This window comes from Amblyomma mixtum, chromosome 5, assembly GCF_055824585.1.
Source record: "Amblyomma mixtum isolate Tamu chromosome 5, ASM5582458v1, whole genome shotgun sequence".
In the NCBI taxonomy this organism is placed as follows: Eukaryota; Metazoa; Arthropoda; class Arachnida; order Ixodida; family Ixodidae; genus Amblyomma; species Amblyomma mixtum.
In genome coordinates, this window is record NC_143016.1 from 190,521,309 (window position 1) to 190,593,043 (window position 71,735).

The 71,735-nt window shown below is 48.5% G+C and overlaps 1 protein-coding gene across 1 annotated transcript; it reads left to right on the top strand.

Annotated features, from left to right (window-relative positions):
- The first annotated feature begins 2,583 nt into the window (after positions 1-2,583).
- Positions 2,584-58,117, top strand: LOC149345251 (putative defense protein Hdd11-like). The gene is made up of 4 exons (XM_089547397.1): positions 2,584-2,733; positions 26,415-26,600; positions 38,453-38,550; positions 57,979-58,117. Exons 1-4 carry the CDS (start codon positions 2,584-2,586, stop codon positions 58,115-58,117), a joined length of 573 nt encoding a protein of 190 aa, XP_089403523.1.
- The last annotated feature ends 13,618 nt before the right edge of the window (positions 58,118-71,735 follow it).

The following is a 71,735-nucleotide window of genomic DNA, read 5'->3' on the forward strand; positions in this document are numbered from 1 at the left end:
ACTATATACTATACTATATACTATACTATATACTATACTATATACTATACTATATACTATACTATATACTATACTATACTATACTATACTATACTATACTGTAGCGTACTTGCTGACGAAGGGGGCTTTATTAGCAGGCACGAAAGGGAAGGCCAGGCAAGCTGGGGCAACAAAAGCGACAGACTCCACACGGCGCGAGCCCTACTTCGTCGTCGTCGCCCTACTTCGTATGCGCCACCTGGCATACGTCGTCCAAGTAAACAAGACAGCTTTGCCACTTGAGGCCTGTGAGGACGGTGTCCATCATCCGTTGGAACGTAGCCGGGGCGGAGCACAAACCGAAAGGAAGCACTTTAAATTCATAGAGGCCATCTGGAGTCACAAAGGCGGTTTTTTCGCGGTCTCGTTCGTCTACTTCAATTTGCCAATAGCCGCTCTTTAAGTCAGCCCAAGTCAGTACTTAGCGCGCCGTAATCTATCCAGCGAGTCGTCAATGCGCGGCAATGGGTAGACGTCCTTTTTGGTCACACTGTTCAGTTTGCGATAGTCGACAAAAAACCGGAGAGTGCCGTCCTTCTTCTTAACAAGGACTACAGGTAAAGACCACGGGCTTTGGGAAGGTTGAACAACGCCATCGTCAAGCATTTCCTGAACCTGAGTTTGGATAACCGCCCGTTCTTGAGCAGAAACACGATAAGGCTGCGGTCGTATAGGGCGAGCGTCGTCATAAGTGATGATGCGGTGCTGCGTGATGGGTGTTTGACGAACCTTCGAGGAGGAAGCGAAGCACGACTTGTATTCCTTCAGCAGCTGTTCCAAAGCCAGTCGTTGCTCCCGAGACAGGTGGCAGTTTATGTCGACGTTTTCAAGGGAAGGTTCGTCAGTGCCGGCTGCCGCGGACGCAAAACAAACGGGAATATCGGTAACAGGTTCGGCAGAAGCGATAGCAGTTCCTGCAAAAAGGTGCCGGTACTCATTAGAAAAATTAGTGACCAGGACCGCAGACCGGCCTCCACGAAGCGTCAGTAGACTGCGAGCGGCGCAGATGCCTTGAGTAAGCAGGAGTGAACGGTTAGCCTCGGCGACTGCTTCTGCGTCATGCAAGTCGTTGCAGGTGACTTCAACCAAAACACTGCTCCGTGGCGGCAACGTGACACTGTCTGCAGAAACACGAAGGGCGGCACTGCGGTGGCAAAATTCGGCGAGGTGGGTCGCTTTACTGGTCGAAAAGGTGATGATTCGTTGGCGGAGGTCGATGACAGCACCATACTCCCGCAGAAAGTCAATGCCGATAATGAGATCGCGGGAGCAATTGCACAGAACTACACAACTGACGACGAACGTAAATCCCCGAATCTGAACGCGAGCCGTGCAAATACCCTTTGGAGTAACGAGATGACCACCGGCAGTACGGAGATGCACTACAGAACAAGGCGTAAGCACTTTTTTTAGAAGAGTCGCCAATTTATCGCTCATAATTGAATAGTCGGCCCCGGTGTCCACTAATGCACTGACTCTGTGACCGTCGAGAAGAGCAGGTATGTCCAAGGAAACGCAGCTGTCTTGGTCAGATGACGGTGCTATCTGTTCACGGTCGGCGCGTAGCTGCGGCGCCGGGAGGTCTTCAGCGCAGTGACTCCCAGCGACCTCGCCTCCGAAGGTCGCTGGTCTCAGTTTTCCCGGCGAGGGCTGGGCGAGCGACCCTGTGCTGCTCGCGAGGAGCTGTGGGGGTTCGGGGAAGAGCGCCTCGGAGACGATGAGCGCGGCTGATGCGGCGCGCGGGCTGAAGTAAACGTTCCGGAATTTGGCTGCGTCGTCCCATTGGTTAAACGCAGCTACGCGTTCAAAGTGAAGGAGCCAGTCCTCCACATACTCAAAAAGTTCCCCACGGAACGTCTTGGGAATCCGCGGAGTCTGCAAGGTGCAGTGGGATGGCGCGGCAGCAGCGATTTGCAGAGGAGAAGGAGCGGCTGTCGCCATGGCGATGCTCTCTAATGGTCCAACCTCCGATGGCAGTCCCTGGGTCCTCCGGCTGAAGCGATGTACCGGGGTGTCAAGCGGTACAGGGCTGGCTCGACGGCTGCCTGGAGGGGTCTCTTGCATGGGCTCACGGGTACCCCGCACCTCCACCAGACTGTAGCGTACTTGCTGACGAAGTGGGCTTTATTAGCAGGCACGAAAGGGAAGGCCAGGCAAGCTGGGGCAACAAAAGCGACAGACTCCACACGGCGCGAGCCCTACTTCGTTGTCGACGCCCTACTTCGTATGCGCCACCTGGCAATACTAGGTGGCAATACTATACTATATTATTATCGGAAAGAAAGCAGCATCCAGCCGCTATTCAGTCCTCCAAAGTGATATTTCGCAACAAATTCAAATATGGCCGCAACACCGCCGTCTTCGAAAGGGTTGTTACAATTCCTTCGCAACTCACTGCTGCCTGTCTATGTGATTATAATCCGCGACTTCCTAACGATGAGTAAAAAGGCAACAGCGATGACCTGGCTTCGCCGGTCTATGTTCCTCCACCGATCGCATTCTCTTCGCAGCGGAGCTGATCGAAGCTGCACAGAGAAGGTGACCATGCGAGGAGACGTGCGGTTGGCGTTCGTCGCGTGGCTGTCCCTGACCGGCCAGGTGCCAGCGTATCGTAGCGGCGCACCTGCCGGCGCCTGCAAGGAGATGGAGCCGCGCCACAACTTCATGCCGCAGAGACTACACCACAGCTACCAGGTGCAGTGCCCACAAAGAGGCTGTGCAGCAGAGAATTGATTGGAGTTCTCGAAGAGGGTTCTACCATCGCGTTTCATAAATTTTATACCGGAAAGCAACATGGATAAGATGTAAAGAAAAAAAAACTAGCTGTATTTGCAACTGCAAAATTAGGAGTTTCTTTGTGTTTGTAGTTTTATTTTCGCAAGCGATTCCTAGCAATATTCAGCAACATCGTTTTCTTCTGAAGCCGTGAAACTCGTCGGTTAAACTTGTCGTCAGCGTGGGACGGCTGGTGTACAGGCCTGCTGGGAATCAAGGCAACTGTTGCCTGCAGACGGTCTATGGGGGCGAAAAACGTGGCATGGCATCTTCAAGGTCTTAAAATAGATCAAATCATGGTATCCCAGAGTAATCTGCGCATTACTTAGAAGTCTACTGGCCGAAAAATACTAGCTGTTTGCCCTTCCACAGCCGCCCTGACTTTGTCAGGGTGCTGCACGGGAAGGACCTATTGCGGTTGCCCGCAGTTCGCCATCATGTAGCACGCGTCTTTCATGCACATACTGCATGTTTCGCCACTGCGCAACCCACGCTTAGCTCTTTTAGTCCGATGTGCACGATACAGGCGGGGAAGATGAGGGAATGGCAAATGTGCCCGTGCCCAGCCCATATATTTTCTGTGCAGGACCCACGTAGGCTACAGGCGGGAATGCTGGTGCTAGCCTGCACACAGCTCCGTCAGGGTGATGCACGGGCAGCCTCTATTGAGGGGGCCCGCACTTCACCATCGTGTAGCTCACCTCTTACGCACACGAACTGCATGCTGCCCATGCTTATCTCCTTCATATCTGATTTAGCATACAGGCGGAGAAGACGTGGAAATGGCACTGACAGTAAAACATTTCATTCGTGAGAGTACATTGCGCTCGACGACTTTGTCGGCCCACTCCGCCACAAGAACTTGCGTTCTGGGGTGAGAGCTAGTCAGCACGGTCTCCCACCGCTCGAGAGAAGAAGCGGCAACTAAATCAATCGTAGGTGGCTCCATTTTGCAATCCGATCGGATATGATCATAGTTGGCACGTTGCACGCAGTGTTTACAGTTCGGGTCGTATAGATCACGATAAATGTGCGCGAGAAGTAATGGGGTGCGTATCGGTCTCGTCTGTAGACGGCGCCACGTAATCTATCGTTCTTTAGTCAGGCTTTTGTCCTCTATAGTTTAAAATGATTGGTGCGATCATGATATGTGATTATGTAGTTCGTGAAATTCAGGGAGCCAGACTCATCGACTACCCGTTTGCCGAAACCTCGGGCTTTTATTGTGGGCTGACTCGTTGCCCGGATTCCCCGAATGGGCTGGGACCCATATCACTTCGGAATAATTTGGTGAGAATTTGGTGGTGTTAATTATTTTAAGATGCTTGTTTGTAATTGGCCCTTTGCGAAATTATTGATAGCCATATTGGAGTCGCTGAGAATGATGCTCTTTTGGGTAAGCGCTTGGTCGAGGGTTATAGCTGCCTCTTCTGCCGTTTCAGAGGATTTTGTTTTCATTGTTGCCGAGACGATGTAACCACCATTCTCGTTCACAGCCACAATTGCAAAGGCATTCGTATGTTTGTATTCTGCCGCATCTACATAAATTGTTCCAGCGCACTGTCCATATTCGTTATGTAAGGCTTTGGCTCGTGCTTGTCTTCTGCCCTCATGGTGTATGGGGTGCATGTTTTTGGGAAGTGGTTTCACTAGTAGGGCCGCCCTAGGGTCGGGGGGCAAGTTTGCTTTAGCGTCTTTATTCGTAGGTTGAAAGTTAATTCCCAGCCTGGTAAGAATACTCCTGCCAGTTCTGGAATTGGTTAATCTCGCCGTTTGAGCCATTAAATAGGCTTCCTTCAGTTCATTTTAGGTGTTGTGTATTCCTAACCTCATAATCCTTTCGGTTCAGGCATTTAGTGAAATTCCTAAGGCGGCTTTTTAGACCTGCCGTATCATGCTATCCAGTCTGTACTTTTCTGTTTTGTCGTCCCTCATAGCCTAAGTCGCTTTGGGACGTTAAACCTCAATAAACCAAACCTTTTCTGCTTTCGCAGATTTGAGATAAGGGGTGGCATAGAGTATCCTGCTTAGCGCAAAGGCCTGCATTACTCGGCACAAATCTCTTTCCCTCACCCCTTGCCTTCGATTAGCTATGCGGCGGATTAATCGCACCGTCACCTGTAGCGTGTATTTTAGGTTCGTGAGTGTGTTGTTATCATTTCCATTTGTTTGTGAATGCGACCCCAGTATTCTCATGGTTTGTACCTATTTGACGTGTCGTTCATTGTCATAGACGTTTTTCACAGAGTAGAAGTCGTAGTTCTCCTACCTCTTTGTTTATGCCGTATCACGAAGAGTTCAGATTTTTGCTCTGAATAAGTGAGGCCGGATTCCCATGCCCATGCTTCTATGATGTCCACTTTTTCTTGGAGTATGTCTTCTATATAGCCTTCATATCCTTTGGTTACCCAAAGCGTGATGTCATCTGCATAGAGCGTGTGATGTAGGTGCGATATTTGTGCCAATTTGCAAGGACTATGGATGAGGGAGAGGTTAAGCCCTGTGGTGTTCCTTTCGTTCCTAGTGCGACTGGGGGCAGACTCTATTGTACCGGCCGTTATTACTGCTGTTCTGTTTGTGAGGAAGGATCGGATTTAGTTGCACTTCCTCTTTCCGGGGTTGATTACTGACAAGTTTGTAAAAATGGCTTTGTGGGTGACGATGTCGAAAGCTTTAATAAGGTCTAAACCAAATATTGCTTTCGTTCCTGCTCCCTCTTCAGCTTCGATTATGTCGTTCTTAAGCTGCAAGACTATGTCCTGGGTACATAGTTGGGCCCTGAATCCTAACATTGTTTCAGGTAGAAGGTTCATGTCCTCCGCACAGTTTTGGAGCCTGTTTAGGAGCCTGTTTAGGAGCCTGTTTAGGCAAACTAATGGCATGCTCCATTAGTTTGCCTAGTAGTGATGTTAATGAAACTGTTGCTAGATTCCCAGTGCCCAGTTCCTTAGCCGCTTTAGGAATAAAAGTGATTTTCGCGTGTTTCCATTCTTATGGTATATTGCCTGCATTCCAGTATTCGTTCATAAGGTCTGCAATCGGCGCGATCGACGTTTTGCCTAAGTTTCTGACAGTCTTATTTCTTAGTTTGTCTGGTCCTGCCGCAGATATCCGCAGTTTTTCAATTTCGTACCAGACCTCTGCGTCTGTCATGTCTACGTCTAACTTTGTTTAGGAGTCGCCCGGTAGTATGGTTGCCTGGTTCCCTCATCCGTGTTTAGAGAGCGTTCTGTTAGCTCTTTGATTAGGTCTTCAGTTGTACCCTCATATTTATGTATCAGTCTGTACAGCTGACTTGGTTGCACGGGACGTGTTTGTTCTGGGTCAAGGAGGTGTCTTATAAGATGCCATGTCATCTTATTTCCGAGATGAGCGTTGATGCTTTCACATATGTGGTTGCATTGTTTTGTTTGGAGTGTAAGCGTATGTTCCTCGATTCGCCTCTCGATTTCAGCTATCGCTTTGCAGGGTCGCTTGTTGTATTTTTGCTTCTTGCAGCATTTTTGGGGGCCGTTTTGTGCCTGCCAATGGTGTAAGATCTTGGAGTCTGCAATCTTCTCCGCTTTCTCAACTAGCACCACAGCGCCAGTGAGCTGACTTCCTCATTCAGGGAGCTAACCAAGTCGCTAAGGTTAGTGTCATTTGGAGCTGTTTTGTTGCGAATTTCCCTGAACGTGTCCGAATCCGTGGTTCGTATTTCTTTAGCTTTGTTTTTGAGTTTTGTCAAGGGGAAGGTGATGCTAACGATGAAGTGATCACTACCAAGAATTTGCCCGGTGTTGACCCACATTGCGTCCCTGACGTTTTTAGAGAGGGTTAAGTCTGGATATGTGTGTACATGTGCACTGTCACCCATGCGTCCTGGGTCAGTCGGGATGTTTAGCGTTGTGAGCCTATAGTGATTGTATGGTTTGCCAGAGAAGGTTTCCTTTCAAAGTTGCTTTAGTATATCCCCACGCTCAGTGTTAAGAGTTGAAGTCTCCAACAATTAATAATTTAGCTCTAGCATCGAGTTTTATTGTGTTGATCAATTAGTGAGGGAGTCCGTTGCCTTTCTTTCTAAAGGGTTGAAAATTGGGTGAGTTGGTACGAATTCATACTGGTGTGGCACCACAGGGACAGGGACAGAGACAGAGTGACAACAACACAAGTGCTGGGCGGGTTGTATACATTAAGGATGAAGAGATTCGTGTCTCCTTTTGGCCTTGGTAATATCTGAAGTGGGGTGTAATCTTCTTCCGATTCGTTTATAAAATGTTGGATCGCGGTGATGTTTCTATGCACGAGCATGGCTGTGAAGGAGGCGGCAACGTTACGAGGGTCAAATTGTGTAGGAAGATATGCTTTAGCCTGGCGGTGTATACCTGGCGATAGCTTCTTGCAATGCAATCATCTCTGGGGCTGTAACAGATGGTGTTTGTTGGATAACAAGCTGCAAGTTGGTTCACTTACGGTGGAAGCCTCTGCAGTTCCATTGTTCAATTTCATATTTTTGACGTGGAGTCATGTTGAGTTATAGATGGTTGTGGCGTCGTGGACAGATCCAAGATGGGGGTAGGCGGGTCTCGATGGTTGTAAGTCTATCCATTATTAGTGGCTCTTTGGTGGCAAGTGGTTATTTTGGATACTTGTCCCTCTAGTGTATAAAATCGAATATCTATCACCGGAAATTTGGTGGTAACGAGGCCCTGGAAGGTTGCTTTTTCCGTTGATATAGCGCTAGTTCTCTCTGACGGACTATTGATGTATGCCCTGAGTTTGGTAGGCGCTTTCGACGGCTCCGGGGTGTAGGCTTCCTGCGCCTCGGCCTTTCTTTTGGGTTCTTCGCCTTCCTTTGTAGGAAGCGTTCTTTTAGTTGCTATTCTGGTGTATTTTTCCGTCGCGCTATGGGCTGAAGACTGGGACGCGGGGGTGGGTGGGGGGAGTTAAGAGAGTGGCGTCTGTTTCCATTGCGTTATTGGTCGAAGTCTGGGATGCAGTAGTGGGTGGCGTTCTAGCTGCTATTATGATACATTCCAGCGGCTAAAAAGACACGGACGAAGGTAGACGAGACAGGACGAACGCTGGACTTCAACTGAGGTTTATTTCACAAACAGCGATAATATACAAAAGGGGGCGCAAGGAAAAGTAATCCGTGACAAGATTAACCCATAATCAAAAAAGTGCAGAAGGCTCCTTTGCCATGCCACTCATGTTTTCCACATCGGCGCACCTACTATCTATCGCCTACCTGGCTGAATCCACCCGTTTGCCTTCAGGTAATCTATTTCTTTTTTGTTTAGCGCCACAGAAGGGCTGCTGACGCAGTTTTCTTTGTCATTGAAAATACTGAACGCTTCAAAAATTTCTCGGCTCTTTTGAGTCTTAAATCTGCGCATCACACTTGTCCTTTCTAAAAACGCCTTACATGCTGGCTTGTGTGAGCAACGGCGAATGTGGTCGGCTAGGTGACCTCCGCCAGATAACGAATGGGCTGTCCGGCGATGCTCTAGCAAGCGTTCGTTGAGGCAGCGTCCCGTCTGTCCGATATACCGTCTGCCACAGGCGAGGGGGATGCTGTATACAACACCAACTTCACATTGAACAAGAGGTTTGATGTGCTTAATTTTGCACATAGGCCTCTTTTTGGCGTCATTCACCAGGCGGCACATGCGTCCCAGCTTTTCCGGGGCCGAAAATACTACACGCACGCCACACTTGTCGCCGACCTTCTTGAGGCGGTGTGAGACCTGATGCCAGTAGGGCACAACGACAGGTCGCTGTTTGGTACGTGCATTTTCCCTTGGCTTGCACCGCCCACCAGATTTTACCTCGCGAATCTGGGTTTCCACCACAGATGCCAGAATTTCTCCTGGATACCCAGCCTTATCCAATCGCCTTAGTTGGGCATGGACGCTGTCACGCACTTGATGTTCGCACGACTTGGCAAGAGCAGACCGGACGCAATTTTTTGCTATAGCTCTTTTCACGAGCTTGGAATGGGCCGAATCATAGTTCAGAATTTGTTTCTTCGACCGTGGCTTATACTGCCAGCACACACGCGTTTCTTCAAAAATAAGGCACACATCAAGGAACTGGATGCGACCTTCCTGCGGTAATTCGTGAGTGAACTTCATTCCGAATGCATTATCAGCAAATATTTCCAGAATGTTGTTCACATCGATACCTCTATCCTGAGCAGCAATCACATTTACTACCACCAGGTAGTCGTCAACATACCTAAACACTTTCTGCACGTTGGCGTTGTAAAGGGACGCCTGAATACGCTTGTCAATACTAGATAAAAATATATCACTTAAAAGTGGTGCTAGGCAGGAGCCTATGCACACTCCTTCTTTTTGGATGAAATGGCGCTCATTAAAGGTGACAAAGGTAGATGACAAGTAAAACTTTAAAAGCTCTAAAAAGTTGTCGGTGGATAACCCTGTCCTGTTCTGAAAGGCCACCGGCCCAGTGTCTTCAATAAAATTCCTTACAGCGCGGAAAAGTTCAGGATGAGGTATAGAATAGAACAATTCTTCAACGTCAATAGAAAACGCGAACATTTCTTTGCCTGAAGCATCAGATCGAGAGAAATAATCAATAACATCGTTAGAATTCTTAACCAGAAACGGATCTTCTAGCGGAATATCTCTAAGGTGCTTCTGCAGGAACCTGGACAGGTTGCCCTGCCAAGACCCTTTTTCTGTCACAATAGCCCTAAACGGTACACATTCTTTATGTGTTTTTGCCGAAAAGAAAACACTCAGTGATTTTTCATCTGCAGCGTTGATGCTCTTTCTTAGTGAATCCAGGTTGAGTTCTTCACATAAAGCAATAGCCATATTCTTCGCTTTAGCTAGCGACACTGTTCTGGGAACGGGCTGGGTTTAGGGCTATTGTGACAGAAAAAGGGTCTTGGCAGGGCAACCTGTCCAGGTTCCTGCAGAAGCACCTTAGAGATATTCCGCTAGAAGATCCGTTTCTGGTTAAGAATTCTAACGATGTTATTGATTATTTCTCTCGATCTGATGCTTCAGGCAAAGAAATGTTCGCGTTTTCTATTGACGTTGAAGAATTGTTCTATTCTATACCTCATCCTGAACTTTTCCGCGCTGTAAGGAATTTTATTGAAGACACTGGGCCGGTGGCCTTTCAGAACAGGACAGGGTTATCCACCGACAACTTTTTAGAGCTTTTAAAGTTTTACTTGTCATCTACCTTTGTCACCTTTAATGAGCGCCATTTCATCCAAAAAGAAGGAGTGTGCATAGGCTCCTGCCTAGCACCACTTTTAAGTGATATATTTTTATCTAGTATTGACAAGCGTATTCAGGCGTCCCTTTACAACGCCAACGTGCAGAAAGTGTTTAGGTATGTTGACGACTACCTGGTGGTAGTAAATGTGATTGCTGCTCAGGATAGAGGTATCGATGTGAACAACATTCTGGAAATATTTGCTGATAATGCATTCGGAATGAAGTTCACTCACGAATTACCGCAGGAAGGTCGCATCCAGTTCCTTGATGTGTGCCTTATTTTTGAAGAAACGCGTGTGTGCTGGCAGTATAAGCCACGGTCGAAGAAACAAATTCTGAACTATGATTCGGCCCATTCCAAGCTCGTGAAAAGAGCTATAGCAAAAAATTGCGTCCGGTCTGCTCTTGCCAAGTCGTGCGAACATCAAGTGCGTGACAGCGTCCATGCCCAACTAAGGCGATTGGATAAGGCTGGGTATCCAGGAGAAATTCTGGCATCTGTGGTGGAAACCCAGATTCGCGAGGTGAAATCTGGTGGGCGGTGCAAGCCAAGGGAAAATGCACGTACCAAACAGCGACCTGTCGTTGTGCCCTACTGGCATCAGGTCTCACACCGCCTCAAGAAGGTCGGCGACAAGTGTGGCGTGCGTGTAGTATTTTCGGCCCCGGAAAAGCTGGGACGCATGTGCCGCCTGGTGAATGACGCCAAAAAGAGGCCTATGTGCAAAATTAAGCACATCAAACCTCTTGTTCAATGTGAAGTTGGTGTTGTATACAGCATCCCCCTCGCCTGTGGCAGACGGTATATCGGACAGACGGGACGCTGCCTCAACGAACGCTTGCTAGAGCATCGCCGGACAGCCCATTCGTTATCTGGCGGAGGTCACCTAGCCGACCACATTCGCCGTTGCTCACACAAGCCAGCATGTAAGGCGTTTTTAGAAAGGACAAGTGTGATGCGCAGATTTAAGACTCAAAAGAGCCGAGAAATTTTTGAAGCGTTCAGTATTTTCAATGACAAAGAAAACTGCGTCAGCAGCCCTTCTGTGGCGCTAAACAAAAAAGAAATAGATTACCTGAAGGCAAACGGGTGGATTCAGCCAGGTAGGCGATAGATAGTAGGTGCGCCGATGTGGAAAACATGAGTGGCATGGCAAAGGAGCCTTCTGCACTTTTTTGATTATGGGTTAATCTTGTCACGGATTACTTTTCCTTGCGCCCCCTTTTGTATATTATCGCTGTTTGTGAAATAAACCTCAGTTGAAGTCCAGCGTTCGTCCTGTCTCGTCTACCTTCGTCCGTGTCTTTTTAGCCGCTGGAATGTATCATAATAGTACTACCAACCAACTAGCCCAACTTTCTACGCTTAATGACATACGTTCTAGCTGCAGTGGCTGTCTTTGCCTCAGTAGCTTTCAGCCAACTCTTTCATAAGGCTGGCAATTTCTCGGTCTCGGCATTGTATATGGATTTTGAATTCCTTCTCTGGAGCATCAATAGATCGGGAGACCTCTGCCGGCCAGCACACCTTTGCGTTGTACCGTCTGTCGCTGCGCGCGCGGCTCGAGCTTCTCTTCGCCTTCCCAGCAGGGCTCCCCAGGGGCGGGAAGGAGCTGTAGTTGATCCGGCTCTGGCTGCCTCCCTTTCAGGCAGCACCCTGTTCCCTCTTCATGGGCCTTGGTTGGTATTTGTCTAGTCGTAGGTGGTTGTCCCCTTGCTTTGGTGTCTGGTAGCCATGGGGCCTTCCTTGTGTGTTCTCGTTGATCAGCCGGAATTTGCACTTCCGGCTTACTATTTCCTGGCCCCCGTTGCAGATGATGCGATCGGTTTGGCAGGTTGGCTGTTCTCCCTCAGGTGGGGGTGAGTGATTTTCTCCGCAGCGGCGGCAGAGGGGCGTTGTAGGTTTGTAGCAGACATGGGTCATGTGTCCTCCTCTCCTGCAGCTGAAGCAAACTTCATGTTGCTCCCTGAAGGGGTGGACCCGAAAGACTCCGCACTGATAGACAATGCAAAAGAGCCAATGTTCCAATGCTCAGTTCATGCGGGTCCATCGCAGATGTTTCTGAAACAGCCTAAAATGCATGCCTATAAAGCACTGTGAAGCCCAAATTTTAACCACTGTTTTTTCTACTTGGGACCCATGTAGACTAAAGGCGGGAATACTAGCTATTTGCCCACACAGAACCACTGCGGCTCCCTCACGGTGATGTATGGGCAGTCCCTTTTGGGGTTCGCTCACTTCACCATAATAGAGCCCGCATCTTTGTCCGCATGTATCTACGGTGCGGTAGAAGAATAAGAATGGGGTCGAGCGCATTTGTCAGGTTCTCTCAAATCATGAGTGGCAGTTTACCAATATCCCTCAAGAGAAAAGTATACAGCAGCTGTATCTTACCGGTACTCGCCTATGGAGCAGAAACGTGGAGGCTAACAAAGAGGGTTAAGTTTAAGTTAACTATAGCGCAGCGAGCTTTGGAAAAAAAAGATAGGTGTAACGTTAAGAGATCGTAAGCGGGCGGAGGGGGTAGGAAACGAAAAAGGGTTAATGACATCCTAGTCCAAATGAAGAGCTAGAAATGGGCTTGGGTAGGGCATGTAATGCGGAGGCAAGATATCCGCTGGCCCTTAAGTAACGGAGTGGGTTCCAAGAGAAGGCAAGGGTATTGTAGCATGGGGGCGGATGAGATTAAGTAGTCTGCGTAGATACGGTGGCCGCAACTCGCAAAGGACAGTGTTAATTGGAGAGACATAGGAGAAGCCTTTGTCCTGCAGTGGGCGCAGTTAGGCTCATGATGATGATTATCTGCCGTTGTACATAGGTGGGCTGTCAAGCCTACTTAATCCCAAGCATAGCCAACGAGGGTCCCACTCAGGCAAGAAGTGGGCAGCCCAAGCGTTTTGTGCCAGCACTGCACCCACAAGTGACCCATGTAGGTTTACTGCAGGCAGCCACCAGCCCTCATTGCCCATTTCGGACCCGCATGAGCCCGCCGCCATGTGCTACTAGGGAAATGTTGCTACGGAACTGAACACGGAAGTGCATCCGCCTTGTATTCGGTTTATTGAAGTCTAAGGTCGCCCTGATTTTATCAGCGGTTACCTTATTAGAGACTTTTAGCAGAGCGGGCCAGCGGACGAAAGGGGGACCGCTGCGCATGCGCAGAACGCTCAGGCGGCCAGTCGGTTTACAGCGCTCGCCCGCTCGTCTGGTCACCCCAGATGAGAACGTCCAGCGGTTGAGCGAGCGGGGCTTCAGTTTGGCTTGACCATCACCGTGTCAAATGTTTTTGTTTTTTTTTTCTAGCAAGCCATACTTACTTTTAGGCTATAGGGACGTCTAATCTTAAAAAACATACTAGAAACACAAATACTGCTTTTATTTAGCAATTTTAGTTTAATAAAAGCAAGCGTGTTTCATATTCGTTTCTGCGTAGCTCCGCTTTTCACCAATACGTGGGGAAGCACAGCGCTCCGTTCTACTACGCTCATTCCGCCGTTTTAGACGCTGCGCTGAAACTATTTACTGGCGCTTCTTTGCCTGGCGCTCCGCTGGGGAGCTCCCTGCGGAGCCGAACGTAAATCCCCTAAGCTAAAGGTCTCTATTCAATGCCTTGTATGCAGTGCACAGTGGCTCGTTTTTCTCGCGCAATCTCCCCTCCGTCCTTCAAAGGATCTGCTGTTAAGCGATCCTCACCAGCTGTTTTACCGTTCTGCATTGCTTTTTCGTTACTGGCGGTATGTCCAACTGCGCTGCACTACTGCATCTCTCATTATCGTCCTCATTGCTTTCGCTGTTGCAGAAATTTGTGTAGAATTCCTCGGAAACCTTAAATATCTTTTGCGTACCAGCAATTTCTTTCACCTCCTTGTCTCATATTGCATACATTAGATTTTTGCCTAGACTTAGTTTCCTCTTGACCCCCTTTAAGGCCGCTGTACGATTGTTTTTGAGCCGTATGGGAACGCGTCCTTGCGACCGTGCGCACGGTTGGTCAACCAAGTCGGTCAACTTCAAATCTCAGGCGCACGACCAGATCAGGTAGCATCGCAGCTATTGGCTGCTGTCCTGTGACGTTCCAGGCCCCGCCTGCTCAATTTTTCCTGGGATAGATGGCTACCCACGAAGTGAAGTGAGAAACCAGGCCCAGTAGTGGTACCTATGCCCAGAAACGTATAACATTGGCCGCATGTAACTATTAGTGGTGACTTGCTGGGTTGGATGATTGGGTTACAGGTGCGGTATTTGGCTGCCCTCTAGGGGAGCGCTGCACAGCAACCGGGGTAAGGGATTAGGAGGAGGGGTAGGGAGGAAGGATGGGAAATGGTGGCTATCGCTCTGGGGCATCAGTGAAGGCTGTATACCGCCTAGAGCACTCTCGCTGCTTGTTTGGCTGTAGTACTTCAGTTTCTGCTGTGTCAGTAGGGAGACCTAATTTGTGATATGTGTGCAGGAGAGCAGATCTCTCTGTGGCATAGGCAGGACAGGCCATAAGGAGGTGTCCAATGGTTTCTATGTCACCACAGGATGAGCAGTTAGGGGAGAGGCGTAGGCCTCGGCAGTATCTTCTGGATGCCGTCTAGGAGCAACCGACGCTTAGTCTTAGAAGTGGCGATCGTTCGCGCCTGGTGAGGTCATGTGTAGACAGGGGCTTAAATGAAGAGCTAGTGGAGATCCTGGTATCTGCACGATGGGCGATGAGGGTTTCCCGTATGATGTGGTGAGAGTAGTCACGGGGAAATACGTGTTGTGATATGGGAGGGTCTTCCTTATGGGCGCTCTTTGCAAAAGCGTCGACTTCTTCATTCCTAGAGATGCCCATATGTGATAAAATTCAATGAAGAGAGAGTTGAAGGCCCTGATTCTCTAGAGATAGGAGCCTGTGTTCAAGAACAGCAGCTGTGATTTGGCGGTGGCCTTAGGCCTAGCTAGGCTTAGTAGCGCTGCTTTGTAATCGCAGAGTATAGCGGTGGGAGTCGTAGGAGGTGAGGATTCAAGTATGTCGGCTGCAAAGTGAAGAACTGCCATTTCTGCTGCGGTAAAGCTGGCTTGAAAGTCCAAGCGACAAGTGCGCGAAAGCGCGAGTGATGGGATGTGGCAGTCTGCAGTGACTTCCGTAGTGGTTGGAAGGACAGAACCATCTGTGAATATAAGGAGTTTATCCTTAAGTTCTTCAAGCAGAGCACTGGTTGCCTGCTTGATATGTGCAGTAGCAGAACGTCTCTTAGTGACCCCTTCGAGGTTTGTGTAGATGGTCAAGGTAGGCCGGGTAGGTGGCCAAAAGGGAACTGATGTAGGGCAGGTGAGATGAGCGACATCACTGTATGTTGCGCAGAGCTTCCCTACTCTTGAAGGCTGATTAGATGTGAGCCTTGAAACGCGGGACATTCCGTCAGGGGCACGATGCAGGCGATCGATGACATGTAGGCCATGTCGAAGGAGAAGGAGGGAGAGTGGCCAGACTCCGGCCTCTGCAAGTGCGGCCGGGATTTATGAGAACTTTTGGAGTCCTAGGTATTGTTTGATAAATTTCTTTCGAATGGTTTCAAGACGTTGTAGTCTGGAGAGGCTAAGGTTTACCAGTGGTAGGACATAAAGTAGAATTGAGGTCACTGTTGCCTCAAAGAGTTTCACAAGGTTTGGGCTGCAGCCATTACTTTGCGCGAGGAGTTTGTAGACAGCTTTACCTGCACGCGTTACTTTCGGAAGGAGCGCCTTTTCAGCAGGAATCCAGTGGAGTTTATAACCAAGGTATTTAACCTCCTTTTTTCATGGGAGTGGAGTGCCTCGCAGGTTTAGGGTGGTGACCTTGGCCCATAGGCCTTTCGGATCTATAAGGAGAGCTTCTAATTTTAAGGGAGACAGGTCGAGTCCGATGGAGTTGATCTATTTCTTGACAGCGGTGAGGGCCCTCTGTTGGGATTTGCAAATGGAGACACGCCGCCTATGAGGGTCAAAGATGCACAAGGCAAGGTCGTCGGGGTAGATTGTACAGTTGACTTGGAAAAGAGTGTCGGTTGGGATGTTTTGTATCAGTCCCGCCAGGGCGAGGTTAAAAAGGAAGGGACTTAAGACGGAGCCTTTGGGGATTCCATTACTGAGTGATCTTGGTGAGCTCAGGACATTTCCAACTCTGATTCTCACTTGACGTTCTCGGAGAAATGACGCGATAAAGAGCCTAAGGCTTCCTTGCATTCCAAGTTGGTCAAGGGCTGTAAATATGGATGTGTGTGGAAGGTTATCGAATGCTGATTTGATGTCAAGTAGTGCCAGGATAGCGACATGACCGGTTGCTTTGGCCTGCTCTAAGGATGTACAACATCTGAAATAGAGTCAGTGGTGCTGCGTTCACGATGGAAGCCTGTCTGCTCGTCGAGGAAGAAGGATGTGATAGAGGCTATCCAGTTTAGGCTTTCAAGTCTTGCAGGCTGCTGAGGTGATAGAGACAGGTCTGTAAGATGAAATTATCTGTGTGGGTTTACTTCGCTTTCTGATGGGAATGACAATTCCAGTATGCCAGTCCTGCGCCAGATCACCTGTGCTCCAGATTTCATTGAATCTTTCAAGGAGGGCGAGTTTTTGAGGATGGTCAAGGTTACGGAGCATTTGGTGTGTGATGCCGTCGGCTGCTGGGGTGGACTTCTTTTTCGCTTGGTTGAGAACTCTTAGTAGTTCATGTAGTGCAACAGGATTGTGACATGCGGCATGGATTGCTTCAGCTGCAACGTCTGGAGTGGTATGACTTATTCTTGAAGGAGCACAGTGGGGAGCGTTGTCTCCTGAGCTGTTGAGGTGTTTGGTGTGGAACAAAGTTATTTGCAAGATGGTCTGCAAGGTCCTCTGTAGTTTAGTTCCTAGCTATGGCGATTCCAAGAGCAAGGTTGCGAGGTACAGTGGGCTGCAGGAGAAGACTGAGCAGTCTCCAAGCTGAGGCTGAACTTCGGGCAGTCTCTAAGCTCCTGCAGATTCCAGCCCATGACTCTCTTCATGGATGTCTACGACACGCTGCGCTGATTTTCTTGTCGGGAATCCAATCACCTGGGTTTTTTGTCTTCATGGCCTTACGCTCTGCTCTCCGTCTTGCCGCTCCCAATGAGAGGAGGCGAATGTCTGAGACAGGTAGAGTTCCCGGAACACTGCAGTAGTTGGTGGCTTTGGATGCACATTCCTTTATGTGGTCCAAGAGGTCCCCCCTGCGAGGCCGTTTGCAAAGGTCTCTAAAAGTTGCCATGTTGATAACGTCATATGTTTTATTGCGTGGACGCCGGTTTGAATCTGGAGTGATAAAGTTAAGGAAATGATCTGATCCCAATTTATCACCGGGTTTTTCTATTTTCTAGTGACATGTGTCTGATGGGAAGGGAGGTCAATGGTTGAGGACGTATTGCGCTTTATGTAGGTATAAAGAATGGTCTGAAGTAGGTTAGGACAGGTGGCAGTAATAGTCTCATAGAGTAGGCGGCCCCTTTTGCTGGTATAGGAACAGCCCCAAGTTCGGTGGTGGGCATTGAATTCCCCACATATAATGGCGCTTTTTTCCCAATCTTGGGATGGAGGCTATAGCAGAGGGGTCCCAAGGGGTGCAATGTGCCGCATAGACGGAGACCACGGTGGTATCTACAGAGCCCGTGCGAACCCTAACTGCGCAACACTCAAGAGGACCGCTGACTATATTTTAAACGTCGATTGTTGTATGGGGGAGGTTGTTGCGGACGAATATGGCGCTGCGTGGTCCGGCCTTTTCGTGGTTGGGAGATCTACAGGCGGCTAACGGTCAGGATCGCACTTTGCTTTCTGTAAGGTTTGCATAGCCTACGTAGCCTGGGATTCTGAAATCCTGCATGGGTACTCGAAATTCTTGAAGAGCGAGAACATCAAACATTTCAGTATTCGTTGTTAGGAACTCTTGATGTTCAGGGAGTCTATGACGCAGATAATTGGCGTTCCACTGGAGGATGCGTTGACCCACAGTGGTGCCTGCTCGTCTAGCTATGCTGAGGAGTGGTAGGACTGTGCGGCTGCATCGCAGTTTCGCAGATTAAGCGTTCAGGAGAGCTTGTTGGGAGTTGTGCCACGAGGGCTCGTACTGCGATCATGAGGGCGGAAGTAAGATTGTCTTATTGAGATGGGCTCACTGTATCCGCCCGTGTGGAACTTCTTTGTGGCTTCCCAATGGTCTGGGGGTCTGAGGGGCCCTAGTTTCCTTAGCCACTTCTAGATCTGTACGCTTCGGAGGAGGGTCACTAGGTTTTGTCGTAAAGGCAGTGGGAGCTGAAGGAGGGAAGGAGACTGGTTTGCGATGTGCCACTAAAATGGCTCTACATTCTTTTGTGTTGGCAGTGTTTCGGAAAGCTGTAGTGACCTGGCTCTCTTTCTGCCCGATTGGGCGGGAGGGGTGGTTGGCTGGGGGTGGTCCACTACAATGCACACGTTTCGTGATGTTGGCTTCGTAGTGCTTTAAGATGTGCTTGCCCCCACACTTAGTGCAGCGCGGGCTGTTTCTGCAAGGCGCTGCTACATGATTATAGCCTGCACACTTGTAGCACTGAAGGGGTGTGTTCCTGAGAGGTTTGACATTGTATCTCATGCCCCAGATGAACAGTGTCTGGCCGTGCGGTGGTTTCAAAGCGGGCACTTACATTGCGCCCATTTTATGCTGATGGTGTAAGCATCAGCCTCAATGATTCCGCTACGGCATTAGAGTCTATAGTGGGGTCAAGGCCACATATTATTCCCACTATTACGAGTGTTGGCAGTGACGCGCGAGTTTCTCCCCAAAAGTTGTTTTGTCGCCGTCTACCCTTCACCGTCTACAGCGGTCATCGAACCTGCGCTAAAATCTCCGCAAGACGTGCGCAGTGCAGGTTTTACGAAGTGTTCAGTTGGAGCCGCTAGTAATTGTTACAGGGGTCCTTTATTTTTGCAAGGATCTTCAGTAACAGCAGCGAAAAGCAGCTTCCCAGGGTAAATTTCCTGTGCAGGCAGCGAGCTTCAGAGCACAGTCACAATTGCGAGATTACAGTGAAAGTGTTCACGGTCTGAGCGAATGGTTTTTCGACACTTCATAAAATTTCCGGCAAATATATATCACGTTTTAAACCGTCACCACGCATGCCTCGTTTTCCGAATGTTGAAATAAACTTCGAGCTGAACAGCTGATAATGGTTCGTGTGTGTATTGTGTTCGAGAACTGCCGTGAGCGCGACGTAATGAAATGAACGGCGAGCTGTGCCGCTAGTCGCAGTCGTTGCAGTGGTTGCAGTGATCGCGGGAGCAAGTCGTTGTTCCGCTACGTAGCAATCATGGGTATTGATCGTGGCTCTTTGTACTGTGCTAAGAGAACGTCCGGAAGTGGTGCGTGACCTTTCTGAAAGCTGTGTTTTGCGTATGTGAAACGATCTGGGCTGCATGGCCGTTGAGCTGTTTTCAACCGGGTGTACAGAAGCTTCGGCACCATTACGCGGCATTGTGCCCCACAAAGTGCACTTCATGACTACAGGCAGCTGGATTACGATGGGGTGCGGATGGCACTGTGTACTGTGTGTGAAAACACCGAGGTGTTGTCACTCCAAAAGCGTCTTTTTTTTATTTCCTGCCGGCTATGCGGGCCTATATCTGTAATAAATGTATGTGTAACAAATTGAATGAATCCAATATCCCCGCAAGTGATCATGGCAAGGCAAAGCAAAGCAAAGCAGGCAAAGCAGTAGTGTTAAGCTTGGGTGGTGACACGTTATCACCAAATCAGGAACACTTATGTACGAACAGAAAACTTTGTCGCAAATCACTCTAGGCTGTTTCAAAATGCACAGATCTCTAATATGAGCCGACTAGTGCAGCTCTCTTTCATGATGAATGGTACGGCAAAAACAGCGCTGACGGACGGGACGGAAGAAGATGAGACAAACAGATGCGCTGACTAACAACCAAATGGTTTATTGCGAAAGAGGGGTGCAATATAAAGCATGCTTTATATTGCACCCCTCTTTCGCAATAAACCATTTGGTGCTTTATATTGCACCCCTCTTTCGCAATAAACCATTTGGTTGTTAGTCAGCGCATGTGTTTGTCTCATCTTCTTCCGTCCCGTCCGTCAGCGCTGTTTTTTGCCGTACCATTGAACATGAACCAACCAGCCCGACTCAGCCCTCTCCTCTTTCATGAACATTCCTTTTGATATGATGCCAAAAAGAGAGACCACAGCAGAAGCTTACGCTTCTCAAAGAAAGCAACTCGTATACATTTGTGCCTTATTAATATAACCACTTTGGTTTGTGACCAAAACTGTAGAGAAACGTGGAAAATTGGGCGTGTTGGTACATGTCTTGAACAAATAAATGGCAGCGCAAGGAGACGAGGACTAGACGAGACGACAAGGACGGCGCTTCCTTGGCGCCGTCCTTGTCGTCTCGTCTAGTCCTCGTCTCCTTGCGGTGCTGTTTATTTGTTCAAAACTGTAGAGAGTTTGCCGAAATAGCGAATCTTGATTAAAAACAAAAGAAAATCATAAAACTGCTCTGATTAAAATTTATTTTTGCTATGAAAGAAAGCTATGCGAATCAGAACAGTGTAGAGCTGGGCTTGTTAGTTTGCTATCGTTCTGGGAACTGCGCTTACACGGGACGGAGCGAGAACACAACAAAGGCGCTGACTAGCAACTGGCGTTTATTTCGGATGTTGTGAAGGTATAGGATGCGCAATCAAAGGACGAACCACGAAGAAAGACACAGAGACACACACAAGCGCACTAACAACTGTTTATTTCTTCCTTGGAACGCTTACTTATACACCTATACCTTCACAACATCATGTACCAACTAGGCCCAACCCAAGTTTTATTGAAGTTTATTTCGGAACTACCGATATATATACATACCGAAACCCCGCCATCGAGACAAACAGATTCAACTTTCTGTGCGAAAAGATGGCGAAGAAAAAGGCGCGTGCTCAGCTCAGGACAAAAGAAACTTAACTAGAGATGAATCGGCAAAAAGGTGAACGGGGTTAACAACAGGGTGACCGGGTGAAAGCAAACAAGAAAATCAATAACAAGGGAAAAATAAATTTTTTTTAACTGCTAGAGGCACGCGTTAAGGATGAAATGAAAGTAAGTGGCGAGGTGAAGGGCTTGTGCTTATTTCGAAATGAGGGAAAGCCAAGACAAAATGACAACAAAAAAAGGATATGAACTTGTGAAAACAAAAAAGAACAACGCCAACAGGGGTAAAGGCACATCGGGGAGGCGGCCGGCGAGTATCAGGATTGATGCCCAAGGAAAGTGATTTCTTTTAGAAGTAATGTGACAGACGGCGCACTGACATAACTGCGATCTTTCTTATTGACGATAAAAGCTGTCCATACTTCTCGAGCATACTGGCTGAAATATTTCTTGATGATGCGGGTTTTGTCAAGCAGGGGAGAGCATTTGCATTTGGTGTGGTGAATGACTAAGTAGGACCCCGTAGTGGCATTTCGAGAATTAGCGTGCTCGCGCAAATTGTCATTAATACATCTTCCAGTTTCCCTTACATAGGACCTGCCACAGTAAAGCGGAATTTCGTACAGAACGTTTTTCTTAGACTGCACTAATGGACTAGGCGTGTTTTTTTCTTACGTTCATTCCGCTCAGTCTCTTCCCTTTTGTCATGAGCTGAGCACGTGCCTTTTTCTTCGCCATCTTTTAGCCCAGCAAGTTCAATCTGTTTATCTTGAATGCGGGGTTCCTGCGTTTATATATGTCTATATTTCTGAAATAAACGCCAGTTGCTAGTGAGCGCCTGTAATGTGTTGACGCTCCGTCCTGTGTTAGCGCTGTTCCCAAAATCAAGCTGTGCGAAGATTGCACGGACTGTGCGAGTATTACCGACGATTTGTCAAGAACTCCTCGCGAATCGCGGAGCCTCTGACCGCACTGACAAAGGCAGACGTGCCATTTAAAAGGGAAGCGCTGCAAGCTGAAGCCTTCAACGAATTTCAGCGTCCTTTACAGTCGCCACCGATCCTCGCGCACTTCGATGACAACGCCGAGACTGAAATTCATACCGACGAAAGCAGCATTGGTCTAGGCGTTGTCCTTGTTCAGAAAACTGACAGACTCGAGAAAGCAATCGCAAACGGTAGCCGTTCCCAGTCCAAGGCCGAGGCTAACTATTCGACCACTTAGAAGGAGTGCTTTGTCATAACTGGGCTACGTCTAAATTCTGCGCCTAAATGTACGGACTACCATTCAAGGTGGTCAGCGATCACCACGCACTGTGATGGCTTGCCAGTTTGAAGGACCCCTCAGGCCGCCTCGCTCGATGCAACCTGCGCTTCGTTTACGAGTCTTGACGCCGACTGCCTGTCACAAGCCCCTGTAGATGCACTGCCGCCGGAGGACGATGAGGACACCTTTCCGGGACCCATCAGCACCAGCTCGACTAGCCGACAGCTGGAAATATCGGGATTTCTCGTACCCTGCACCGCATCCAAGACAAGTATTACTGGCCCCGACGGTCTGCCGATGTCGCGCATTATGTGAAAACCTGCTGAGATTCTCAGCGACGAAAGACCCTTCCAACTCGATCAGCAGGATTTCTGAACCCCATTGAGCCCCTCTCAAGGCCCTTTCAGCAAGGCGGCATGGACTTGCTTGGCCCTTTCCCGAAATTGACATCTGGAATTAAGTGGATCATTATAGCGACCGACTACCTGACGCGCTACGCCGAAGCAAAAGCCCTACCGAACAGAACAGCAGCAGGAACCGCCAAATTTTTCGTGGAGTCCATTCTTCTGCGACACGGCCCCCCCAATGTGCTCATTCACTGCGAAACTGAGGCAAGCGATTGTGCGTTACAGCCAAACCAGCCACCGGAGTACAACCGCATACCACCCGCAGACCAACGGACTGAACTAGTGGCTGAACAAAACAATCGCCGTCATGCTCGCCATTTATATCGATGTGAAAGACAAAAGCTTGGCCGTCATACTGCCTTACACCATCGTCGCCTACAACACAGCAATTCAGGAGACCACCCAGATCACGCCTTTTAGGCTTGTCCATGGCAGGGAGGCCACGACACTCTACACGCCATGCTTCCCAACGTTACCTTCAACGCGCAGAAGCCCGAAGACTTCCTTGATTACGGATCAAAGACCAGCAGCGTACCGACGCCAGACGCTACAACCTACGAAGACGCAACGCGGAAAATAAGCCAGGAGACCGAGTGTGGGTTTGGACACCCATTCGCCGCCGAGGATTGAGTGAAAAGCTTTTGCGCCGTTATTTCGGCCCGTAGAAGGTTCTTCGTCGGCTAGGTGAACTGGACTATGAAGTCGTCCCTGACAAAATGACTGCATCCTAGCGACGCCGCGTACGACCAGAAGTAGTCCATGTGGTATGTCTAAAGCCCTATTATGCGCACTGTAGGACGCTGTTTATCTACACTGGGTGTTTATTTTTGCAGAATTCGTTTTAGTTGTTTCTCGTCGCCTGATTTATTTTAAAATATCTGGTCGATTCGTCTTTGAAAGGGGTGTAATGCCACGAATGTTTGTAGGGTTTGTCCATTCTTCAAAGCTTCCGGCACGCCGCTTTATCGCTTTGTTTGTGATACGCGCCGATTCTACGCTGTTCCAGAATGTTGCCGTAACTCTGCGCGCCGTACCTCGAAAGTTCGCTATGAGTTTGAAACTGAGCACGGCCGAGAGTGTCGGCTCCGCCGAGCACGCTTGCTGCTATGCCGCGCTGAGCCATTCAGTTCATTGTGGGCGCATTTCAGGCCAAATAGATAGCTTTGCTCAAATGCCATTTTCGCCCCCTTGCTGCCCTCCAGACTGCATTTACCACTACATGACTGTATGGTCGCTACATCAGATCCTCCCCAGGACCGGTGCGATGACAGGAGGGCGCAGTATGAAGTCTATTTCACTTTTAGTCCCGGCAGTGGGACTTTTCCACGTTCACTTTCTGCTCTGCAGTTAGCGGAAAAGGGTTTCCATGATCGGACAATTACTTCTCTCTAATATAGAAATAGATTTACCTCCGATCAAGGTCCGTAAATAATAGAGCACAATAGCCGACAGTATATGGTATAGCTGTTATACCATTGTAATACTTCCTTATTCGGTGTACTTTGTTCATTTCGATGAGGGCATCTTAGCAGTTCGCATCTTTCTAATATTTTTATGTCGTAGGAAGTTCTGCGAAAATTAAAGCCTTTTCCATCGAAGTTTTGTCCCTTTCAAAGATCTTAATGATGTGCATATAATGAATACGACACTGCTGCTTGTATTTTGCAAAGCATCTGTAATGCAAGTAGCCAATAAACTTGCCAAGAAAAAATTACTGAACGGGAGTTCTTTTGAGGGGTACCGTCAGACGTCACTTGTAAGCAATTAGTTCAAGGCCGGAGTGGGTTTTATTTCTCAGCATTCCCGCGTTCTTTGCTTCATAATTTCGATTCGTGTGAGCCCAAAGTTCCCAGGCCACACGGTATGCCTTCTAGTCGTCCATTTACGACACCCCCAAACCTCACAGTCATACAGATACTGTATGACTGTGAGGTTTCGCCATACAGTATCTGTATGGCGAAAGAGAACAAGCATAATTCCCGCTTACAATGACGTTGGATTGCTTCGTAGGCGTCTTAAGTTGTGTCCCAATTCTGAAAAACAGACCCCCGGCCTCCTCGCAACTAACTTTTGACGCTCCCTGTACATGACTTCAACGGCCTCTGGAATTGCTCCGCTTTTACATTAGCGCGCCCGTGACGCCGCTAGATGCTATTTGTTTTCTTTCTGTATCGCTGCCGGCCTGGCTTTCTTAGACCTGGTACACAAGCTCTCATTTGCTGAGCGACCAGGGAGGTCTGATTGAAACCTCATCCTGTGCTCTGTTTCCACAATCTTCGAAATTATCGTTGTTGTTTCACACACATTTTCCTGATAGCGAAAGTTAAATGCTGCCTCTGAACTGAGCGGCCGAGAGCCATATATCAATCTGATCCTCACCGACCATCGAATGGTCTAGCTGCTATCGCCTTAACTGATTCTTTTTCGTGTGACGACACCCTTACTGAACAGCTCTCGAGTTCAGTGCAGCCCTGCTCTTCTATATCCTGGCCTGCCTGCTATATTGTCTCTATATTGTCACTACGGGATGAAAATATATGCATTAGAAGCAGCATATTTCGCCACTTAAAGAGAAACTAGCCACTACTGTTTTCAGTAAAAACTCATTGTCTGGTTCTTTTGGGCTTGTTCGCGCCGGATTTTAAAATATTCTCGCTGCTCGAATCAAACTCGTGACGTCCTTTCCGAGAAGGACTGGTTGTCACTATGTTGAGTCTAATGGCGGTGCAGCGTAGCCTGTGAGGTCAGCGAGAAAATTCGGGATCGACGCACGCAGTTCGATCACTTGGGAGATGAAGGCGCCACCTGCATTTCACTTTTTGACCTTTTCTAGCTCTCAAAACCTCATTTTTCGGGAAGAATTTGCAATTGTAGAGCGGTACCCAAACCAACCAACCTTTCGATACAGGCGAACTTCTATTTGTCTTTAACGTTGTAGCCGCAGCGCCAGCCCCACTCAGCAGAGGACAAAGTAGCGTAGCTGACCTCGAGTTTCGCGCCGGTGTCATGCATCGCCAGATTCCTACGGTCAGCGGAAAGGTAAAAAGAACGCTTCCACGTTATGGGCCGCAAAGCAGATCAGCTTAGCTTGTTACGCGTCGAGCCTCTTGTTTAGAATAAAATGCTATAAAGTTGCATGACGAAATTCGTCAACTTGACAGGAAATTGCAGGGATATATTTTTTTTCTGCGCAAGGTAATTTATTGTACGAAGGCTGCACCGCATGTTTCTGCAAAAAATTGTTCAAACCTCTGGCACATAGGCACTCAGTAGGATATTGCGGCTGGGATCCCAGAACAATAACGAGAGTTTCTCATGCTTTCTCAGCGGAGCAGAGAGTATTCATCCAAGTCAGAGCATTATGAGCTGATTTTTCAATGGATATGTGCAGAAAATGAGGGCACAGCTGCTGAGGATAGCAGTGTGGTTTGGGTTGGCTTGCTGGGTATATTTCCCAAGGGAAACCAGAGGTCCGGCGCCGGAACGCAGCTGGTCTTACTCTGTTGAAGGAAATCATTCAGGGCAGGCATGGGCATGAGCATGATGGAGTATGCACAAGGATGGCATCAGTCTTTTCACTTCTGCGTGGCTATGCTTTGAAGCAGCTGATTTCCGCACGTGCAGAAGTGAATTGGCTGGGAAGCAGGTAGCTTTCCTTTTTTTTGCCGACTCCGGGTGGGATCTTTTCTGCCGCGAACAAATCGCTACACGTTCAACTAAGAACGCCCAGCTCCTGGATGCGTTGGCCACAGGTGACGGCGGAGAGGAGGGGCCGGCAGCTGCGCGTGCAGCTGACCAGCCTCAACCTCAGCTGGCCCTTCCGGGGGTTCCTGGTGCGCTCCTTCCGCGTCACGGGAAACAAGACCACCTTCTTCGCGGGTGTCTTCGACACGGGCTCAGACTACCACCACGTCGGCTGCAGCGAGGGAAACAACAGGGTGAGCTCCCGGCTGTACCTCCGCGGCACCAAGTAATATGTTGCACAGAGCGGCTTTCGGAAGCCAACTGTGATCGCCGATCGATTATTAAGCCGTCACTGTTGCCGATCGCCGATCAATTATTAAGCCGTCGCGAACATACGTCACTATTGCCAACTCTTTGTGTGCAGCAAATATATGTAGGCTCCCGAGTTCCGGGTATTACTTTGGTCTAACCACGAGAGAGGCAGGAACTTTGTGGGACATCCTTACAAGTGAGCAGGCTTACCTGCTTCACTGTTGTGTAGAAGTTGATCATCCGCCTAGCGAGAAAGAGGAAGGGGCATCGAATCCCGCGTCCGCACAACTCCTTAAAAAAAGCTCCACGTGTCAAGGGAATTGCATAAGTAAGCTAAACTGGGCTAGTCTTCACCTTACCTGTGTCTTGTGTTTCGCGCTACGTTTTTCGAAGAATTGCATAAGCAGGCCAGGGGTGCGGCCTAATCTAGGTGACCAGAACCGTCAGCACACTCCCTCACAGGAACAGCATGCGGCCACCCTGGTTTAGCACTTGGCACTGAGGTCCATTGTGAATAAACCAATTAACCCTCGGTACCAACGGCTGCGGAGCAACTATTTGACTCAGTCGAAAGCTGAGGAGTCATGCAGGCACTGCAGAATCAGGTATAGAAGACGTTTATGTAAACATGCAGGAAAATATCTATAACGGCTGCACAGCCATCATAGTCCTCCATGATGTCCGCAATAAAACTATAATCATGAAAGACGTCAGGCAGGGAGGAACGATATCGCCAGTGCTATTCACCCCCTGTTTACAGCAAGTATACAGCCTCCTGGCTTGGGAACAATTTCGGATAAGAGCTCTTGGAGAACGCCTTAGTAAGCTGATGGTTTGCCTTGCTAAGTCGCTGCAAAGCATGGTCAATGAGGTAGATAGGTAGAGCAGGACGGTTGGTCTAAATATTAATATTCAGAAACCAAAGAATTGTTCAACGGTGTTGGAAGGCAACAGCAGTTCACAACTGGTAGCAGGTGTTTCATTTCATTTTTTAATTTAATTTTTTTTACTTTTGCTTTTCAAATTATCGCTGTTTGAATCCATAGCCATAGGCTTGTGTGGGGTTCAAAAACAAAAATGTATTTAGGCCAAGGCACAGCTCTTGTCTAAAATGATACGTACAATACTCCCAACAAAATGTTCAAAAAACAGCTCTGAGTTGGGTGGACATACATTAGTTTTAATGTTTTAGTACCAGTGCCCTTTTATATCTAATCCTGTCCTGTAGCCCTGATACTGTGACACCAATTACACAGCTTCGAAGAATCAGTGACCACAATGTCATTCACGCTACCTTCTCTTTTGCACTAACACCGAATAAGACACACACGAAAAGAATAAAGCTTTTCGATAAAGACATCATGACGCAATACACCAAGAGTTTAGCACCTTTTTTCACCATTCGAACCTACATTTCAGAGTCACTCAGTTCATGATAACTGGTCGTGTTTCAAGGAAAATCTGACTGACCTTAGTAATAAAATTATCCCGAAAACCAAACTGTGCGCCAGGCACCAAAAGCCGTGGTTTACCAACGATATAAAAAGAATAGAAAATAAGAAAAAGCTTTTTATCGAGGTGGTCAACATAACGGGGGCTCAGACCGTTGGGAGGCATATTAATAAGCTGAAAAAACATAGCGCAATACACAGCGCAAAGCATTCATTTTATGTTTATAAACTCCCAAGTTTGCTATCCACTAACCCAAGACAGTTTTGGCAGGTACTAAATCCTCATCCAGATCGCTCTATCACCCTCATCAATGAATCGCATGAAACGATCACTGATACCGAATGTGCCGACACGTTTAACTCTGCATTTGCGGCAGTTTTCACAAAAGAACTTGACACGCCTTTTTCTTTGCCGATAACGAACATTGAGGGTACCATGCCAGGTATCACATTTTTTGCAAATGAAATTTCATCCATAATCAAGAAAATTAATTCGGCTCTTATCATCAGCTGGCCTTGAAGAAATCAACTCTAAAATACTAAAGAAAGCAAGCCACATGTCTGCAGCATATTTGTCTTTCCTCTTCTCCCAGTCACTTTCTTCTGGAACCATGCCGGATGATCGGAAAGTGGGAAAGTCGTTGCAGTCTACAAATCAGGCAACAAAAATTCTCCGCAGAATTACCGCCCTGTCTCATTAACAAGCGTAGGATGCAAGATAATAGAACATATCATCTCTAAAATCATGACCTCTCTAGACACGAATCACTTTTTTCATACCTCACAACATGGTTTACGGAAGGGTTTATCTAGGGAAACGCAACTGGCACTTTTCATTCATGACTTACATGTGAGTTTTGGCTCGAACAAGCAAACTGACGCGATCTTGCTAGATTTAGCTAAAGCTTTCCATAAACATCTCACCGTTGCTTGCTTTTACAACTTCAGCTGCTAAACCAGGACCCTAATATTCTAACCTGGATTGAAGAATTTTTGATTTAGCGTTCGCAAATGGTCCTTGTCCATAACCACTTGTCTAGATCCCTTCCGGTAACTTCTGGCGTCCCCCAAGGGCCCGTCCTCCGTCCGCTGCTGTTTTTAATATATAAAAACGACTTACCTCACAGCGTCTCCACTAATATACGCATGTTTCCAGACAACTACTTCATTTATCATACTATCTTAACAGTGCTTTAGAATGGTGCAGATGTTAGATAATGCCCCTAAACACCACTAAATGTAAATGCATGTCCTTCTCACGCTGTCACCGCCCTTTTCTCTTCCCTTACACTATCTCTAACACGCCACTAGAGCTCATGACCTGTCTTGGCGCGAACAAGTTACCAACAACATCTCGTCATCTAATAAAACTTTAGGCTTCTTGAAACGCCATTTACGAAATGCCTCTCCAAGCGTACAAGGCACTTGTTAGGCCCAAACTCGAATACGCCTCTCCCATTTGGAACATGCAACAATCATATCTCATCGACTCATTAGAATCTGTTCAAAATCACGCTGCTAGATTCGTTCACTCCCTATACTATTACGACGTCATCATTTCATCTTTAAAATCAGAATCCGGCTTGTCAACGCTCTCTAGTCGACGGCGCATTGCTAGCCTGTCCTTGTATCACAAGTTCTTCTTTTCTTCCTTTAATGAAGCACCATACATCACAGCAGCGTCCTGCATACCCCACCTCACCAGCCATCAGTTTCAAGTTGCGCGTCCACAAGCTCGAACCGCCACATCCTCTGACCCCTCTTATTGCGAAAGCAATACTGCGCTAAGTTTTGAGCCTTCAGCGTCGTCCCGGCGGTTCCACGTTTGACCTTTAGCTTGACCTTTGTTGTGACGTCACGCCAGACGGAGAGAAAACTGGGGCCCAACTAAGCTCAAAGTCAAAGTCAAATTTATTTTAAACACCAAACGTCGGCTAGACAGGTGTGATGTTGAGGGGGGGGGGGGGGGGGGGCAAGCAAAAAGCCTGAAAAAGGCTTGACAGGGCCTGCACTCCGTTGCAGATGGCGGAGCGACGCAGAAACCGACATGATAAAAAAATAAAGGCAAGTACATTCTTATTTCATGTACAAAAAAAGAAGAAATAAAGATACATCAAGGCAGGAATTACAGTGCAAGTAGCAAAGATACAAGAAAGGCGAAAAATATAAGAATACAAGATACAAAAATAAAATACAAGAATACAAGATACAAGAAAGGCGAAAAAGACTAGTTACAAGGCAAGGGATAGCTATGGAATTCTAGGAAATTGAAAACTCGCAAAAAATGCATATAGAAAAAAAAATCACAGAAGTGTGGTGAGAAGTTTGAGAGCACATTGATTACGAGTGAGCGATTTGGGCACCATTTAATACACTTGGTAAGGTGTAGTGTAGCATCTGGCGACCGTAATTGGTTCGTGTATATGGTAACTGCCATTGTTCTGTGCTCCTTGTATTATAAGCAGCGTGCCGTAATTTCATTTCTGCAAGTTCCTTGAGATAAAAATCTTTATTTTTCATCGAGGTCTGATAGCGTGATGCAAGCACTAAATTTTAAATATTTGGTAATGAGATTAGGTTCAAGTTTTCAAAAATGGGCTTGGTGTGGGCATCATAAGCAGCATTTGAAATTATGCGCACAGCTTTCTTTTGCAACGTGTGTATTTTAGCAAGGTTAGTAGCAGTTGTGGTGCCCCAGACTAGGTAGCAATATCTTAAAGTTCAAAAAAAAGAGGCTATGATAAAGCAATAATTTTATGTTTGGGGGCAAAAGAAATCGCAGGCGCGATAACATCCCAACACTACGAGATAATTTAGAGCAGGTCGTTTGAACGTGATCGTCCCACGTCATGTTCTCTTGGAAAAGAACACCGAGACTTTTTACAACGGGCACCACTTCTATGTTAGATCCAGCTAGGCTAAGATTGAAGCTTGCGTTCATCGGCTTGTTTTTGGGGCGGAATAAGACTGCCTTCGTTTTAGAGACGTTTATAAGTAATGAGTTCACCATGCTCCAGTCCGCTAACAGCGCAAGTACATCATTGGCTTTAGATTCGATCGCAGTCAAACTAGGCCCTGGAAAGAACAAACTGGTGTCATCGGCATATATGATAAAGTTAGTGTCGTCGTTAATGTCAACAATGTCATTTACATAAATATTGAATAGCAATGGCCCCAGAATACTGCCTTGTGGGACGCCACTCCCGAGACCAGAAAAATTAGATGTGTACCCGTGTATTTGTACTAGCTGCTGTCGATTATTTAAGTAACTAAGCAAAAGTTTCAAGAATGTGCTGCGAAATCCGTAGTGTTCTAACTTAGTTGTGAGAGTAGTATGATTAATTCGGTCAAAAGCCTTCGAGAAATCCACAAATATTCCTAGCACGTAATATTCATGTTCGAAAGAGTCCACGATAATTTCTTTTTGTTTTAGTAATGCTGTCTCGGTTGAACGGTGTTTAGTAAATCCAACTGCAAGGATGTCAGCAAGTTGTGTTTTGCCAGAAAACGGTTAATTCTATCGTGCATCAATTTTTCAATTCCCTTAGAAAGGACCGGTAGGATCGATATCGGCCTGTAATTGGTCATATTGTTTTTGTCACCTCCTTTATAAATAACCGACACTCTCGCCATTTGTAGGCGGGACGGGAAATGCCCTGTCGAAAAGATTGGCATTCACAACATGTACCAACAAAGGCGCTAAGATGCTTAATCGCTGCTGTCCCAGCGGTTCCACGGCGCGTCGCGCAGCAGCTGCGCGCCGCTGCCGCGAAGAAAAAATAAAAAAGAACACAGAAAGATAAAAAATAAAAAGGAAATTATAAAAATTAAAAGAAAAGTAAAAAATAAAAGAATGAAAAAATTACAATAAAGAAAAATAAAGAAAGAAAAGCTGAGCATGGTGCCAATTGCCACCACCCCGTTTCAAAAGGGGCGCTCCTATCCATCCATCCATTCATCCATCCATCCATCCAGCGGTTATCCGCAACCTCGGCCGCCGGCTTTGACCGCGTAGCTCGGAGCTTCTAGACAATCATCCGTTAGCGTCAGCCGCTCGTTTTGGCGACCGAGGCACGCATAAATCTCCCAGCACGTGGGGGCTCTCGTGTGGTGAGTATAATGCCATGTAAAACAAATGGGCAAAACTTTGATAAACATAAGCTTTGCTAAGAGCACCACCAAGACACACCACCAGCCAAACCAGGCGTAGCCAGGGCTATTGTTTTCGCAACTTACCGGGCTTAACCAAGCTAAGCCTCTGCCAATTTTTTCTTTCGAACCGCCACAGGTTAGAACGGCCTTGCCCCAGACATCGCTGCTACCACGTGCCCATCTTCGTTTTTAACGCTTTGAAATGACCCTTTTTCTAAATGATTACGTGTCACGAGATGTTTTTCTTTGTATAAAACCCATTCCTTTTGTCATGCCCTCTACGCGTAACGTTGAGGTGATAAGCTGAACTGAACTGAACAAAGCCTAACCCATGCAACACAGCACAACAGATACAAACCGAAAACTAATCACACTGGTCAAGTAAGGGTCATAAAATATGTTTTCAGTGTTTTACAGGTTTCATGCGACTCTTTTTTGTCTGGTAGTAAACCATTCCGAATCTTGGATCCTGCAAATTTCACGGACCGCTCACTGTGAACACGATTACTAGGTGGGAGATTAAACTTACCGTATGTGAGGCTCCCGGTAAGTCGAGATTAAGAGTGACACAAAGATGCATTGAAAGAATGATTATATTTTACTTTGTTATTTAAACAGATTGCTAATTTTAATGGGTGCAAAAGATCGAAATGAAGGATATTCAATGATTTAACAGTGGTCTACTTGGCTTGTAGAGTCTACTATCTGTTACAGTACGGATAACCCGTTTTTGTAACCGGCGGATAGGATGAAGAGAAGAGTTATATATCAGACCCCGTGCTTCTACGCGGTATGTTAAATGACTGTAAATAAAGAGAAAATAAAGGGTATGCAATATATGTGTGTGAAAACAATCTCGTGCCTGCAGCAATAGCAGCCAGAATCCAGTTTGGCACATAGAGCGCCAGTCTGGTTTTTCCAGTGCAGATGTTCGTCGAGAAGTACTCGAAGATATTTCAGTGATTTTGTTCGTTCAAGTGGTTGACCGTTGATAATCTTCATTCGCTTATTGTATGATTTTTTTCTCGTGAGCTGAACACTATGTATTTGGTTTTGCTGGAATTAGTTCTTAGCTTCTTCATAAGAAACCAGCTTGAAAGCTTTTTCTAATTCAGCGTTTGCTTTGACTTCTAAATTCACGAAGTTGCCAGCAGTAACCATGGGTGCAATGTCATCCACAAACCACTCAATAGAGAAGACGCCGTAGCATGGCGACAGTTACAAACGGGAACATTCCCGTGCCTAAACATGCTAAGTAAAATCTACCCCACGCAGTACAAGAGCGAGTGCCCGTGGTGTGGAGACAAACCAACCCTATACCATACCACATGGGCTTGCCAGAAAATAGACGAGCTAGCTATAATAGAAAACCCGAGTGCGGAACAGTGGGAGAGGATGTTATCCAGCGACATCCTGAATGTCCAACAAGGACCAGTAAGGCGTGCACGCAGGGTAGCTACCCTCAGCGGAGCCGTGGACTAGGGGAACCGACCCTGAAAAAAATACTGTAAAATAGAGCAAATACACGTTTCCCACCACCACTACATACATTAAAAACTTCAGAGCAACTTAACACTAGCGGCAAGCCAATCAGATATAGTGAGAATAGCATGGGCCCCAAAACCGATTCTTGCAGAACCCCGGTTTGTGAATATTTTTATCGTGATATATTGTTATTCATAACAGCAGCTCGCTGGCATTATTTGATATAACTTGAAAGTAAGTTGTAGACTTCATCACAGGGTCCATAGTGACAACTTGTTGAGCAGAATAGAGTGATCCACGGTATGAAATGGTTTTTTAAATCAATAAATTCGACAGCGGCCAGTTGTTTTTCATGGGAGGCTGCATTGACTCAGTCAGACTTAGGGCTGCGGATGGCGTTGAACGGTTTTGTCAAAACCGATGTTGTTGGCGACACAGGACGTGAAACTTGTCTAAAAATTTGGAGATGCTCATGGATAGTGTTGTATCGTATCGCGGCGTCTGCTCGTGGCTTGTCGTGTTCGCCATGCCTTGCTGCGCATGCGCCGGCGTCTCACCAAATGTATTTAAGCCCGTGCGGACGCCATGCACGGTTGTCGTTTGTTCGAGGCTGCTAGTAAGCACCTCGGAATAAAGCGCCCCGTTCCCTGGCTGCCGTCTGGTTATTCGGCGTCTGGTTACACGTGGCGACGACGACGGGATGGATGAGGACAACCAAGAAACCAGAATGACCGCAAGCGTCGGGAAGCTACCGGAGTTCCAGCCGGAAAGCGGCAACTTCCAAGTGTACCTTGAACGCTTCGAATTATTCGCTGCTGCCAACATCAAGGATGACAAGAAACTCCAAGTTTTCTTAACGGCTATTGGCGAAAAAGCCTATGTCACGCTCCAGAGCTTTCTGTTGCCGGCGACGCCTGCTAAGTCTTCATTCAAGGAAGTGGTAAGTGATCTAAAGAAGCACTACGCTACCAAACGCTCACTTGGTTTCACCGAACGCTATCGGTTCAACCAGCGCAAGCAAGAAACCCATGAGGCCATCGCGGACTTCATTGTCGAATTGAAGAGACTAGCTTAAGCCTGCGAATTGGCACGTCTCTGAGCGAAGCTCTGCGAAATCGGCTCGTCGCGGGATTGCGTTTCGAAGCCATACGGTGCCTTCTGCTAGCCCTTCCTGTCAATGAGATAACAAAGGACCGAGCGTGTAGCGTGGCCATAGCCACTCTGACGCCGACTGCCTGTCTCTAGCCCCTGTATATGCACCACCGCCGGACGACGTTGAGGACGCCTTCCTGGGACCCATCAGCTGCAGCTCTTTTGCACATTAGCAACGCTCGGACCCCGACCGAAAACGCCTTATCGAAGCTTGGAAGGCAAGCTTTCTTCACCCCCTGCCTCGTTCAAGCGAGGATTGTCTTCATTCTATGGACACTATGATGTCCTCGTGAGGAACTTTGCAGCGAACTAAACAGCCTCCCTCATTGTTGTACGTGCAAGTCTACGAGAAGTTCACACGACGAGCTGACAGCTGCATATCTTGGGTTTTTTCGCACTCTCCGCCGCATTCAACACAAGTATTATCGGCGGCGCAAAATGTCTGCCGATGTCGCACCTTATGTAAAAGCCTGCCGAGATTGTCAGCGGCAAAATACTCTTCGCATCCTACCAGCAAGATTTCTGAACTTCCTTGAACCCCCCTAAAGGCCCTTTCAGCAGATCGGCATGGACTTGCTTGGCCCTTTCCCGAAATCAACGTCTGGAAATAAGTGGATCATTATAGCGACCCACTACCTGACCCGCTACGCCGAGGTAAAAGCCCTACCTATAGGAATAGCAGCAGAACTCGCCAAATTTTTCGTCTCTGACTCGTCACCACTCCCACACGGACAGAGGAACATCATTCTCGGCGGAACTGACGCAAGCCATCCTGTGTTACAGCCAAACCAGCCACTGGAGGACAACTGCAGACCACCCGCAGACCAACGGACTGACCGAGCGCTTGGACAAAACTATCGGCGATATGCTCGCCATGTATGTCGATGCCGAACACAAGACCTGGGCATCATCCTGCCTTACATCGTCTTCGCCTGCAACGCCGCAGTGCAGGAGACCAGCCAGATGACCCAGAGAGCCCTTTAAGCTCGTCCATGGCAGAAAGGCCGCGAGCACGCTAGACGCCATGCTGCCCAACGTTACCGAAGCAGATAACGTCGACGTCGCCGCCTACCTTCAACGCGCAGAAGCTCGAAGACTGGCTCGATTACGGATCAAAGAGCAGCAGCGGACCGACGCCAGACGCTGCAACCTACGAAGGGGCAACGCGGAAAGCAAGCCAGGAAACCGTGTTTTGGTTTGGATGTCCATTCGCCGCCGTGGACTGAGTGAAAAGCTTTTGCGTCGCTATTTTGGCCCGTAAAAGGTTCTTCGTCGGCTAGGTGAACTGGACCGTGATGCCGTCCCTGACAAAATTGCTGCATCCCAGCGACGGCGTGTACGACCAGAAGTTTTCCATGTCGTCCGTCTGAAGCCCTTTATGCACGCTAAAGGAAGGACACTGTGTTTCCGCCCGCGGTGTTTATTTTTCCGCAATCCTTTTTATTTGTTCATAGTCGCCTTATGCTTTAAATTATCAGACCAATGCTCGTTTCAGAAGGAAGTAATTCTGCTAATCTTCGTGTTGTTTTTTTATTCATTCTTCAAATCAGTCGGCACGCCGTTTTATCGCTTTGTTTGTGATGCAAGACGCGACCAGATTTGTCTCGACTGACTCCATCCAGGTGGAGCCGATTCTGCGTTGTTCCAAAATATTCTAGTAACTTCGCACGCTTTATCTCGAAAGTTCACTATCCCCTTTAAATCGAGCACGGCCGAGAGCGGCGGGGATTTTCTCTCGACGACCGCCGAGCACGCCCGTTGCGTCGCCGCCGCCGAGCCGTTCAGCCTTTGCGGGCGTAAGCCAGCCCAACCTTCTGTCGACAACGATGAGGCATTAAAGGCTTTCGCCTTAAAAGTGACGTCATACTTCTGGAGTCGTAAGCTCCAATGAGCACGACGTCTCGAGGGGTCCCTCAGGTTAGCAACCCAGCACAACGAGTGACTATATCTCAGAACTCAACGATTTCCGTGCGCGGACGTAGGGGCAAAATTTTTATATGACTCAGATGAACGTGATGCGATATTTTTCCGTAGTTCAATAGTTGACCTCTTCCACAGGTAGCGAGCGGTTCGCATGAGCTATGACTCGTTCAATGCCATTGTTGATTTTGACAAGCATGGCACCGAGGCCCAAACTATTTGCGCTGGTTTGGACCTCAATTACGGCGTCTGCATCGAAGGACTGGTGGCTCCTGCAACCGACATACGAGGGTCATCCCAAAATTAAGGTCTCCAGTTAATGGAAAGAAATCTTTATTTTAAGCAATTTACAAATCACTTAAAAGGCAGACCATTCTTCTACTTTTCCACATAATCGCTGTTGCGGTCTATGCATTTTTGCAGACGCTGAGGCAGTTCTTGTGTGCCCATGTCATACCAGCTCGCCGCCATGCCACTGAGGAAGCGTTTGACCGGCAGACTGACTTTACCGACAGACTGTGTTCGCTTGAATTTTCGCGGCTTGGGCGTAGAGGAGCGCCGCTACTCACGTGATTCTTGTTTGGTCTCAGATGTGAAGTCTAATGCCCAGGTTTCGTCACCCGTAACAATGGAATCCAAAAAGGTCCCCTTTTCATCTCCATAAGGCCGAAGAAATTCGCGAGAGGAGTCAACGCGTTGCCGTTAGTGGTCGTCTGTCAGCACTCGCGGAGCCCATCTTGCGCACGCCTTCTGATATTTCAACTTTGCTGTCAAAATCCTATGAATAGTGCTTCTAGAAACGCCAGTAACCAAAATGCAGAGTTCGTCGAGTGTGATCCTCCGATCTTGCCGCATCATTTCTTCGATCTCCGCGACTGTCTCTTCACAAATTGACGGTCTCCCGCTTCTTTCTTAGTCGTGAATTTCAGTGCGACCAGCTTCGAACTCCCTACACCACTTGCGGATGTTTTTAACATCCATGCGCGACGTTCCGTACACTTCCGTCAACTGGCAATGAATTTCGATTGGTTGAACCAAAAATCGAATAACTGTGCGAACTTCGCGAACGTCGCACCTAACGGTAGCGACAAACGGAAGCTCCATTTCAAATGGCCTCCATGTCGAGACTGAGAGTCCCTTTCTCGCTGAGTCACGGCTTGTTTGGAAGATGGGGAAAAATGAACACATCAGTGTGGCGAGCAGCCACGCAAATAGTTTCCTTGCGGCCGCAGCCCTTTGGAGACCTTGCTTTTGGGAGTATACCCTCGTAGTAATTCACATAAAGCTTCGTTTCCCAAGCGAACGGCATGTTTTCACTTGTGAGACACGTTAGCATGCATCAGCATCTTTTCCTCTTCTCGATTCAGCTACTCCTGGATGCCTTCTGCAGCGCCCTTCGCAAGTTGTCTCTCTCATCGAACTAGCCGTATTCGCACGAGCGTGCCCGCTAATCGTTCTATTTAATTTTGTGATTTTCAAGTTCGGAAAACAATTTGATATGAATCGCCGGGCACTACTGCATTTGCTTCTTTTTCGTTTGTGTCACGGCCAGAGTAAGAAGTGTGCAGCTTTCAACCACACGAAATGGGACCATTCCTAGAAACCGCGTAAAGCAGGCCGCTTATACCTTACAGAGCGCAATCACTCATTCAAGCCCGGATGTCAAGACCGAAGTGGTGGCCTTCTGGAGCCCGGAAAAGCTAACCGCTCCCCTCATCGAGGTGTTCTTCAGGTACGTTGTAAAGAAACACTCCAAGGTGCTATGACGAATACACCCCGTATAGAGTGGAGTCAACTTCACCTCTGTGGCGAGAGCATAAGGGCACTGTATAAGCTAAAATGGGCTATGAAATCGATTTTTGGAGTTTTGCCAGTCCCAGATGCCAAACATTTCCTGGCTGTTATTGATTGCTAGTGATTTACTAATATGATTTTATGCTGTTCATTAATTGTAGTAGACAGGCCGGTCAGGGTAGAAAACTTCCATATACACCAGTGCCCAGCCAATGCAGACGTGAGTGCCTATTCCTCCTACTGCGGCAGGGGGGAAGAGAACTAGAGCGTCGTCATGACAACGATACTCAGCAAAAAAACTGTGTTCTCGAGCTGACTTCGACCCATCGCTGGCGAAAATAGAGCACCTTGGTATTCCGGTGCTTCAGACAATCCGGCCTATCGCGCTACGTGTGTGCGCAGCAGCCATTCCATTTAACGGGACAGCGTTACGGAGCTCGTAAGGCGGAAGAGCCTCGACGGCGTCGCCACACTCTAAGGCTGCCGCGACTCGATCAGCTCCGCCGCGTCGATAGCGCGGGAAATATTCCAGGGGCCGTATTGCGTATCGCTCTCAATATCGCTCTCACGTTTGAGCGCGTGACCTCAAAATTACAACACTACGAGACGCCGACCGTGGAATCAACCAATTAGCAGCAAGGATGCGGTGGCTAGTAGCAAGGTTCCGCTCCAGAAGCATTTATTTGCACGACAAGGGACGGTATGCTGACGCTTTGCTGTAAACACGCCGTGAATAAAATGAGCAGTTTTTTATTTTGCTAAGAAACTTTGTTTTAAACTCAACTCCAAGCAAAACGAGAAGCGTCCTCCGTTTTGAAATTGATGTTGCTCTTCAATCACTTTTGCTGCCGCGAGGGCACGGTGGTGGCGGTGTAGCTACCCGCGCGGCCGACGGTGACAACATGCTGAGGAGGCTGAAGTGGCTGGCACGCGCTGAAGAGAATGCTTGGGTCTTGGCCTCGGCCGAATGCTGCCGCCGCGTCTCTGCCGCTATCACCTCTCCTGTCGCCCTCAAATAAAGGCGGCCGCAGACGCCTCTTTGGCGACCTCCCCATTGCCCTCTACATCTTGGTGATCCGGCGAACCACCCGTTCTTCACCAGCGGCGTTCCAGGATGGCGTACTAGCCAGGCTTGCACCCGCCGCTTCCAGCGTACCGGCCCCAGGGCGTTGGCGGGTGGTTCGCTCAGTTCGAGGCTACGCTACACATAAACGGCGTCACTATCCAGCCGTTCAAACACGCAGTCCTCTGCGATATCCTCCCACCCGCCATTTGCCCCAGACTGCTCTGCCTTGGGCTGCCGGCCATGCGATGGGCTGAGTGCGGCCGTCTTGGCGGCCTTCGGCACCTACTATGTTCCGCTGCAGCTCTACGACGCAACGGACCTGCGGCATCCCCGTCTGCCCCGTAGCAACAGCCAACAGCTCTTCAGGCCTCTGCTGTGATGTTGAAGCCGCGGCCAGCTGATGCTAAAGAGCCTTCGACAAAGCCCAAGCCTGCTCGTCACACCCCCAGAACCTCAAAAGGTCCGCACAGCACTAAATGTCATCAGGAGCAGGCTAAGAAGGCCAAACCGGCGACAGCAGTAACAAGCATGGCGGCGGCCAGCAGCCCTACTTTGCCTGAAAAGGATCCTCACCCGGTGCCAGCTTCTGCTCTCAAGCCAAATCAGGCCACTCCTGTGGGCTCCTCTTGCTCCCCACTGGTGCTGGAATATTCAGCGCAGCCTGCCTCCACTGGCTTGGCCCCCACCAGACGCACGTTCGACGGGCGACCACCGCACACCATCCCTAGTACACAGCAGCTTCAGGTTACAACCACACTGCCGCTTCATCAGCCGCCGCCTAGCAAGCTCCCAGCCTGACCATGCTCGCGAACATGCATCTGGTTGCTGTCACGGTACCAGCGGCCTCCTACGATTACTGCTACCTCGCCGGCGCCCTCCTTCATGACCGGCTCGGCGCCTGTGGCAAGTGCACCAATCGTGCGGCACCTCGTCACGTTGAAGACAGTCAGTCCCCGGTTGGCTGTCAGCATGTACCAGCAGCCCCATGTAGTCCACCACAGCCATTTTCCCGCCTTGCACTTCGCTGTGGTTCCCGTAGACGCCCGCCTGGGTACCGTTCAGATCGGCCCGGCAACAGTTGCACTACTCTCTGGACCCCTGGCCCGCCCAGGTATCTCTGCTGCGCCGCACCTCATGCGCTGCCCGTCGGCTGCCGCACCAGCACCACCGGCACTGGGTCCACTTAGCAGGCTGACCCGCATCCCTCAACTGCCACTACGCGTCCCTCGACACTCACCGAAAGATCGGCCGCTACGCCTCAGCCAGGGTCTCCCGCCTGAGACGCGCCTTCGCACCCCGGATGCCCTGCAGGACATACCGCCTGTCAAAGGGAGGGTGGTGGGAAAGGGGGAAGGGGGGAGCCCTGTAGCGACTCGCGCAGCCGACAGTAACAACATGCCGAGGAGTCCGAAGTACCTGGCAGCCGCTGAAGAGAACGCTTGGACCTTGGCCTCGGCCGGACGCTTCCCCGCTTCACTACCGCTATCACCTCTCCGGCAGCCCTCAAATAAACGTGGCCGCGGTCACCTCCTGGCGACCTCCACATCGACCTCTACAGCGGAAAAGCATCGGCTAGGTGACGTGAGCTGCCGCCCGTTTCAAAGGATTCAGCATTATCCATTGTGAGGTTTTAATTGGGAAGATAAATACGTTCTCCCCGTTTAACCGCGGCTGACACAGTTCAGAATCGCGCGGACCCCACCCCGTGGTCCCGTACGCTACCGAGCGCACGCCGACCACGGCGGGCCTTGCTCTGCGGGTACAAAGGAACGACACACTGGCTGACACAAACAAGGCATTTATGTTACAAACACAATAAAGCCAGCTAGAAACAAAACACGTTGAGGAATCGAGGACGTCCCACTCACCAACACAGTTACGAGCGAATGTTCGCCCACGCTAGGGCAAGGGAAAACTTCGAGGCCGGACGGTACGGGCTGGCGGGAGCATGTTCCGACCACGAGGCGCCCGCCGACGAACAGCGAAGCGGCGCGCGACACGTCCGCGCGCTTTCCCGGTGCCCAGCAGAAGAGGCCCGTTTCTCCATGGAGGAAGAAAAACTAGGAGGGAGCATGACGTCACAATCTTGAAGCCTAGTCATAAAAAATATAATGGAAAGCATCATGTGAAAAAGGCCCTCACGTGGCAAGGCAGCGGTAGCTCTTAGACGGATTTCGGTTTCGGTTTCGCTCTCTCGCTCTACGAGCAACTGCGCGACCATCTGCTTGTGTTCTCTGACGACTCCGTGGTGAGCACAAACTGCTCGCTCGCCGCAGCGGGGAGCACATGCTCCTTCGCTATGCCGCTTCTGCAGTGCCGCGTCGCGAGATGCTCGCGGCCTACAGGGCGCTGAGAATCATCCCGGACAGTCTCGAAGCTCTCCTGTGGCCGCGCGGCAGTGCGCGCACCCGTGACAGAACAATGGTGAGCCTCTGTGCGTTCATCGAGCAGGCGGGCTTGACTTCCCGCTTGCTCTTCGCCAGGTAGTGCACGCGTGACACGAACGCTCCGTGGGTGCTACCTCGGACGGTATACGCGGCCGCGCGCCCCACCTCGGCCGCTAGTGCAGTGTGCCGCGCGCGCGATTAGTCCGAGACAGGACGCTTCGTGCGCGCGGCTATGTAACAGTTAGCTTCTTTTTGTAAGTGACTGTGCGCAGTGGCCGGGAGACCCCGCGCAGGGGCAGACGTAAAGCCGCCGGCACTCTCTCTCGGCAGCGAGAGAGAGAAATACCTCACCGCTGCATTTCACGTCGGAACCGCGTATGCGCGCGAGAGCATTCGGCGCGACTTGTGTCTCGAGAATAGCAGAGAACGGCGGGCCCATGGGCGGGTCGAAGTCCGCCTGCCCGAGAAATAGAAATTTGCGTAGCGCTCCGGAGCGCTCGTTAAACACGTCCGTCCGCCGTGAGCGCTCTGGAAGCCACTGCGCCCTTTTTTAGAGGCTCGTTTTCGTTTTCTTCGCCTATTCTCGAGTTCTCCGCTTATAGCATGCGCTGAAATAAACGCCCCGTATGTGTGTATAAGGACGAAAGGAATTCCTCTCCATTCTGTCTATGAACCACAGTTGAACAGTGACGAGGTCGCGGCCGCACCCTTTGATGAAAAGCTTACCTGCATGGTTGAAAAACAGCGCACAAAAGACTAGACACAAGAGTAAAGGCGACGACAGGACAAGCGCTGAACTCACAACTAAGGCTTTATTTCGAAAACCTGGGTATATAAAGAAGGCGTAATCATGAAAACAAAATTGAACAAACAAAACTATGACAATGATAAAGCTAGCGTGCGCCCGGAGCCCAAAATCTGCCAAGAAACGTGATCTCGTTATCACTTAAAGCAACCGAAGGTTTGCTAACGCAGCCCCGTTGCTCCGTTGCGATCAAGTATGCTTCTGCTACTTCCCGCGTGGTTTGATCTCTGTGAGAATACAACACCATTGCTTGACTTAACAAAGCAGTGCACTTTTTCTTCTTCTTTTTCATCACTGCAATGGTGTTGTATTCTCACAGAGATCAAACCACGCGGGAAGTAGCAGAAGCATACTTCATCGCAACGGAGCAACGGGGCTGCGTTAGCAAACCTTCGGTTGCTTTAAGTGATAACGAGATCACGTTTCTTGGCAGATTTTGGGCTTCGGGCGCACGCTAGCTTTATCATTGTCATAGTTTTGTTTGTTCAATTTTGTTTTCATGATTACGCCTTCCTTATATACCCAGGTTTTCGAAATAAAGCCTTAGTTGTGAGTTCAGCGCTTGTCCTGTCGTCGCCTTTACTCTTGTGTCTAGTCTTTTGTGCGCTGTTTTTCAACCATGAACCTATACCAACTCGCCCAACTTAATGTTCTACTTATTGTTGGTATTTGTTGGTATTTTTGCTGTCTTTTTTTTTCCTACCACTCCTGTAATGACCCTTCAAAGGGTTAACAGTATCAATAAACAAACAAACAAACAAACGAAACCTGCAGTTTTCTACAGTGCACCCAAAAACTCAAGAGTGTAATCAACAGAAGTGTTGAGACGCGGAGCCTTCAGACAACCTCGAGCTCGGTACGCATTCCGCCAAAGCTGTAACACAGGCGTTGCGCTTCTGCGCTACATCGGAGCACGGACGTTCACTAAAAAGCACCGCTTTTTGGCAGTCTGGTAACTGTGGAGGGCCTATTTCCCAAGAGTCAGTGCGCAAAAGGGCCCTCGGCAGCGGCATCAGAGGAGGATGGCTTGCAGAGGCTGAGCGCACTCTCTCCTAGTTTTCTTTCCTCCATGCGTTTCTCCCCCGCACGCGCGCAGCAAACACGCCATCCGTGGCGCTCGTGGCGCTGCGACTCGCGCGCCCTCCCCTGTTAGTTAAAGTAACACAACTAAGGAGGGTGCATTGCGGGGAAGCTAACCACAGAGAACGAGTTGAGGGTGCACTGCGGGAAAGCGAACCACAGGAGACGAGTGCGTCCCCACATCCCCCCCACCTTAAACAGACCCACGCGCCTGCAAGTACATGCTGTGGAGGAGTCTCTGATCTCCATGCACTTGAGGCAGGTCGTGCAGCGGAGGTCACGCGGACAGCGTCCACGCAGACTTCTACGGTATTCTGAAGGCGGCGTGAAGGTATCCGCTTGGACGACTGCATGGCCCGCGTACTACGGGAAATGAGAACAGACACGCCTGGCCGCTGTGACAGTAATCACTCTTCTGCCTCGTACCCAAATGAGGCCGCCCACTTGGTTACGAACGGAACACTTGATGTTTCGTTCTTGTTGTGGCTGTTCCGTTCGGTTGATGATCAGTTGCGGTATATTCTTTTTTGTTGTCTGTCCGAGATGCAGAAATTGCGATGCTTATGCTCCATTTAGTTTGTTTAGAGAGAGAGGAAGCACTTGGTTTATTTACTTTGCTATGGAGGATTAAACGAGCTTGTTCCACCAAGATCATTTGCTGATCTAACTGATCAGGGGCCAATCAGAGAAGAAGTAGGTTGCTTGTATGGCTTGTGTAAAAGCTAATTGCAACAGGGAAGAAAATTGAGTAAATTGAGCGTTCGCCGGTACACAGCAACCTGAATTTTTCGCACTGACTGTGTAGAGGCATTGTTCAAGTTTGCATATGATCCATTGCAGTGAGGTAGTGCCGCGGCGGTTGACGGTGCAGTGGTGTGCAATGTTATTGCATTTTGTAGAGCAGGTGGTGGGGTCGTGTTGGTATCGCTGAGTTTGGTGAAGGCAGTGTTTGGGGAAGGCAGTGTTTGAAGGGCCTCACATAGTTCTCATAGCTTCTCACATGCACTTCCTTTCAGCTTAGAACACAAGTTTTTTGTTTCGACCGCAACACTACTAGAGCTCAGCTCAGCTCGTCGCTTATGCTCGTGGCGGTGCGGCTACCAAACGACCTTGAGTCGCCTTTGCCTAGAAACAGCTTCAGCTGCGCTCCAACAGATGGCGCCGCTGCCGCCTGTCGCCTACACACCCAGAGGGCACCACCCTCGCACCGGTGCTGGGTTTCACTTAACCACAACGCTTAACCACACGCTAACACCGCAAGCGTACTGGCAAAAACGGCACGCATAATCTTATGCCGTTGCCCAGCAACCTGAGATACTACCCGTGCTTACAGGAGTTACTTGGGTAAGCTCGGGTAGTAACTCGGGTAGGCTCAGGTAAGTTCATACGAGCGTCGTGCCATCTGCGCGAGATGTTGCGCGGGAAGAGCAACATGGGTCGCAAAATCCCGACGAGTGGCTGGGATATAAACAGCCACCTGCCAGTGCAGTGGCGCATCGCTTAACCGCTGCGCCACTGCGCTGGTAGTGGTATATGAGGACTCGCCGACACCTATGAATCTTAAGTAGGAATTACCAGTTCAGCATAGATGGCCACTAGCCCACTAAAGATATTATGCCACACCCCTAAGGCGGAGTTTAAGCGCCCCCTCCAATTGAAGAATGAACACCTGCTTTCGCAGGTCTACTCGGTTTAACTACGTTAAGCGCCTATTAATTTTTTAAATCGTGGTCTTTCCTAGCAGAAACACGCCGTATACAGGCCCCTCCAATTCGAGAAGGAATAATATACTTCTGCTAGCTTCTAACAACACGCAATTCCTTTCAGCTCGGAAGAACACAGGTTTTTTCTTAGCTGAGGCACGCTGTATATAGGCCCCTCCAATAGAAAAGGGGACAGCCAGTTTGTGCAAGGAACAAAGCATTAAAGTTGCAAAAAGATAATAAATACCGAGAGGAAAAGTAGCTTGAAAGCAGTTAAGCCGTACTTGGTGCACACATTATGAGACAGCATAAGGAGCCGTGTGGCTTTGTCGCAGTCTCGTGTCATCATGGACATGGCTTCATAGCCTTGTGCTATCGCAAACCAAACTAGGCGTCAGTTATGGGGGCAATCATTGAGTGTTCAAACTTTTCCATAATGGAGCTGCCTTTATAGTCTTCGAGCTGTAGAGCATTCCCAGTAATGACGTTGCATATTTTGTTGTTCTAAACTAACCTCTACTCACACACCATATCCTCAATTATGTATCTGTGATGTTTACATATCTTTGTCTATTAGTGAGACCACAGAATGGTAAGGTCTCTTATTAGCTTAGATTTGAAGAGGGAACGGAGGAAACTTGTGAAGCGGAAGGCTGTTAACGAGTTAGCGTCGCTAGCGTCGAGTTAGTCGAGCAAAGCCATGAGACATCCAGCCAGTAACGAAGGAGGAGTAAAGAAAGCTTTAGGAGCAATGCAGAGGGGGAAAGCAGCTGGTGAGGATCTGATAACAGCAGATTTGTTGAAGGACGCAGGAGAGATTGTGCTAGAAAAACTAGCCGTCCTGTACACGCAATGCCTTGTGACGTCGAGCGTACCAGGAGCTTGGAAGATCGCTAGCATTATGTTAATTCATAAGAAGGGAGACGTCAAGAACGTGAAGAATTACAGACCGATTAGGTTACTGTCCGTTGCCTACAAGGTACTTACTAAGGTAATCGCTAATAGAGTCAGGACAAGCCTAGACTTCAATCAACCAAATGACCAGGCTGGCTTTCATAAAGGATACTCGACAAAAGACCACATTCACACTATCAATCAGGTGATAGAGAAATGCGCAGAATATAACCAGCCCCTATATATAGCGTTCATTGATTACGAGAAAGCATTCGACACAGTAGAAACCTCAGCAGTCATGCAGGCATTGCGGAATCAGGGTGTAGAAGAGTGTTATGTGAAAATATTGGAAGATATTTATAACGATTGCAAAGCTACCATATTCCTCCATAAAGCATGGCCAGCTTTCTGGGACATAGCGGGAAATAACAAGCGCCGACCAATCGCTACACACAAACAGAAACAAAAGGAGACGTTTCGGCTCCGCTCCGGGAGCCTTGTTCACAATGAAAGAGGGAATGAAGTGAGGGTTCATTTTAAATGCTTCATGATGCGACGTAACAGTTTCTGAGACATGTACTACTTGCGCCATCTGCAGGCAGTTGCGGCGACAGGGCGCGTAACTGAATTGGAAGGGGTAGAAAAAAATCATAAAACGTGAACAAAAGCACCTGCAAAAACTGACTCCAGGGTTTGTATAATACAGACATAGCTGAGGAATCCGCCGAGGTTTTAGTTCTGTGCTATTAATACACCAGTTTCCCAGAGCGTTTGAATATTATACGATGCTGCCTAGGTAGGGGGGGGGGGGGGGGAATTTTGCTTATTTTTCAGGCATTAAAACTATATAGCGTCGTAAAGCAGGTAAATATACAAAATGATTCCCGATTTTAGGTACCCTAACATATGCTGTTTAAAGTGGTGCCTGTCGATCTGTCATAGCTTTGATCAAGAAGCTTCCCAAGTCCTTTTTATCTAAAACATGGCACTGCCTAACGTATGAAAGATGGCGCTTGGTAGCTAGTTACACTGCAGAAGTGATTCAAAACAATGAATTGCCATCTATTTTGATACGTATCTTTTGTCGGGTGATTTATGCCTTATAGAAAAGAACACGTGTGAGAGTTCGAACCGAGTTATGAACCGGAGTTTTAAATAAATAAAGTTATTACGATGCAAATTAATGCAACTACAGAAAGTACTCGTGGGTGTTCACAAGGTTGTCGTGGAGAAACTTTGCGAATTGTCAGCCCTGCGCTATTATTCAAAAAGTTTATTTGCGAGTGTGATCATGATAGCTAGCTCGTTTGAATTTGGATATTCTTTCTACATTGGAAGAGCGTAGCGGCAGTCAAACGGCCGGCATCAGAAGGTGTTCTGAATGTAAGCGTTTAGTTTATTCTCTTAATGCTGAAGTAAGAAGACTGATGGAGCTTTACTCAGAGACGTTCTGAACCTGCTAAGCTGCGTACATGCCGTTTGGAATAATAGAGAATTATGAGTCTAGAAGCAGATGGCCTCTGATTAGAAGGTCAACTGTTGCGTCCATCTGTGATGCTTTCAAATTAGTGATTTCATAATGTTGTTGGAAAATGGTGACTGGAGTTTAGAGTTGGGGTTCTAACCTGTGTTCTGAACCTTTTTGTTCTCGACCGATTTTAATAAAGAGTGCTTGTTTTAAGACCTAGAAAATATATTAGCATCAACAAAAGACCCTTTTTTTCTGTCAACCAATTTCACTATAAAGTGCTTGTTCCAAGACCTAGAAAATATATTGATATCAATGAAAAATATCACGCATTATCACTATTCGTACTTTTATTAAAGCAGCTATAGGCGACTTCTTTATAATGTTTTTTTCACTCATATTTCTGTCGTATGCATTTATTATGTGTGGCCGAGATCCTATCAGTAGGATATCATTGCAGAAATGGAGCTGCGATTTTGAGGTACAGAACTTCCCTTTTCAAGATACCACAAGATACCGCCAACTTTGTTTTTATTTTTGCGAAGCGGTGAATTTAATTTTGTCGACTTCTGTTCTAAGAAAAAGGGCTTTTATATGGGCCTCGGCAAGACAGCAATTTATAATGGTAGATATAAATGGTAAGTATAGCGGCTGCAGCATTTTGCTGCGCTGTCAGTCAGGAGACTGCATACAGTCGGGTACAACTTAAGAATTAAGAGGCAAATGCCCGACAAAGCAGACCTTCCAGCTAATGGCGGCGGCCGATTGCCATGGTATCGTGGTTAATCACCCCGCACCTCCAACAGTTACATTGCAGGGGGCTGGAAGATGCAAGAGGCTTAACCGCGGATTAACAGGATCAGCCACGAAGTCATGTCAGTCGGCTGACGCCATTGACTTGAGGGCCTCCTTTGAGGAGCGTTTGCATCTGTACTCTTGAAGCTTTGCTGTAATCACTTTAAAAAAATATAAATTATTGTACATTACCAGTGTGGGAGATCAGCTGTGTTATCGCACACAGCTTTATGTTACGATTCACCTTCCTGCTCAAAGTGCAATGAAAACGAATAAAAAAACTGATCGCGAAAAGCCGCGTCAAAGGATGTCAAGGGACGCACGTCAGAGGGGGAAGAAAAATAAGGAACAACTAAAGTGTCCTGCCCACGCCAAAACAAATATTATGTTGTGACTGTTAAAAGGATGAAGACTAGAAACATTTGGTAGGATGGCCAATCAAAAAGAGAACTCTGCTAGTCTGTTGAACATGACGTCAAAGGGGCTAAGCCCGACGCGCAAAATCGGCCACTTTTGCTTCTGAACTGGTTTTGCATGTGTCGATCATTTCCCCGCCGCCTTTCTTCTCCCGATTAGAGACGCCTTGGTATGAAGGGGGCATGAGTAGCACCTGCTGCCCCTCCCGGACAGACGTCACATGATCTGCCCGCTAGACCAGAGATGCGTGCGCCGAGGACGTATGCCTCGAGAAGTCTATTGAAAGTGGACGTTTCCTTCTTTGGTTCCTACCTCAGCAATTATGGAAAGGCGCAGCACACACAGCCGGCTCTGGACGCGCCGCCTAACGAGTGTGGGGCCTTTTATGGCGCAGTTGTTAGTTGGGGGGGAGGGGGACCGGTTGCGAGAGGGAAGGAAGGGAAGAAGCTCTTAAAGGAGCTTGGCTACGCCTCGTGTTATCGTGAGTCGTACCATGCATTCACTTGTTCTCTATCTTTTCGTTTCTGCGAGTCGCTCGCGGAGCATCAGGCAGGTCTCTGAATTTCGCTCAGTGTTTGTGTTTTGGGAAAGCTAACAAGTGGATTGTAACAATGTAAAACTTGGCAGCAGCGGCAGCAAGCCGTGAACACCATTTGAAAAACTGCTCTTTTGCAGTGCCGTCTACTTCGAGGCCCCACCGAACGTGCATTCGAAGCGCTGCGTCGACTTCTGGCTCTACATTTCACGGATCCGCCCCAGTGACGAGGGATTTCCTGGCAAGAAGTCATCTGCACATGCGCACCCAGCCAGCTCGACCCAACAAAAAGCGGAGCATCTTCGGCCGCCCGTCACTTGGCAGCAGCGGCAGCAAGCCGTGAACACCATTTGAAAAACTGCTCTTTTGCAGTGCCGTCTACTTCGAGGCCCCACCGAACGTGCATTCGAAGCGCTGCGTCGACTTCTGGCTCTACATTTCACGGATCCGCCCCAGTGACGAGGGATTTCCTGGCAAGAAGTCATCTGCACATGCGCACCCAGCCAGCTCGACCCAACAAAAAGCGGAGCATCTTCGGCCGCCCGTCACTTGGCAGCAGCGGCAGCAAGCCGTGAACACCATTTGAAAAACTGCTCTTTTGCAGGTTAGTAGGCGTATATTTCCATAATATCTATTTTAATAGTATTTCTGCTGCTGCTGCTGCTGCTGCTGCCATTTGCTGACATTTGTTGACATTTGCTATGCTTTTTGCATTACTGAGATTCCTTTTGCGAGTACTTCTGTAACCTTCAAGCAATGTCTGATTCCTGTAGCACGTGTGATGTGATCATCTCTGAGGATGAGCCATTTGTGGAATGTTCCAAATGCGAGAGCAACTATCACTTTGGAAAATGTGCTGGTCTTACTGAAAAGACCTTCAAATCGAAGTATGAGGCCACAAAGAAAGCGTGGCAGTGCCCATCATGCAGAAGTGCAGGAAGTAGCAATACATGTAGTAAAGAGAGTAGTGGCTCCGAAACAGATATCAAACTTGCGCTCTTCTCAATTAACCAAAAGTTAGAGCGGCTGATGCCCCTGGCAGAAAAAATTGAAAGCATGGAGGAGTCTCTTAGCTTCATATCTTCGAAGTTTGATGAATTTGAGCAAAAGGTCGGCCATCAAGAGGCTGATATCATGGACCTAAAGAAGAGGATATCGGAGCTTGAGAAAAAAAGATGACTTAAATCAAGCAGCACAAGCTCAGTTTGAAAAGGAGATACACGATCTTGAATTCCGAAGCAGGCAGCTGAACTTGGAACTGCATGGCATACAAGAAGTGCAGGATGAGGATCTAACAGTCATATTGAATAACGTGGCTGATAAACTTCGAGTGCCTCGCTTGATGGAATCAGAGATAGCAACTGTTCATCGACTTCCCGCTAAACGTGATAAGACGCCAGGCATCATTGTGCGTTTTGCGAAGCAAGCTACAAGAGAAAACTGGTTGAAGAATAAGAAGAACTTAAAAGATAGCGACCCGCCCATTTTCATGCAAGAAAATTTAACACGCCGAAATAGAGAACTGCTTCAGGCAACTAAAGTCTGTGCCAAAGAAAAAGGCTATAAGTTCACTTGGTATGTCAATGGAAAGGTTTTCGTTAGGCGAAGTGAGGGAATGAGTGCCATTCATGTGAAGGGAAAGAGCGATTTGGATCGGCTATAGCACTCAGCATGGTATCTTTCGAGTTTCTTCTTGAAACATAATCGAAATGCAGCAGATGTATTATCTGCCGAGTGACTTGAACCGCACTGCTTCGTGTGTTGCGCTGACAACGCTTAACGCTATTCACCTGAACGTACGCTCTGTAAAAAACAAGATATTGTGTTTAGAGGAGTTCTTTGGCGAATTTTCATTTCCTTTTTCTTTGATCATGCTCAGTGAGACTTGGAGCACCGATGATTCCGATGTTTTCAGGATGACCAATTACAAAACCTATTACTTGAACCGCTCCGGCCTCCGGGGGGGTGGAGTGGCTTTACTGGTGTCAGATGACATTGAATGCGACAAGTTGGACTCGTACAGTCTTATTACTGAAGATTTTGAAGTGCTATCAGCCTGTACTGGCAGGTTCGTGTTTTCGGTTTGCTATCGTCCACCGAAGGGAAATATGGTTAGGTTTTTGGAATTTTACGACTGTTTTCTTTCATTTATAACAGATAAAAAATACACTCTAATAGCTGGAGGTGATTTTAATATCGATATGTTGAAGGATAACTCCTCTACTAGAGACTTTAACGCAGTCTTGGCCTCGAACGGATTTATTAATCTTATTAACGATCCAACAAGGGTAACACAAGAAAGTGAGTCACTTCTTGATCTGCTGATTACGAACACGTCCCAACCGATAGTTCAGTCGGGCGTAATATCATGTGCGATCAGTGACCACCTTCCAGTGTTTGCATGCATAAATAAGACTAGACTGGTAAAGTACCGACAGGAGAAAGCGCAGTACCAAAGTATAACCAATGCTACCCTCAATTCATTTCACAGTTCACTAGAACAAGTTGAGTGGGATAGTATTGACGTTACCAGTGACGCAAATGAGGCTTACGATGAGTTTCTCCGAGTATTTAAACAGCTCTACCATTCCTCTTTCCCGCTAAAAGTGCGTGCAATAAAGCGTAAAACTCGCAAACCTTGGATATCTTCTGAGTTGCGCCAAGAAATTAAAACGAAAGACAAACTGTACAAAATCTTTTTAAACACACGTTCAACAGATGACCTAAGCATTTTTAAGAAATACAGAAATAGATTAACAAAAAAGCTACGTCTCGCTCGTGCGGAATACTTCGCGACATTTCTTGAAATTAAAAATGGTCGCCACGATCTGTTGTGGTCAAGGTTGAATTTCTTACTGAGGCGTGAGCAACCACAGGCTGCCCCGCGGGCTTTAAAGCTTGATAACAAAGATGTATCCGGCAGAGAGTTGGCAGATGCCTTCAACAACTTTTTTACCACCCTTGCCCATAACACCCCGTCAAGTGATTTCAACACCTATTTTAGCTCTTACAATAGGGACACAATATTTCTGAACCCAGTTACGACAGAGGAGGTTATATCAGTCGTACAAAGCCTAAATAACAGCCATAGCTGTGACATTGACGGCATTCAAGTGAGGCCTGTCAAGCATGTTATAAGAGTTATTGCCCCTGTTCTTGCAGATATATTTAACTTATGCTTTACTACGGGCACATTTCCTAAAAAAATGCAAATAGCCAAAGTAACGGTTTTGTATAAGAAAGGAGACCGCAATGATTTAGGAAATTATAGACCAGTATCGATACTCCCAATATTCTCGAAAGCTTTTGAAAAAGTTCTCTATACACGGTTGTCTGATTTTATTGATAAACATGACCTTTTGTCACCTAATCAATTTGGGTTTTGTAAAAATAAATCTGCCGAGTTAGCACTACTCGAACAAAAGGAATATATACTAACACAGTTTGAAAATAAGGCCTTTGTTATTGGTGTCTTCGTGGACTTCTCGAAGGCATTCGATTTAGTAAACCACAGTGTACTCCTGAAAAACTTGGAGCGTTGTGGTATTCGTGGACTGGCTCAAATGATCCTGAAATCATATCTTTCGCATAGAAAACAGGCTGTAAGCATAGACAATGTGACATCTGAACTAAAACTTGTTACTTCTGGCGTTCCCCAGGGTAGTATATTGGGACCATTACTTTTTAATATGTACCTAAATGATATCTCCAACATTAACTCCGCCGCAAAATTTATTATCTACGCTGACGACACTAGCATCTTTTTTACTGGAAATGATCTTGATCTCCTTGTTCGGGAATGCAATGACACCTTGAGTGAATTACAAAAGTGGTCCGAATCCAGATACATGCGTATAAATGAGAAGAAAACAAAAGCTGTCATATTTCGTCCTAAAAACAAAGTACTTCCTTCCCCCATCGAGATTAAACTAAACTCGCGACGTATAGACATAGTTGAACAATTTAAATGCCTTGGAGTAGTTTTTTCTTCCAGCATGTCTTGGGAACACCATACGGACCATATTGTTACGAAACTGGCTCAAATAACCGGAGTCATAAGTCGGCTCAGATACGTCATTCCAAGAACAGTAAAGTTACTCCTCTACAATTCACTTTTCTACTCCTATTTAAACTACTGCCATCTAGTGTGGGGCACAGCTACGGTTAGCTGTCTTCAGCGTATCTACATTTTTCAGAAAAAGTTCCTTCGTCATGTTTACAATGTCCCCTGGGACTCGCCGAGCAAAGATCTCTTTCTACAAAGTGGTGTGCTAAAAATACACAACTTGTATAAATATCGCTTGAGTGTCCGGTTTAAACTCGAAACACGTAGAAATGTAAACCACATACGTAAACTTGCTGAACTACATACCCGAGATGCAAGCTACACAACAAGGCATGCGGAGACATGGATAGTCCCGACCCCACGGTTAAACTCGGGTAGAGAACGCCTGCAGTTTACTCTTCCGTCCCTGCTAAACGCGTATATATATAATAATTTTGACCTTTTCAGTTCGTCAAACAGGTCTTTGCGTGCTTTGTATGCTAGCATGTAGGATTTTTGTTTTGTGTTTTTTTTCTTCTTTCTCTTTTTTTTTTTCTCCTTTGCTGCCATTACCTGTGTCTACCCAATGTGAATATTGTGTCAATATTGTATAATGTTCTTTCGGTTTCTCTTGTATTGTATACTTGTTATCACGCTTTGCAACTGCCTTTTGTATTAAAAGCCTTGCTGTCAAGCTGCTGCCAAGCGAAAGGGGGCTGCGGCTTAGTCAAGCTGTTTCTCAGCTTTTTCTGCGCCTCCGCTGTCTGTATGTTTACAAGGCAGAAATAAAGAATTTGAATTTGAATTTGAATTAAAACTTGGACTGAAAGTTTAGTCGTGTTGCAGTGTTTTCTCAGCGCACCTTTGCAGGTGCACACTGCAGTGCATACTGCATGAAGGTTGGGTTTTAGCGTATGACTTATAGTATTATGTGTAATACGACTCAATCCGGAGTCGCTTTCGAGGGCTGATTTCATTTTTTGGGCAACAGTGTTGTCGAAGCAAGTTTTGTAATTTTGTGGTCAGTGCAGTCTTGATAACCGTTATCTCCACTGCACTCCCTCGAAAGGTTCCGAACTAGTTCTTGCGCTAATTTCTTATTTCAGCTTCTCGTTTCGCCAGAGTACGTCTTCGGGCACTTCCCACGAGGAATTCTGTTGATTATGCCTTCAGCTCTTTCTCCTGGAGGGCGAACTTTGGGTGGAATGAGGGATATTTATCTTATGAAAAAGAGGCACACACATAAAGCTGGCAGGGTATGAAGGGTATACCAAAAAATACGAAATACAGACACACACAAAAATTATTGTGGCACCTCAGGAATTTTTATGATGTGTAACTGCGAGAGCACTGTACTCGGGGGCTTGGGGGGTGAACGTTCTTACTGTGACGTCACGACCGTTTCGACCAATTGAAAAGCGTGATATTTTTGCCGACAACTCCTGCTTACAACGATAAGGCATTAAAGGCTTCCGCCTTAATAATTTCGACCACCTGGGGATCTTTAACGTGCACTGTCATCGCACAGCACACGGGCGCCTCTTGCGTTTCGCCTCCATCGAAACACGGCCGCCGATGGAGGCGAAGCGCGAGAGGCGTCCGTGTGCTGTGCGGTGTCAGTGCACGTTAAAGATCCCCAGGTGGTCGAAATTATTCCGGAGACCTAATCTGTTCTCTATTGTGCTGTCCTGTGTTGCTCCCTCACTTGGGGAGATTACCATATTGTCGTTGCTAAACGACACAGCTATAACTGACGTAATGCAGTTCACAGCATCGTCTCCCTCAAAACATTTTCTCTCGGCATCTTTAATCTGTTCCTGCTTTATTTGATTTGTTTTTCCTAACCAGCTTATATGGTTCCGGAATTTTCTTGGCCCCCTTCATTTGCATCGCGAACTTCAGACAGCCAGTGATCACAGGGTGCTTTATTTTTGCCTGGACGAGGACCTGAACTTGCTGCTTCTTTTGTCGATGAGACTCCCATTTTTGGCCTATTTCCTCTTCACTTAACAGAGTCCTCTTTGCTTCTCTGTCTTTCCTTGAAACTACACGTCTTTGTTCGATGGCCTTAATTTCCGTATTCCACCAGCTTCGTGGCTTCCTATTTCCTCTCCAGCGGTTCAGTCCTTTTACTTGTTCTATTTTTGTACTGATGAGTAGTTCTGATTATAATCCCACTTTTGCAGGAGGCGTTTCTCGATTGATTCCTCTATGTCGGCTGCTATTAGCGCTATATGTACGTCGTTTAATTTTGCGTTGTCTTTTTTACTTCGCTGCATTTCTCTTTTGATCAGGGCTCCCAACTGTAGACTAATATGTTTATGAACACTTCCTAAGCTGTATTTCCCCTCTTCGTCTATTTCTGTTATCGCGAGCTTGCTATAGATGCCCTGCGGCATTAGACAGTAGTCAATGGTTGTCTGCCTGTTACGGGATTCCAAAGTGATTTGTCCCTCACGTTTAGTTTCTCTGTTGACAATAACGAGGCTGTGCCGCTCACAGAGGTGTAGAATTAACTCCCGTTACAATCTGTGATCCGGATCATGAGAGGGAAATAACTCGAAGAATAAGAATGAGGTGGAGCGCATATGGCAGGTTCTCTCAGATTATGAATGGCAGTTTGCCAATATCCCTCAAGATAAAAGTCTACAACAGCTGTATCTTACTGGTGCTCAACTATGGGACAGAAACGTGGAGGCTAACAAATAGGTTTAAGCTTAAGTTAAGGACAACGCAGCGGGCTATGGAAAGAATAATCATAGGTTTAACGTTCAGAGATCAAAAACGGGTGGAGTGGGTGAGGGAAACAGCGCGGGTTAATGACATCCTAGTCGATATCAAGAGGAAGAAGTGGGCTTGGGCAGGGCATGTAATGCGAAGGCAAGATAGCCGGTGGTCCTTAAAGGTAACGGAGTGGATTCCAAAGAAGGCAAATGTAGCAGAGGGCGACAGAAAGTTAGGTGGCCGGATGAGATTAAGAAGTTGGCGGGAATACGGTGGCCTCAAGTGGCGAAGGGCAGGGTAAATTGGAGAGACATGGGAGAGGCCTTTGCCCTGCAGTGGGTGTAGTGAAGCTGATAATGATGGTGATGTCTATTTGAGAGCGTTTTCTAGCCATTCAGCATTCATTGTGGCCACTGCACCTTACAATATTTATTATGAATTGTCGTACAGCAATCTCCTGGTTGTAGTTACAGGTTTTAGCACCAAGCAAATGCTCTGGTCACATACCATCGAACTAAAACCTTATCTTTGGTATTTACGCAGTCTGTACATGCAAAACTGTTTTCTAGTCCTGAAAATGCATTATTTACACTGTACCATCTAGTACTTATTGTAGAGGAAGCCTCTGTACAAAGAAAACAGGCACTTTGAACTGACTTTTTTCTTGATTTCACTTGAAAATGCCATATGATCATTGTACATCAAGGCAAAGTATGCTTGTATATACATTACTTCTTTCGCAGTAAGTACAGCGGTGTGAAATGCTGGCTAAATAAAATAAACGCGCTTGCAGAAAAAAGCTTAGGTGGTGCTTTCTCATCACAACAAGCATCACAAACATTTACTTCAACACAGCACTACACTTTTGGTTTATTCATGTTCATCACTCGGGTAATGACCACAGGCACTGTACCAAGGAGGAAATTGATAGCAGGGAAGGGGCAGGTTATACGTACATGATATTAGTACTCTGGGGGAAAAACGCTTCGCAGAGCTTTTTTAAGCAAAATTATTGTGAGAAACGGCTGAGCGCTTCTTTAAGAGATGCAAGAGTTGGGTTGGGGCAGTTTAATGTGTTAACCGAGGTTGTTTCGCAGTCCTTGAGATTTCTTAATGGTCCTGAAGCTTCTTCGCATCGCTACGGGAGGGTGTCTGTGGTGTTGCGCAAGCGGTTGCCGACGGGCCCAAGGCGACGGCGTTGACAACGATGCCCCGTAATTGTCCAAAGTCAATTTCTAAACAGCAGCTGTTTCGTTCCTTGCAAAGAAAAAGTCCCTTCTAAACTTCTTCCCCTTCACACAAGCGTCCTTGAGGGAAAGAAACTGCGAACGATGGGCTAGTGGGCGAGAAAGTGACGCTCGAAGATGTCGTGCAAGTGCCTTGGGGTTCCTGTGTCTTCTGGGCTGGTGCTCAAGATCAACGATCGAGCCCAGCTGTTCCCGCGCAGGGCGACGGTCCTGGAGAGATTCGACACCTTTTGGCAGAACGTGGACTCGAACCACGTCCTGCTGAACTCGGCGCCGCACAACGCCTGCGGCGTGCTGCTGCTGCTTCTGCTGCTGACGCCGCTGGGGCTCTGCCGCTGAAGGATCGAGCCGGTGCGGAAGGGTTCTGCCAGTGCTCTCATCGAAGCGCGCACGGCTCAAGCAGCAGCCATTGCGTTCGGACCGACTCTGCCAAATCATATTCGAGTGAAAACATAAGGTTACATCGAGATATGCACGTTTGCGATTCGCAGGCAACAGGCGGCATGCTGAGAGTGAAACGCAGTGCTTCGGTTCTTCCTACTCTTCACAATTAATTTTCGCTGCTTCGAGAGTGGAATAAATATGAATGTTGTCAATGACGCGCATGCAGATGGATTATGTGGTTTTCGGATGGACGCCAGAGCGGGGGCATTAACTACTCAAGCGAGGCCTCCTAACGCATAAGTACGTACGGAACGCATAACACATTAACGGAATAGTTGGTCAAATGTTTAGGGGAATCCCCCAAGGTGGAGTAGATTTGTAATAAGGGAGTAAGTACTCATTGGCATCCACCCAAGCGCAGCCATACGGCTGCAAAGGAAAGCTATACAGCTTTCTCAGAAACTTCGTAGTTAAAGAAAAATTCGTCCTGGTCCGGGGTTCGAACCCGGAACCACCGCCACACCGGAGCAGTCGCTCTACCAATTGAGCTAACCGGGACGGCAAGCTTATGGTAGGGCGAGAGCGAATTGATCAGTAACTCGAAGTGGGAAAAGTGTTGGTCAAATGTTTAGGGGAATCCCCCAAGGTGGAGTAGATTTGTAATAAGGGAGTAAGTACTCATTGGCATCCACCCAAGCGCAGCCATACGGCTGCAAAGGAAAGCTATACAGCTTTCTCAGAAACTTCGTAGTTAAAGAAAAATTCGTCCTGGTCCGGGGTTCGAACCCGGAACCACCGCCACACCGGAGCAGTCGCTCTACCAATTGAGCTAACCGGGACGGCAAGCTTATGGTAGGGCGAGAGCGAATTGATCAGTAACTCGAAGTGGGAAAAGTGTTGGTCAAATGTTTAGGGGAATCCCCCAAGGTGGAGTAGATTTGTAATAAGGGAGTAAGTACTCATTGGCATCCACCCAAGCGCAGCCATACGGCTGCAAAGGAAAGCTATACAGCTTTCTCAGAAACTTCGTAGTTAAAGAAAAATTCGTCCTGGTCCGGGGTTCGAACCCGGAACCACCGCCACACCGGAGCAGTCGCTCTACCAATTGAGCTAACCGGGACGGCAAGCTTATGGTAGGGCGAGAGCGAATTGATCAGTAACTCGAAGTGGGAAAAGTGTTGGTCAAATGTTTAGGGGAATCCCCCAAGGTGGAGTAGATTTGTAATAAGGGAGTAAGTACTCATTGGCATCCACCCAAGCGCAGCCATACGGCTGCAAAGGAAAGCTATACAGCTTTCTCAGAAACTTCGTAGTTAAAGAAAAATTCGTCCTGGTCCGGGGTTCGAACCCGGAACCACCGCCACACCGGAGCAGTCGCTCTACCAATTGAGCTAACCGGGACGGCAAGCTTATGGTAGGGCGAGAGCGAATTGATCAGTAACTCGAAGTGGGAAAAGTGTTGGTCAAATGTTGGTCAAAGTGTTGGTCAAAGTGTTGGCCCTACCATAAGCTTGCCGTCCCGGTTAGCTCAATTGGTAGAGCGACTGCTCCGGTGTGGCGGTGGTTCCGGGTTCGAACCCCGGACCAGGACGAATTTTTCTTTAACTACGAAGTTTCTGAGAAAGCTGTATAGCTTTCCTTTGCAGCCGTATGGCTGCGCTTGGGTGGATGCCAATGAGTACTTACTCCCTTATTACAAATCTACTCCACCTTGGGGGATTCCCCTAAACATTTGACCAACACTTTTCCCACTTCGAGTTACTGATCAATTCGCTCTCGCCCTACCATAAGCTTGCCGTCCCGGTTAGCTCAATTGGTAGAGCGACTGCTCCGGTGTGGCGGTGGTTCCGGGTTCGAACCCCGGACCAGGACGAATTTTTCTTTAACTACGAAGTTTCTGAGAAAGCTGTATAGCTTTCCTTTGCAGCCGTATGGCTGCGCTTGGGTGGATGCCAATGAGTACTTACTCCCTTATTACAAATCTACTCCACCTTGGGGGATTCCCCTAAACATTTGACCAACACTTTTCCCACTTCGAGTTACTGATCAATTCGCTCTCGCCCTACCATAAGCTTGCCGTCCCGGTTAGCTCAATTGGTAGAGCGACTGCTCCGGTGTGGCGGTGGTTCCGGGTTCGAACCCCGGACCAGGACGAATTTTTCTTTAACTACGAAGTTTCTGAGAAAGCTGTATAGCTTTCCTTTGCAGCCGTATGGCTGCGCTTGGGTGGATGCCAATGAGTACTTACTCCCTTATTACAAATCTACTCCACCTTGGGGGATTCCCCTAAACATTTGACCAACACTTTTCCCACTTCGAGTTACTGATCAATTCGCTCTCGCCCTACCATAAGCTTGCCGTCCCGGTTAGCTCAATTGGTAGAGCGACTGCTCCGGTGTGGCGGTGGTTCCGGGTTCGAACCCCGGACCAGGACGAATTTTTCTTTAACTACGAAGTTTCTGAGAAAGCTGTATAGCTTTCCTTTGCAGCCGTATGGCTGCGCTTGGGTGGATGCCAATGAGTACTTACTCCCTTATTACAAATCTACTCCACCTTGGGGGATTCCCCTAAACATTTGACCAACACTTTTCCCACTTCGAGTTACTGATCAATTCGCTCTCGCCCTACCATAAGCTTGCCGTCCCGGTTAGCTCAATTGGTAGAGCGACTGCTCCGGTGTGGCGGTGGTTCCGGGTTCGAACCCCGGACCAGGACGAATTTTTCTTTAACTACGAAGTTTCTGAGAAAGCTGTATAGCTTTCCTTTGCAGCCGTATGGCTGCGCTTGGGTGGATGCCAATGAGTACTTACTCCCTTATTACAAATCTACTCCACCTTGGGGGATTCCCCTAAACATTTGACCAACACTTTTCCCACTTCGAGTTACTGATCAATTCGCTCTCGCCCTACCATAAGCTTGCCGTCCCGGTTAGCTCAATTGGTAGAGCGACTGCTCCGGTGTGGCGGTGGTTCCGGGTTCGAACCCCGGACCAGGACGAATTTTTCTTTAACTACGAAGTTTCTGAGAAAGCTGTATAGCTTTCCTTTGCAGCCGTATGGCTGCGCTTGGGTGGATGCCAATGAGTACTTACTCCCTTATTACAAATCTACTCCACCTTGGGGGATTCCCCTAAACATTTGACCAACACTTTTCCCACTTCGAGTTACTGATCAATTCGCTCTCGCCCTACCATAAGCTTGCCGTCCCGGTTAGCTCAATTGGTAGAGCGACTGCTCCGGTGTGGCGGTGGTTCCGGGTTCGAACCCCGGACCAGGACGAATTTTTCTTTAACTACGAAGTTTCTGAGAAAGCTGTATAGCTTTCCTTTGCAGCCGTATGGCTGCGCTTGGGTGGATGCCAATGAGTACTTACTCCCTTATTACAAATCTACTCCACCTTGGGGGATTCCCCTAAACATTTGACCAACACTTTTCCCACTTCGAGTTACTGATCAATTCGCTCTCGCCCTACCATAAGCTTGCCGTCCCGGTTAGCTCAATTGGTAGAGCGACTGCTCCGGTGTGGCGGTGGTTCCGGGTTCGAACCCCGGACCAGGACGAATTTTTCTTTAACTACGAAGTTTCTGAGAAAGCTGTATAGCTTTCCTTTGCAGCCGTATGGCTGCGCTTGGGTGGATGCCAATGAGTACTTACTCCCTTATTACAAATCTACTCCACCTTGGGGGATTCCCCTAAACATTTGACCAACACTTTTCCCACTTCGAGTTACTGATCAATTCGCTCTCGCCCTACCATAAGCTTGCCGTCCCGGTTAGCTCAATTGGTAGAGCGACTGCTCCGGTGTGGCGGTGGTTCCGGGTTCGAACCCCGGACCAGGACGAATTTTTCTTTAACTACGAAGTTTCTGAGAAAGCTGTATAGCTTTCCTTTGCAGCCGTATGGCTGCGCTTGGGTGGATGCCAATGAGTACTTACTCCCTTATTACAAATCTACTCCACCTTGGGGGATTCCCCTAAACATTTGACCAACACTTTTCCCACTTCGAGTTACTGATCAATTCGCTCTCGCCCTACCATAAGCTTGCCGTCCCGGTTAGCTCAATTGGTAGAGCGACTGCTCCGGTGTGGCGGTGGTTCCGGGTTCGAACCCCGGACCAGGACGAATTTTTCTTTAACTACGAAGTTTCTGAGAAAGCTGTATAGCTTTCCTTTGCAGCCGTATGGCTGCGCTTGGGTGGATGCCAATGAGTACTTACTCCCTTATTACAAATCTACTCCACCTTGGGGGATTCCCCTAAACATTTGACCAACACTTTTCCCACTTCGAGTTACTGATCAATTCGCTCTCGCCCTACCATAAGCTTGCCGTCCCGGTTAGCTCAATTGGTAGAGCGACTGCTCCGGTGTGGCGGTGGTTCCGGGTTCGAACCCCGGACCAGGACGAATTTTTCTTTAACTACGAAGTTTCTGAGAAAGCTGTATAGCTTTCCTTTGCAGCCGTATGGCTGCGCTTGGGTGGATGCCAATGAGTACTTACTCCCTTATTACAAATCTACTCCACCTTGGGGGATTCCCCTAAACATTTGACCAACACTTTTCCCACTTCGAGTTACTGATCAATTCGCTCTCGCCCTACCATAAGCTTGCCGTCCCGGTTAGCTCAATTGGTAGAGCGACTGCTCCGGTGTGGCGGTGGTTCCGGGTTCGAACCCCGGACCAGGACGAATTTTTCTTTAACTACGAAGTTTCTGAGAAAGCTGTATAGCTTTCCTTTGCAGCCGTATGGCTGCGCTTGGGTGGATGCCAATGAGTACTTACTCCCTTATTACAAATCTACTCCACCTTGGGGGATTCCCCTAAACATTTGACCAACACTTTTCCCACTTCGAGTTACTGATCAATTCGCTCTCGCCCTACCATAAGCTTGCCGTCCCGGTTAGCTCAATTGGTAGAGCGACTGCTCCGGTGTGGCGGTGGTTCCGGGTTCGAACCCCGGACCAGGACGAATTTTTCTTTAACTACGAAGTTTCTGAGAAAGCTGTATAGCTTTCCTTTGCAGCCGTATGGCTGCGCTTGGGTGGATGCCAATGAGTACTTACTCCCTTATTACAAATCTACTCCACCTTGGGGGATTCCCCTAAACATTTGACCAACACTTTTCCCACTTCGAGTTACTGATCAATTCGCTCTCGCCCTACCATAAGCTTGCCGTCCCGGTTAGCTCAATTGGTAGAGCGACTGCTCCGGTGTGGCGGTGGTTCCGGGTTCGAACCCCGGACCAGGACGAATTTTTCTTTAACTACGAAGTTTCTGAGAAAGCTGTATAGCTTTCCTTTGCAGCCGTATGGCTGCGCTTGGGTGGATGCCAATGAGTACTTACTCCCTTATTATTAACGGAATAAATGTCGTTCCACCGCCATCAGTTCACGCATTAGTATTACATGCAATGATGGCGTTATCGTTCATTCAATTTTATTTGCCATCCCGCGCTTTTCAACTCCCCATTCAGTTATTTGTTACAGCGAAAGCTCTACTATTAACACTGCAACTCGCAAGGGCAAGTTTGGTGCGCGATTGACCCCCACCTGGTGGAGCGCAGGAGTGGCAAGTGACCTCATACCGCGCGACTCCCTGTGAAGAGGCGCCGCAGCTTCGCTCGCTGGAAGCCTCTCCGCTGCTGTACCACATGACTAGCGGGGGCGTAACAGCCGCTTCGCTGGCACTCGGCCACTCGCCATAGATGAGGCGCGCCGGGCCGATTCCGGCCCCAAATTATGCGTAACCAAGCTTAACAGAGGTTTGAGTCCTATCACTAGGCTTAACAAGAGCTATACATCGCGCCGGGCCGATTCCGGCCCCAAATTATGCGTAACCAAGCTTAACAGAGGTTTGGGTCCTATCCCTAGGCTTAACAAGAGCTAAACATCGCGCCGGGCCGATTCCGGCCCCAAATTATGCGTAACCAAGCTTAACAGAGGTTTGGATCCTATCACTAGGCTTAGCAAGAGCTAAACATCGCGCCGGGCCGATTCCGGCCCCAAATAGACGATATGCGAAATTGCTTGGCGGTCTGGCAACACCGCGCCCACAACTTCCGGTTTCCATCTTGGCTCGGTCGAGCTCGTCGAGCTGGTGCATCGTTTGCTATGCGTACTTTCTTCTTGCGAGTGGAATTACAACAGGCAAGCTTCAGCTGCTGCGATATTTTCACAGCTGATCTTTGACCAAATCTAGGTGCTTTCAATAAGCGCCATCTTACTCCTACTGCGTCCTCAGCTTCGCTAGAAGTCTGGCGCTGATGATCGCAATAATCGGCACTCGAAAGATTGGTTTGGTTTGGTTTGGTGGGTTGGAAAGTCGAACCGTGACCGTGTGCTGTTGTCGTTTTAATGCTCGCATTAAAGCACCAGTTCAAGCATCACGCATTATCATGGCTATTTTATTCCCAGGTGGACGCGAATTCATCTGGTAGGGTAGCGAGCGGTTATTTTGAGGTGAGTGCGCACGTGTGTTGACAAACTTCTGTGACAGTGCGAACGTTCGCGCCGACGCCAGGAGCTTCGTGCATTGCAGTATAATCACACAAGAACCTCGACCAGCTGCGTAATTGATTCCTTTACTGTAATGTGCAATGCGCATCCGCGGTTTTCAACGTCAGCGTTTCAGAGCCCGGCGTCGGTTGATTTTCGCCACAATTCGTTGAAACCGCGTCCTGCTTAAGACGCAGACAGTCGACATTAACAAGAGGAAAGTAGGTATGCACATATAATTCAAAATATTGTAAGCAAAGACGCAGATTTTTTTTCAGATAAGCACTGAGCCTCCGCGGCGGCTCTATTAGAGAAAGATGCTACAGCTGTAGGTGCATGCACGGACTCGATACGCTGGTCAAGCTGTGTGTGCAGGGGCGAAATTAGCATGTTCTGTTGCTTCCGAAACTTAATTAGCTTACTCCCAAACTTGGACAAATGGCTTTGTTGCGAAGCAAGCTGTTGGAGCTTGCCACAACGATAATAAAATCTGATGGCCTGAAGCGTTTTCAGAACACTGTTGCACGTACTTTCTAGCTTAGAAATGCGTCCCTCCTTCATAATAAAGTAGCTATATTATTCGCTTCTTTTTTTTTTAGATTTTCGTCGCTGCAGATATCGAAGGTATAGGAATCCTCAAGAAATAAAGCATTCGCACCTCAGTTTTTATACGTAGGGTGTATTGCTTCACAAAGACTCCTTAACGCGCATAACATATGCGTATGGTCCAGAGAGTTTGCTCGCCCTTCTAAAACTGATTGAACACGGGAAAAACTTAACTGAACACGTAGCAAACTAAGCAGTAATCGGCATATGGTTCTTCGACTGAACTTATTTCGCCACGGCACGAGCGATTGGCCCGCTAAAAAAAATTACCTTCTCTATTACGTTGTTCAAGTATGCGTCTATATATATTCACGCCCGACCGGAGAGTTGATAAATGCACGAAATCGGCTTCTAATTTTAATCAGAGACAACAAAGGCTGTGGTTGGTTGGTAAAAACTTTATTCATAGTCCTGCAGAGCTTTCGCCGACGGGGCCTTAGGTCTCCCACGTGGGGACGTCGAGGCGCTGCCTCGCCGTCGCCTCGCGGGCCTGCTGGACGGCCCAGAGTTGGTCCCCGAGGCTGGGGCTGCGCAAGGCAGCGGCCAACCGCGGCGGGAGGGTTCCGGAATTAGCACCGTGAAGGTTTTTGTTACAGTCCCAGAGCATGTGAGTTAAAGTGGCTACATTGGCGTTGCAGACCTTGCATATATTTGTCGGGTATGTACCGGGGTAAAGCCGGTGGTATAGCTCCGGGTTGGGGTACGTGAGCGTCTGCAGTTGTCTGAGGGTCACCGCGTGCGCCCTGTCCAGCTTGTCGCTGGGCGGAGGGAAGGTTCGGCGGGCCAGGCAGAGGGCCTTGGTAATTTCGTTGTAGCTGGTCAAGCAGTCTTTGGTGCTATTCCACGGACGACGGTCGCCGGCGCGGTTCGCGAGCTCGCGCGCCTTGGCGTGTGCCGTCTCGTTGCGGTTGCGATACGTCCTCGATACTTCTCCCATGTGCGCCGGGAACCATTTAATTCTGGTTTGGAATTCTACCTCCTGCTGGACTTGTCGGTTCCTCAGGACTCGGGCCGCTCTCTGTGAGATCCATCCTTTGGCGAAGTTTCTAACCGTCTGACGCGAGTCGCAGAGAACCACGGTGCACGTCGGATCCGTGAGGGCGAGTGCCACCGCCGCTTCCTCCGCCTCTTCTGCGCGTTCGCACGCTACACTTGACGTTATGCGCGTTTTGCCGCACGAATCGACGACCCCAACCGCGAATCGCGAGCGTTCTGCGTATTCCGCGGCGTCAACGAACCTTGTCCCCGTATCGTCTCCGTGGCTGTGCAGGAGAGCTCTGGCCCTGGCCACTCTTCTTCCCCGGTTGTGTTCCGGGTGGACGTTTCGTGGAATCGGATCGACTCTTAGCGTTTGTCTGATCGCGTTTGGAATGGCGACTTTCTGGCCTTGTTGTACGTGGTAACGGATGCCGAGACTTTCCATGATCTGGCGGCCTGCTGTCGTTCCCGTTAATCTTTCCAGTTGTGAAGTGCGCTGCGCCTCGGCGATTTCGCTAAGCGTGTTGTGAAGTCCGAGCTGGAGCAAGCGATGCGTGCTGGTGGACTCGGATAGACCCAGTGCTATCTTGTACACCCTGCGAATGAGGACATTGATCTTGGCTTCTTCTCCCGTGTACCAGTTGTGGAATGCCGCAACGTACGCAATATGGCTAATGACGAAAGAGTGTATGAGTCGTGTGAGACTCTCCTCCCTCATTCCGTTTCTTCTGCTAGTGACCCTCTTGAGGATTCGCATGGCGTTAGCTGTCTTGTGCTTTAATTTAGTGATCGTTTCGCCGTTGACGCCGTTGGCCTCGATTATCATGCCGAGGACCCTAATTGTGTGTAGTATCGGGATGGTTGCTCCGTTTCTCGTACGTAGTCTGATCTCTTCGTACTCGCGCTTTGTCGTTGCCGCATTCCGACCACTCCCGGGTGGTCTGCCCTTCTGCGTGGGGCGGTAGAGTAGCAGTTCCTACTTTTTCGGCGAACATCGTAAACCCGTACCCTCTAGGTATTCCTCTATTGTCTCGGTTGCTAGTTGCAGTGCCGTTTCGATGTGACCGTCGCTGCCTTTGTGCACCCAAAGGGTTATATCGTCGGCGTATATTGTGTGCCGGACGTCTTTCAGTTCTTGTAGCTTTTCTGCTAGGCCGATCATGACCAGGTTGAAGAGCGTGGGCGAGATGACGTAGCCCTGCGGGGTGCCGGTGCTCCCCAGCGTTTGCTCTTCTAGCTGGAGGTCCCCTGCCACTAAAACAGCTCGCCTGTCTGTTAAGAAATCTTTAACGTAGTTGTACGTGCGTACACCTAGGTTATGCCGCGATATCTGGTGTAAGATCGCCGAGTGCGCGATTCTATCGAACGCGCTTTCAAGGTCGAGGCCGAGAATTGCTTTGGTGCCTCTCGTCTTGTCATCAAGAACGTGGTGCTTCAGTTGTATCATTGCGTCCTGCGTGGACAATTGTGGGCGGAATCCTATGATGGATGGTGGGTATGCCCCTTTGTGCTCTAAGTGGGCTTGCCAGCGGTTAAGCAATGCGTGCTCCATGGTCTTGCCGACGCAGGACGTCAGCGATATGGGGCGAAGGTTTTCGAGGCTCGGTGCTTTTCCGGGTTTCGGGATTATTTATTTTATTTATTTTATTTATACAGAATACCCCTAAAGGCCCTCGAGAGGGTATTACATAGGGGGGGGGGGGGGGGGGGCACAGGCAATTGAACAGAAAAAAAACCACAAATATAAAACAAACAACAAAAGCACAAATAAGACACACTGGATGAAATAAGTAAGCAAAAGAATCAATCAAAAGCACAAATAAGACACTTTGCATGACATATAAGTAAGCAAAAGAATCAAAAGAATGGCAGCGCGGCAAAGAACGAAGATTACTCCATTATTAAAATTATACAAACAGAACACTAATACAATGAATCTTTTTAGTAACAAACCCTGCAAAAAAGGAAGCCATGAACAAATAAAATAACAATGTATGCGAAGAGTTAAGCAGTAGTTATTGAAGATATAAGTTTAAAATATTTATCAGGATCAGTGGTGGTTGCGATATGTGAAGGCAGAGTGTTCCAGTCAGATATTGTGCGTGGTAAGAATGAATGCGCATAGATAAATGTCTTGCACGTGAAACGTCTAACTTTAAAGGGATGATCGCGGCGGTCAAAAATCGAAGTAGGCAAAGAAAAAAAGTCGTTATGAAGTGATGGATGATGATAAAGTTTATGAAAAAGTGACAGTCGTGCAAAGTGACAGTATCGTGCAAAAGTGACAGTATCATTTTCGCAGTTTTCCATTGTTGCGGGAGGGTGCCGCGCTGCCAGCAGTCATTGATAAATGCCGTTAACTGTTCCACGGATTTGTCGTCAAGATTCTTCAGGGCGCGATTCGACACACCGTCAGGGCCTGGCGCCGATCTGCTGTGTAGGTTGTGCAGCGCCGTCCTGATCTCTTCTGCACTAAAGTCCTTATCCAATTCTACATTCGGATCCCCATCATAAGGGCCGTGTTGTGCAGTCGACGTGTGCGGCAAGTACTTGGCTAGTAACTGGACGGACACTGCATCTTCACCGTACTTCTCGAGCTCCCTGTGTAATAGACGTGCGAGGCAGTCACTCTGGTGGGGTTTGGTCTTCGTTTCGTCCAACAGATACCTGAGCAGGTTCCACGATTTCCCGTTGTGCAGTTGTCCATCGACTGCATTGCATAACTCGTCCCATTGCTGGCGGTTGAGCGTTCGGCAGTGCTCCGCGATGTTGCGGTTGATCTCAGCTATTTTCTTTCTAAGTGTCCGATTGAGTCTCTGGCCCTTCCACCTGGCCAGGATCGAATTCTTGGCCTCGATGAGATGCGCCAGGCGGCTGTCCATCTTGTCAGTTGCAACCTCAGTTTCGATGGTCTTGGTTGACGCTTTGGCGTCTGCAACCAGCGAGCGGGTCCAGGCTTCGATGTCCGTGATTGTATCGCCTGCAGATTCTTTTTGGTCTCGTTTCTTTCTGAAGTCTTCCCAGTCGGTCCATTGGAACTTTCGCTTACTGTCCTGCGCCTTGTCTGGCATCTGGACGTATATTTCGACGATCATGTGGTCGCTCCCAAGGTCGGTCGACGTTTTTTCCACATGGTGGCCGTCGTCCCGGTATTTTGGGCGAACGTAAGGTCCGGGGTCGTGTCTCTGGTAGTAGAGTTACCGATTCTTGTCGGGTGCGCCGGGTCTGTAAGTAACATGAAGTCGAGTTCATGCGCATCTTGTCCGAGTTGTCTTCCCTTGGTCGTGCTGTATCCGTAACCCCATGCTGTGTCTGCCGCGTTGAAATCGCCCCCTGCAATCAACGTCCGGGACCCGGCAATCTTCAGCGTCTTCTGAAACAGCGCACGGAAGCGTTGGCGGTGTTTTGACGGGCTGCTGTAAACGTTCAATATGAATATAATGAATATACTTTGTTTCCTCTGCTTGGTGGGTATCAGTTCGATGAAAGCGTGTTCCATCTGGACGCCACTTAGTTCGTGTTCAACGAATGTGAGACGCTTCCTAACGAGCGTGCATACACCCCTCCCCTTGATTTTGCTGTCATGCGTTTTGTAGCCAGTCAAAGTAGCCGCATTGGTGAGTGTTTCTTGGAGTAATATTACGTCCGGTTTACGTGTTGCGTGCCGGACGTGTTGCTGTAGAACCGCCTTTTTGCCGACGAAGCCACGGCAGTTCCACTGCCATATTACTATCCCTTGGTTATAATTGGCCATGTTGATGCTGAAGCGAGTTGTCCGCCTGCCCTTGATGGTGGCTCGGTCCCGCATCACAGCTAGCCGGCACGTGTCCGTGTTGCGTGAATACGGAGTGATTCATTATTATCTGCATGTTTCCTTCGAGGTTAGTGGTCCTGTTTGCTAGCCCGAGGACTGTTGCGTGAAGGGTCTCAATGGTACTTTGCATGGTGCACAGCATTGTCTTGATGTCTGTAATTTCGGCTGGAACCTGGGTCTCGAAACCACCCTCGTGCTGTTGTAGCGCGCGTTTCTTCGGGGCGGGCGCGTTCGCGTCCGGAACGCTCGTTGGCACCTGCTGTTGTGCGATTTGTTTGTTTTGTTCCACCACGGCGTGCTCGCGTCTGAGTTCTTGCATCTTGTGGGTTTCTACGTGGACACAGGCCACCACCCACCGCGGGTTCGAGCTTCGCGCGAGCCAAGGGCCCCGATCAGCTGTCACCACACTGGGACACCGATGCGGTGCACTCAACCTCCGCTGGGAGGAGAGCGATTCGCCGCAAAGAAATAGGCCTCCAAGTTCACAAAGGAGACGTTTATTCACGTCGTCCTTCAGCAGTACACACGCACTCAATCGTCACCCCGTCCCGGGGGCGCGCGAGGAGCAAGGCTCCGCTGCGCGCACGAAGCGACTCGAGCAATGTGCGCCGCTAGCACGCCGCTGCAGGAGAATGTCCCCGCGGCAGTGCTGTGATCTCTCTCTCGTGTCGACCGTTGGGCCGGTTGCGAGAGAGAGTGGGCAAACAACGCAATGTACGCCTGTCGGAGGTCGCTGGACCCCGCTGGACAGGCTCGAGCCGCTGCAGGTCAGAGGACACGTGCGGGCGAGCTCGAGTATGCACTGGTCCGAGCGGCAAAGCCGGCACGGACAAAACAGTAGCGTACGCACCTTACGCTGCCTCGGAGGGATTTCTCTCTCTCGGCCCCGCTCGGACGGTCGCGCCGTGCGCGGCCGCCCGTAGCGAGTCCCGATTTCCCGCCAAAAGGCGCCAATGGCAAAGGCCGTTGGGGAGCCGGGGCGGAGCTGTGGCCAAATGACAGTGATTAGTCACCTAGCCGCCTCTCCACCGCCTGAGGCGGGAGCAAGGGAAAGAGGAGAAACAACGCGGGAGGCCGGCTAGCCGCGCAAAGGCGACGGCGGAAAGCCAGATTCCCACAATCTCCAGCATGAGCTTTTGCACTAGTTCGCGCATTACCGCGTTCTCTTTTCGTATTTCTGCGTTCTCTTTCCTGAGCGCCTCTAAAATGCCATTATCGGCTTTGTGATTTTGCTGATTTTGCCCTGGGACTACAGGCGCTGTTACGACCCCCTCCCGCGCGGTGCCCCGGACAGTATCCGCCCAGCTCACCTTGTCTCCGGGGGTTGGTGTCCTGGATCTCGATGTTTTCTGATCGCGGCTGTCCCTTTGCCGGCTGCGGGAGCGGGATCCGTCACGCGAACTTGACGTTGATTTCAGTCTGGGCGGCTGGATGGGCGGGAAGTCTTGCTGTGTCAGTTGGGCATTTGCGTTTTGGCGTTCCCATCGTCGCCTGCGAATCACGTACGGAGTCTTGTACCTTGCCTTGCAGGCCTTGTCGGCCGTCATGTGAGCGCCGCCGCACAGGTTACACTTGGGCGAGCACTGGTGTCCCTTGTAGGGGTCGCGGTCTCCGCATCCCCTGCATATGCGGTTGGCGGGATTTGGGCAAACGTCCATGCGGTGGCCGAGGCGTCCGCACTTGTAA

What these genes read in the sequence shown, in the direction of transcription:
- LOC149345251 (XM_089547397.1), top strand. Translation starts at nt 2,584, where the DNA reads ATGCGAGGAGACGTGCGGTTGGCGTTCGTCGCGTGGCTGTCCCTGACC. An exon ending in GACTACACCACAGCTACCAG is followed by an intron (nt 2,734 to 26,414) that starts GTGCAGTGCCCA and finishes CGTTGGCCACAG; the next exon opens with GTGACGGCGGAGAGGAGGGG. An exon ending in CTCATCGAGGTGTTCTTCAG is followed by an intron (nt 38,551 to 57,978) that starts GTACGTTGTAAA and finishes GTTCCCGCGCAG; the next exon opens with GGCGACGGTCCTGGAGAGAT.